Source organism: Lycium barbarum, chromosome 12 (assembly GCF_019175385.1).
Source record: "Lycium barbarum isolate Lr01 chromosome 12, ASM1917538v2, whole genome shotgun sequence".
Lineage (NCBI taxonomy): Eukaryota > Viridiplantae > Streptophyta > Magnoliopsida > Solanales > Solanaceae > Lycium > Lycium barbarum.
This window is the reverse complement of record NC_083348.1, coordinates 71868757-71940143: the sequence shown is the minus strand read 5'-3', so window position 1 is coordinate 71940143 and position 71387 is coordinate 71868757. Positions and strand designations below refer to the sequence as shown.

General features: G+C 35.0%; 6 protein-coding genes and 1 long non-coding RNA gene across 22 annotated transcripts; 1 reads left to right on the top strand and 6 right to left on the bottom strand.

Moving 5' to 3' along the window:
* The first annotated feature begins 5156 nt into the window (after positions 1–5156).
* On the top strand, positions 5157–7142 carry LOC132623948 (LEAF RUST 10 DISEASE-RESISTANCE LOCUS RECEPTOR-LIKE PROTEIN KINASE-like 2.7). 2 transcript variants are annotated; one of them, XM_060338765.1, is made up of 3 exons: positions 5157–6126; positions 6560–6595; positions 6679–7142. In XM_060338765.1, the coding sequence occupies exons 1-3, from the start codon at positions 5310–5312 to the stop codon at positions 6708–6710; spliced, it is 885 nt and encodes a 294-aa protein (XP_060194748.1). In that variant the 5' UTR covers positions 5157–5309; the 3' UTR covers positions 6711–7142. The 2 variants fall into 2 exon arrangements, with proteins under 2 accessions (XP_060194748.1, XP_060194747.1); XM_060338764.1 differs by having other exon boundaries at positions 5164–6126; positions 6687–7142.
* Positions 7143–7337: 195 nt separating this feature from the next.
* LOC132623947 (probable pectate lyase 16) lies at positions 7338–9105 on the bottom strand. The gene is made up of 4 exons (XM_060338763.1): positions 8368–9105; positions 8058–8161; positions 7821–7959; positions 7338–7689 (listed from the first exon to the last, which is right to left on the bottom strand). The coding sequence occupies exons 1-4, from the start codon at positions 9103–9105 to the stop codon at positions 7468–7470; spliced, it is 1203 nt and encodes a 400-aa protein (XP_060194746.1). The 3' UTR covers positions 7338–7467.
* Positions 9106–12859: 3754 nt separating this feature from the next.
* On the bottom strand, positions 12860–14728 carry LOC132623236 (probable pectate lyase 16). Its single transcript, XM_060337968.1, has 4 exons — positions 14024–14728; positions 13550–13653; positions 13340–13469; positions 12860–13180 (listed from the first exon to the last, which is right to left on the bottom strand). Exons 1-4 carry the CDS (start codon positions 14726–14728, stop codon positions 12965–12967), a joined length of 1155 nt encoding a protein of 384 aa, XP_060193951.1. The 3' UTR covers positions 12860–12964.
* A 2783-nt stretch (positions 14729–17511) lies between these two features.
* Positions 17512–17985, bottom strand: LOC132624411 (stigma-specific STIG1-like protein 1). The gene has a single exon (XM_060339195.1). It carries the CDS (start codon positions 17983–17985, stop codon positions 17512–17514), a length of 474 nt encoding a protein of 157 aa, XP_060195178.1.
* Positions 17986–23958: 5973 nt separating this feature from the next.
* LOC132624938 (uncharacterized) lies at positions 23959–29056 on the bottom strand. The gene is made up of 3 exons (XR_009576575.1): positions 28609–29056; positions 25183–25737; positions 23959–24372 (listed from the first exon to the last, which is right to left on the bottom strand). It is a non-coding gene; the product is annotated as an uncharacterized LOC132624938 (long non-coding RNA).
* Positions 29057–31966: 2910 nt separating this feature from the next.
* Positions 31967–38177, bottom strand: LOC132622884 (uncharacterized). Of its 15 annotated transcripts, none has more exons than XM_060337555.1 (8): positions 37769–38172; positions 37450–37542; positions 36727–36891; positions 35451–35543; positions 34375–34623; positions 34185–34295; positions 32630–33123; positions 31967–32526 (listed from the first exon to the last, which is right to left on the bottom strand). In XM_060337555.1, exons 5-7 carry the CDS (start codon positions 34396–34398, stop codon positions 32632–32634), a joined length of 627 nt encoding a protein of 208 aa, XP_060193538.1. In that variant the 5' UTR covers positions 34399–34623; positions 35451–35543; positions 36727–36891; positions 37450–37542; positions 37769–38172; the 3' UTR covers positions 31967–32526; positions 32630–32631. The 15 variants fall into 15 exon arrangements, 13 of the variants coding, with proteins under 13 accessions (XP_060193538.1, XP_060193536.1, XP_060193541.1 ...); XM_060337553.1 differs by having other exon boundaries at positions 31967–32523; positions 37769–38171; XM_060337558.1 differs by having other exon boundaries at positions 31967–32523; positions 35457–35543; positions 37769–38171.
* Positions 38178–57950: 19773 nt separating this feature from the next.
* Positions 57951–60622, bottom strand: LOC132624410 (uncharacterized). Its single transcript, XM_060339194.1, has 3 exons — positions 59302–60622; positions 59005–59251; positions 57951–58887 (listed from the first exon to the last, which is right to left on the bottom strand). The coding sequence occupies exons 1-3, from the start codon at positions 60620–60622 to the stop codon at positions 57951–57953; spliced, it is 2505 nt and encodes an 834-aa protein (XP_060195177.1).
* Positions 60623–71387: the final 10765 nt, after the last annotated feature.

Genomic DNA, 71387 nt, shown 5'->3' with positions numbered 1-71387 from the left:
TGGTGAAACTTAAGAGATTGGTAAATTGGCCCTCTCAATATCTCAAGATTCTTTATTATTCCTAACAATCCTTTGTGACCAAATTGCAATTTATTTTTGTATCTGCATAGTTTTTTTTTCCGCACGGCATCTATGGTAGATTTAACAAGAAAATGAGTGAAAAAAAAAATTTGATCATCAAGGCAATAAACCCAAATTTGCCGAATTAAAGAGTGGAAAAAATTCATATATGAGAAAGATTAAATGTACTCTTGAACTTTGCAAGAAGGATCAAATATATCCCTGAACTTTGTGAGATAGATCATATACCCCAATGTGGCTTTTATTTTAATAAAAAATAACCAAATAAATTTGAAAAATCAATTTTTTCACTTCCGTCAGCCGAAAAGGGTATATCTGAGCCATTTGTGCAACGGCAAGAGTATGAATGAACAACTTTTTTAATGAAAGATATATTTGCTCTAAATCATATAGTTCAGACTTCAGGTTATATTTGGGGCTTTTCCCAAAATTTAATAAGAAACATTGAATCTTTCCATTTCAGTAACAAGATAGAATAAGCATAGAAGTTCAGTTTTATAACTGGTTTGTTATCCCCATTTAATCAAGGGAAGAAAGAGTTTTGGGATGTTAAGTACTGGTTTACAAATAATTCATAGAAGTCTCACATATAACTTAAAAAAGGAATGTTTTAGGGAATTTATTTCTGTATGAAAAACCTAGATTACTGGTTTCTCAATTAAAGTTAACATATGCCTTTTGGTTTTTGGTTTTTGCTTTTCATAGCAATTTTCTTTTGAAATTCGAAAAGTGCCGGGAGACACGGTCCAATCACAAACTATTATTTCATGTTTTGTGAGGTATCTTTTCTTTTTCTTATAAATCCACGACTATTTGTCCCGTGGGCATGCCATATTAATTTGAGTCGTAACTTAGGATAAAAAAAATTGTAAAGTAGAAATTTGGCAGGCAGCAGCATTGAGTAGATTGGACCAACAAGTCTAAATCAAAGAAAAACCATAGACTTATAGGACTTTAATGAATAATCCCTTTTCACGAGCTAACTTACGTGCACCCTGGGGAGAATTAAAATCAAAGAAAGATACTTTTCACACTATGTTCTATCTTTCTCTCTTTTACCTTTCTTTCCTTTTTATCTTCTTTCAAATTTCAATGCATTGAGAAGGATGTGTTAGTCTTTTTTCTTCTTTTGACAGTGAATAAAGTTGTATTATTTGGAAGAAGTGTTATGGGGGTAAGCCTTTTCTTTCAACTTTTGATTTTGATTTGAGACCAAATCCTTTTTCTTTTCATTATTTTCAAACTAATTTCTTTTCTGATTCAAAGCATCCTTCTAGACAAAGAAATTTCAAACTATTCTGGTCCAAGACCGGGACCAATTAACTTTTTTGAAACTCTAATAGTCACTCTTCTCTTTAATTATTAGGGAGCAAGTAGTTAATAGCCTCTTTTGGCCAAGTTTCTAAAATTAGCTTATTTTAAAAAATATTTTTTTTCAAAGGTGCTTTTAAAAAAGCACTTTTGGTGGAAAACAGTTTGTATTTGGCTAATTTAATTTAAAAATACTTTTGAGCAACAATTAGTGTTTGGTCAAGCTTTTAAAAAGTGCTTCTAAATGAATCTTTCTCAAAAGTACTTTTCAAAAAAGTGTTTTTGGACAAGTTATTTTTTTAGCTTCTGAAAAACTGCTTCTGCTACTCCCCAAAAACATTTATTTTCTTCCAAAAGCTTGGCCAAATACCTCACTTTTTTTAAAATAAACACTTTTTGAAAAAAATAAGACTTTTGGGGAAAAATATTCTTGGTCAAACAGGCTATTAGTAGTCACAACTACAATTAGGACCAACTTAGGCCTAGTTACTTTAGGTAATTGATCCCGCTTTTCTAGGGTTTATTTATAGGTATGAAGTTCAATGCATTTATGGAAAATTATTTTTTACTTATGAAAAATCTGGCGCATGAGAAAAATATTTTCTAGATCAATCTTTATCAGGATTTAATTGGTTATTAAGGTAGACAGCTTATATTAATATCAAAATTTGGTAGATGGGGCACATGGATGTTGTTTTCCCGAACGTACGTTTTAATAGATAGAGATTGGCAGACATATCTACATGTTGAATTAATAACGTGGATTGAGATAGTTGTAGAAAACTTGCTGCCATCAAATACGTAGTCGTTTTTCTCATTTGATGAAATGCTTAATTAAATTAGAACTGTTAAACACTAGAAGATGATTTCATTGATGAAAGCATTTCCAATACATTTTACATTGATCAAAACTAATAATATTATTAAGCTTCTATTTTGAAATTTAATATGGATTTGTGTTATCATATCTGTGGCATTTCTCGCTAGCTGGTCATGCAACTGACAAGTTTTCCAGTCTTAGCGGTGAAATTGTAGATATGAATTTCATATTTCTTTAGATTGGCATTTTGCTACACTGCAAAGGTTACTAGCATGATTACTAAGATACTAGTAAATAGTACTACTCTAATGTTCTTGAGTTAGAGAGAATACTTCTGCTGAGCCTTCTATCATTTTCCCTCCCCAAATCTCAGATTCATGGACAAAATATACCAATTGGCAAAAGAACATAGCTATGCAATAGTTAGAAACTAATTGCATAACCGTGGCAATTTTGTTTAGTTCCCATTTCATAGCAACTAAATATTAAACTTTCAAAGGAAAATCGCTATAAATCAGTTGAACGTGAATCAATCCCAAACTAAACTCTTCCTTTTCTTTTGTATTAAATATTTATCTTCGATAGTCGATACAATCATACGGAAAAAAAAAAGTTTTGTTCCTTTCCCTTTTTAACTTTTTTTTTTCTATTTTCTTAATACATATAAAATTTATAGCATGAATATACATGGTATTTTTGAAAATATATACTTATACCATAAATATACTTGGTATGTTTGCAAAAATAAAATTTATATCATAAATATACATGGTATTTTTGAAAACATATACTTATACCATAGATGTACATGGTAATTTGGCAAAAATATATATTTATATCATAAATATACATGATATTTTTTCAACTGAAAAATATTTTCTATGTAATATATTTATCCCATAAATATGCAAATGTTACCTTTATATCCCATAAATTTATAACAGAAAATAATGCAACTATCGGTGAAAACAAAAATGCAACAACAGTAAAAGTTAACATTAACTACTCGTTTAGGTATTAGAATTGAGGGAAATGGGAATACATAATAATAGGAGAATAAAAATGAATCCTTGAATAGTGGCACTCATCCTTTTCCAATATTTTCTTAACCGTATGAATTATATACAAAAATTAATAAAATCTGCTATTTTTGTGGAACACTAATAATTATGCTAATTATGTGCCTAAAATTTAAAATCTTGACAAGGGTCAAAAGTACCCCTCTATTTTGAAAAAGGGCTAAAAATATCTTCTGTTACAAATTTGGATAAAAAATATCTCTCTAGTCATTAAAGTTTTTAAATATATCTTGTCTTAACGGAAATCTCAAAATCCCCCAAAATAAACCGATTTCATTTTTAAACTCGTTTCATTTAAACCTGACCCAACTAAATAGAAAATCCATATGGGTTACCCGCTCATGTGCCTATTGGCTCGAGATGTAAGACTTGGGAACAAGTTTACCGCATATGAATTTTTTTTTAATTGGGTCGGTTTAAATGAAGCGCGTTTAAAAATGAAATCGAGTTATTTTGGGATTTCCGTTAAGACAGGGTTATATTTAAAAGCTTTAATGACGGGAGGGATATTTCTGACTCAAATTTGTGCAGAAGATATTTTTAACCCTTTTCCTAAAATAGAGAGACATTTTTGACCCCTTTCCCTTTTCTGTTTTCTCAATGAAGGGGGATATGGGCTTGTGAAGAAAACAGATTCTACAACGAAGACCGAGACAAAGATTGAAGCCCAATTGTACACTTTTGTTTTGTATTAATATTAGAAGCCCCACTGCACATTTGCCTACTGCAGTTTGGACTCTTTTTCATTTAGTTGGCCTACTCATGATCCATACCACGAAGGGCCGAACCTGATATATTCGTATGGGCTTACGTTTTTCCCCCCTTCACTATCCTTAGAGCCATAACCTAAATAGCTACAAATATACGTTAGAGACGGATCCATAATTTTGAGTTGAAGAGGAATAAAACTCAGTCCATCTTTTTGCAAGAATTACTTATATTTTGTGAGGTTCTATTTAATTTTAGAAAGCTGAACGTTATTTTACACAGACTAAAATTGAAAGATAGACATATGATAGGAAGAAGAAGGTATCAAAAATACTGAAAGTATCCAAGATTGAAATCCACTTTAATCTCAAAATATGAAAACATTGTTCAAAGAAACATTTGGTCAAAGGTTCGTTAAATTGATCTTAAAGCAAAAAGCGAGAATCTTTTTTGTTACAGGTAACAAAATGGACAATAGTTGAATAATATAATATTTAAAAAATGTAAAACAAGTCTAGGTAGGAGTTTGGATTATTAAAATTGAAGTTAAAAAGAAGTCCATGGAAGTGTTATGAAATGTTTTTGAACAAAAATTTCACCTGGAAAAAATAGTGATAATTAAAAATTTATGACTAGAACCAGTATTCCACTTTAAATACACATTCAAAACAATATTTCAATATTTCACGTGAAACTCAAAACTACATAACTAAACAAGTTGTTGCAAGTAATTAATGTTGTCTTTTTTGTTGTTTTCAGGAGCTTTTGGTGGTTTCATGTTACGCCAATTCAAGCTTGTTCAATCTAGTCAATTGAGATCTTATAATGCAATCACATTTTTGGGTCCAATTGCTTTCGTTTTCGTATCTGTTCTTCGCACGGAGTTTTATTTAGCAACTATTTTTCAGTTCAACTGTTTTTTCAATTGCAAATTCTGACATATTGTGGCTAAACTTGTACATTAGATAAGAAAAATAATGTGCAGCTAATCTTCATAGTGAAAGTAGACATTATTACTGCTAGTAGTGCCAACTGAAAACATGCTACTACTATTTTTCATTTGAAAAAAAGTTATCTAACTTCAATTATTTCTAAAGCGAAAGCATTTCCCACTGCTCCACCAGTTACAAAATGAAGCTTCTGAAAAGAAAAAGTGAGAAAAGTGAAAGGTATATATAAAGCAAAAACCAACAGCAAAGATTCTCCTTAATCATCATAAACACTTTTCCTAATGCTGCAGTCTCCCTTAACTATACAAATCTTGGTTCAAAGATCAATCATCAGTGTCAAAACCTTCAATCAAGTTTCACATGGCCATTTCACTAACAATCAATTGCATATCAACTTTGTCCATCTTTACTATTTTCCTTACACTTCAATTTCTGAGCATAATAGAAGCTCAATCAAGAATATGCAGAACTTCTTGTGGTGATCTACCAATTCAGTACCCTTTTGGCATTGATGATGGCTGTGGAAGTCCATATTATAGGCATATTCTTGTATGTACTGCTGGTCAGCTTCAACTTAGAACTCCTTCTGGTAGATACCCTGTTAGAAATTTAAGTTATACGGATCCTCATATTCTTGTGACCGACCCCTTAATGTGGAATTGCCTAGATGGTGACCATTTTAGACCAACCAGGCCGTTTAGTCTAGATACTAGCACACATTTCACTTTATCCTCTGAAAATGACTACTTGTTCTTCAATTGTAGTGAAAGTGATGTGTTAGTTGAGCCAAAACCAATGTTCTGCGAGCGTTTCCCTGATCAGTGTGATTCAACCTGTGATAGTTCGAGTTATCTTTGTAGGCATATGCCCGAATGTCCTTCTGCTTTGAGGAGTAGCTCGTGTTGTTCTTACTATCCCAAAGCTACTGAATCTTTGAGGCTCATGTTGAAGCATTGTGCAAGCTATACTAGTGTGTATTGGAGGAATCTTGGTTCAACCCCCGCGTTTGATCAGGCTCCCGAGTATGGGATTAGAGTTGATTTTGATATTCCGGTCACTACGCGATGCTTGCAGTGTCAAGATACTGCTAAGGGAGGGGGAACTTGTGGATTTGATGCAGAAACACAGGATTTCTTGTGCCTGTGTGACAAAGGGAACAGTACCACCAACTGTAATGGTATGTCTGAAGGATTTAAGTTAGTGTATATTATATGTATATTATGTATTTTATATTTAGTATACAAAACATATACATTTTTTGGCTATTATTGTTTAGGGAGGTCCGAAAAGGTAATTATCCCTTTGAGTTATATGCACTCCGCATTATTTGACATGTCAGATTAAGTTAAATTGTCAAATCTTATTAAATAAAGTTACCTGTAAGTTACCGATTGTGTAAATATTTTATATACTGTCAATGCATAGAACTTAAACTTGCGTTCTGAAACGTATTCTGCTATCTGAATTATACTGTCTGGCCTTTTCTATTTTTGTCATCATTGTTTGATTTGAGCATGCATCACTATAAAGATATTTATCAATTTTGTTAAGGTAAATCTTTTTGATTAAGTATATATGGATCAAGTTGATTTATTTTTAATGATTTTCAGATCGTACGGGCTCTCACAGAAGAGTTGTTGTTGCAGGTAACTATAAAATTTATTGATCAATGCCCATTAGCTGATTGATATATTAAGAACTTTCAGTTTTATAACTCAATTAATTGAAGTACTGCAGGGACAGCAACAGCAGTTTCAGTAGCAGGGGCATTTGGAATAGGAGCCGGTGTATGGTACTTGAAGAAACTGAGAGCAAAAGCGCCAGTAACTCATGGAGTTCAAACAAATGAGAATAGACTCTTCTAAGATCTTCTTTTGAATTAATATTTCTTTCTTTAATTTCTTCTCCTCTTTTCTTTATCATTTTTCAACTTTTTCTCCCTCCTCTTTTTAAATTTTTTATATAGCTTATTCTTGCATGTTAATTGGTTCTGTTTGTATGTTTAAGGAATCAACTTTTGGTCTTAGCATGTTTTGCATTGCTTGTATGTGGAGTGAGGAATGTCTTAGCGAATCTCAGTACCTTGTGAGGCAAATTTTTGTTTCACTTTCCAAAACTCCATTTCTTGTGTGAATCAAATTCAAGTCTAGTTTTGAGCCCCAGTTAAGTTGGTTGATTGTAAAGTTTAATCTATTTGAATATCTCCAATGTCCAGTTTTGAGCTTAAACTTCTGTTGCAGATGATAAAAGCATATACAATTCACGAAGGTTTATATAATCTTCTCCTTTGACATTGTATTACACCCTTGAAAATTGTCATTCTGAACAAAACAAATTGTGTATGAAACTATGATAAGGAATACAACTCTCTGCATATCTCAAATAAACTTAAACTCCAACATCCTGAATCTGTCTTGAACAAACTAAATATGGTATACTCTAAGGATAAATTAAACATATAAAAATCCAAGATTATGTATACTCTGAGGCATTAAAAAGTGCTGCCTCAAATTTTGTATTAGCAAGGTTCATTGACAACACATTGAAGAGGACCAGCGTCGGAAGTTAAAGAGGGAGTTAACGATCCTTGAGCAACAATAAACGATTGTTCTCTCGTGTACTTTGGAGCAATACCTCCATATCCAGATGGAAGAAAATAAGCTCCATTCAAAAACACATCCTTGGAAGACCTCCATTTCCAATTCTTCCATCCTTTTTCTTGAGTCTCCCTCTTGGTGACCTGTAATTTTTATCATGGCTAACGTAAATCATCTATATATAGCGATGGCGATGACATTAGTATGAGCTGTTTTTGTCTAAACTAAATTTGTGGTTTCCAATTTGAGGACAAGTAGTTTGATGTTTGCATACCTCTTTGTTGGAATCTTTGTCAGGAGCAATGAAGTAATTTCCTTCACTGAGTATTGTTGGATTTGCACTCCCACCAATGGCATACATTAACCATTGATCATAATAATTATTGGCCACATGAGCATACCCATGCCTAACCCTGTAAGAAAAAAATTGTCAAATGTTTGATAATCGTAATTACTGTTAAATACTTGGTCGATTATTGTGATCACTAATCTTGGATAATCTTGAATGTACCTTGGCATTCTTTGAACTAGTTCACGGCCAAAATGGTTGAAAACTACCGTGACTTTCATACTTCTGTCTGCAGTATATTCATCATTGTGACCCAATAACATAACCTGGAAATTTCATTTAAGGTCAGAGAACTAAACGATCACTACATGTTTCTATCAAAGGTGGGTCCAGGTGTTTAGTTCAGTTGAAGTAGAATACCATTCCACCTGCTACGTTAATCATACTTCATTTCAAGTCAATGGGTTGCGAATTTAGTATAAACATTACATTTATTTTAAAACTGTTTCAACTATACAACAACATGACTTACTTTGTCGTGCTCAGTGAAGTAATTGTTGGAGATGGTAACTGCAGTGGAAGCATGAATAACATCGAGTAGGCCATCTGTTGCACGAGCAAGATAGCAATGATCAATCCAAATATTCGACGAACCAAACACACTTATGGCATCGCCATCAGAGCCTAATCTTTCACCAACATGTTCAGGACTACTCTGAACCATGCCCTTTTTACCAGGCTTACAATCATGGATACTAATCCCATGGATAATAACATTTGTTACATAGTCCAACGTGATGCATGGACCATTAGAAATCTCAATTTTTGCACCTCTGCCATCTATAGTCTTGTAACTATTCACCATAAGCTCATTTTTAAGTGTAAGTGCCATGTCCATTTTGAAAATGATCCAAAGTGGCTCGGATTGAATTGCACCATATCTAAGTGTGCCTGGTTTAGGATTTACGGGGTCATCAGAGGAGTCAGTGACTATATAAATATCACCATTTTTACCTCCTATTGTACTACTTCCGAAGCCTATTGCGCAATCTGCTAAAGCCTTCCGATTGGATGACCAATCATCGTTCAATCTCCAACATGAATCAATGACATTGAGGAGGTTTTTGTGAGGTTGAGGATAATAACTTGGAAGATAATCATGTACTTCTTTAGTTGCATGTTCGTGGCTTGATTTACTGGCTACTATGGTGGAAATTAAACATATTAGAAGACATGAAAATAGTTGGAGGGAATTAGTTGATTTTGCCATATGATTATGTGATGCAATTGAGAATCATCACAAGAGTGAAATTTAAATAGTCTCTAGTAGAGGTGGTAAGCATGTTGGTAATATGTCAATTTCAACTAGCTGTTTGGTGAGATTTTGGAACTTAATTAAGAACGTGAGAGCACGAGCTTCAAACTAGAAAATACGTTGAACTATTTAAGTATTGCCTAGGTACAAAAGATATCATCATATTGACTTAAGAGACATTAAATTATCAGAAGTTTTAAGGACAACGAGTTCTAAAATAAGACCCGTGTTCTGTAAGATGCTACATAACTAATGTACTGGAAAATCAGGATCCTTGTTTAATAAATTGGAATATACTACAAGAAATACATTAATTAATATTCATGAAACCTAGACCTTGCCACATAACGATTTTATTTCTCATATAGTGGTAGTGCTCAGCATTATTAAAATTGAGTCACGTTAATCGAATTTATCTCGTCAAAGTTCTAACTTTAAATCCCGTTACACTTACACCAAAAAAAAGTTACTTGAGATAATCACCGTAAATGGTCAAAAATTGCACACACCTATTGCTTACCTGGACAGACGGTCTCCGAAGCTATTCCAAAGGAAAGGCCTATTCCATGTTGCATTGGCACTGTTACAATTTTTTTAGGATAGTTAGTTGTTTAGTTGCAGTCTAATATTTTATTTACTATAATATTCAGTTTCTTAGTTATAGTTAGTCTAGTACTTTAATGGTAGGAGTTTCCTACTTTGTTTATTTGGCTATTTAAAGCCCTATGACTATAAAATATTAATACATAGTTTCTCATCCTGATTTTTCAACTTTGCTGCTTGCATCTCTCTTGAAAAATCATAACAATGGTGTTAAGAGCGTCTATCGCTTTTAATGGATTTGTGAGTATATTAAGAAGAACAACTTTCACTTTTAATCCATACCTATTTTCAACCCGTGACAAATGGACTATTTTTAACTAATTAGTAATTTTAATCAACTTTTAGCTCATACTGTTTTTAATCGTACTTTTCAACCATGGCAAATCGTTAAGTTCCCCACAAACCTTTACCCCCTGTTTGGATGGTGATTTCCCGTGGTTCATTAATGTGTGGTTTTCTATGAAATCATGTTTGTTTCTATTGTTTTTAAAATTATGTGGCATGGTGTTGTAAACCCGTAGTTCATGCCATGGTTATATAACCATGACAAGTCCCAATTTTTGAATCCACAGATGTGGTGGTTTTTCCGTGGTTATATATTTCATTTCTCCATTATACCCACTCTCCACCATCCAACCCACCCCAGCGCCACCCTACCACTCACCCCCACCCCACCCTCCACCACCCCCACCCAGTACCCCTTACCACCACCCAACCCCAACCCCACAACCACTCACCCCCACCCTACCATCCACTACCCCCACTCTCATCCCACAACCACCCACCTCACACCACCCACCCCTCCACGATGCCCGCCCACTGCCTACTTATTTTTTAAAGTTCCTATTTAATTCTTTACCTGAATTTTATTAATATATATACATTATTTTCTAATTAAGAGTTAAGGGTATTTTAGTAAACTTACAAGTTATTATACAGTGCTGTATAGTCAAACTAAACAATACAAATGTTATTAAACCACAACAAACGATACAGTCTATCCAAACATTGTGTTCATTAATACAGTACAATACAATACAACACCATATTGTACCATACCATACTGCACATTAATGAACCACAGGAAACAACCATCCAAATAGATGAAGTCTTATCTTAAAGACTATGATCTATGAACTGTAATGGAAGATAAACCCACACAATCATAATTGTAATTCAATTCAAAATTAAGTTGTAGATTCAGTCTTCTCTAAAATCATTACATGTGAAACGACAGAAAAGAAGCTTAGGAAAAATTCAAAAAGGAGTATCAAACAAGTGAACCAGACATACCAAATTATATTTTAAATTTGTAAGGGAGTTTGAATTGCAAGAGGACGAGATCATCAATTAGAGTCTGTTTGGATGGGCTTATGTCTATAAGCTGCAAACAGCTTATAAGTTAAAAAAATAAGTTGGGCTAGTCTAACTTTTCTTTTTTTTTTTTGCTTATAAGCTGTTTTCAGCTTATAAGCTGCTTTAGATAAGCTAAGTCCAATGAGCCCAATTATTTTTTTGAGCTTATTTTAAGCACAAAATGACTTTAAGCTGACCAGCCAAACACTCAAAAAAACTGAAAATAGCTTATAAGCAACTTATAAGCCAATCCAAACGGGCTCTTAGTGTTCTAACTCCAAAATCTTACATCTAGAAGAGTCTTGAGATCTCTTTGCGATCTCTCTTTCAAAATTAATAAGTGCTTTTCAAGAAACTGAGCAAAAAAGAGTTTTTAAGACAAGATAAAATTGTTGAAGATACTTTTTATGCAAAACACCTAAAAGAAAAATTAAAGTCTATCCTACTTGCAGATACTGCAAAAATAAAATATACTTAGAAAAACTTTGTTCGTGGAGATCTGATATTATACATTATATGAAAAATGCAATCAAACATGTGCTGTTACAAAAGCGTGTAAGTTCAAAGACATTCAAAACAATTCACAAGCATTAATAGTAAACACAAAATGTTAGGAGGATCATCTTTTTTAGATTGTAGACACAAAACAATGAGTAGTAGTAGAAGTAGAATAATTAGTTGTTTAGTGGAGTCTAATATTTAATTTATTAATTAGAATATTCAGTTTCTTAATTGTAGATAAAGAGACTAATATATACTTTAATTGTACGTAGAAGGAGTCTACCATTTTGTTTATTTTAGCTATTTCTCTACGATTCATGAAACTTTTTAGATGTTTTTTCATCCTTATTTTTTATCTTAATTACTACTTCCATCCTCCTTTGTTTTCGTTACAATTTTATAAAGCTGCTCCTCCGAAATATATTCTTCTGCTATTAGTTCCCGTGAAATGTTGCGTATCTTAATTAAACATGCATACTTTTGTAAGATGATATGATTTTTTTCCACATAATTAACCAGATTTACAAACGAAATTGTATTAAGTGTGTGTTTCTTTTTGTAATATTTCTGAATAATTGACCTTTTTGACGTTTTGTATAAAAAAGACCTTTAGCAATTTATTGTTGTCTGAAAGCTTTTTTCTTTTATTTTGAGCTTGAAAAACATTTATTAATTATGACAGAGAGAGAGTATAAAAAATCTTTGTTTTCTTCTAGAAAAGAGATATTAAACTCAAATATTTATGCAATTGCTACAAAAACTTTTCAATTTTCTATTATTTGAAAAGTCCTTGCCAAGCAACGTAAATTATATTAACAATCAAAAAAATTATGATTGACAATCTAATTTTGTCGGATTCGTTCACTTCTTTGGTAATTTTGAGCTATAAAATACAAAAGATTGCAAAATGCAAGGGGTACTTCAACCCGGATATCTGAAGGGGAATTTGAGAAGATTAATATTAATCTAATCATAATTTACTTGATTATTTTGCATAATTAACCTTAATCCACGAATCAAAAAGTAATGACAAAAACAGACTCGCGAATATAATTTATTTTTTCAACTTAAGCAATAAAATAAAAGCACCAATGGAAAGATCTATTGCATAACATATTTATCTTTCCACCTATGCTACGCATATATTTACATTAAAGTTCATTTTTTATGATCAAAGGAACATCCAGAATGGATCTCAACACAGTCCTCTTCAGTACTCATCTCATTCTAGGGGATTCTGATCTTGAAGACTCCCCGTTTCATAAAATAAAATTGTGCATAAGTAATACAAACAATTATAATGCACTTGATTCCATGCCAAAATCGAAAAATAATTACAAAAAAAGGTTAGAAGTTAACATTTATACGTAGTGCAACGCAAAGGTCCTGCCTCAGCGGTTAAAGAAGGAACCGATGATCCATCAGCTACTGGAAATGACTGAGCCTTTGTGTAATATGGGTTAGTACTTCCATAACCAGATTGTATAAAATAGGCTCCATTCATGAATTTATCCTTTGAAGACCTCCACTTCCATTTCTTCCAACCACTCTTAGCTTCCCTCTTTGTAACCTAACAACACAACCATAATTGTTAGTATGTAACATTAGAGTATCACATAAATTGAGACATAGGGTGAATACTATTTATGGGGGGAAGCTTAATATTGCTTTCATGGATTAATGGAGAATTTAGTTTCTTTTTCTTAGAAAAAAAATGTATCACACTCACTTCTGTGTGTTTAGATGCCAAGAAATAGTTTCCTTCACTGAAGATGGTTGGATTAGCACTTCCACCAATAGCATACATTAACCATTTTTCGTACCGATTGTTGGCCACATGAGCATAACCTAGCCTCACTCTGCATGCATATATACTTATGTGAGAAATCGTAATAATCCAAATAAATAAATAAACATGTAGATGAAATAAATAATTTACCTTGGCATTCTTTCAATTAAACCAGGGCCAAAGTAGTTGAAGGCTACTGTGACTTTCATAGCCTTGTCTTCTTTATTGTTATCATTGTGCCCAAACAACATAACCTGCTCATCATAAATTGTCAGCATTAAAAGAAAAAGGGACAAAATAAAAATAATGGTTCGCACTAGCTAAACTTATTTAATTTGAATCGGTAATTAGAGAAAAGTTTTAAAGAAAATTGAATAGACTAAGCTGAAAATTACTCCCTTTGTCTAAATTTATGTGACATTGTTTGACTCGACAGGTAATAAAGAAATGAAAACTTTTGACTTTGTGGTCTAAAATAAGCCCTATATATTTCTATGGCTATAAATCATTTCATTAAAGTGAAATGAGATCATTAAAGTTAAATTGTTTTGACGTTTTTTATGTGACAGATTAAAAAACAATGTATGCACATAAATTGGAACAGAGCGAGTAATATACACATACTTTATCATGCTTAGTGAAGTAGTTGTTGGAGATGGTAACACCAGTAGAAGCATGAATAACGTCAATAAGTCCATCGGCGCAACGTGCAAGATAACAATGGTCGATCCAAATATTCGAGGATGCAAACATAACAATGCCGTCTCCATCGGCGCCATTACGGCGGCCAGCATGCGTTGGACTATCCCTTACAATGCCTTTTTTCCCCGGCTTACAATCATGGATGCTAATACCATGTATAATAACATGGCTAACACGTTGAATTGTTATACAAGGTCCATATGCAATCTCCACTTTTGCTCCCCTTCCATCTATAGTCTTAAAACTATTGATCATAAGCTCATTCTTTAGCGTTATAACCATGTTCTTGGAAAAAATAATCCATAGTGGTTTGGTTTGGATTACACCATATCTTAGTGTACCTGGCTTAGGGTTTACGGGGTCATCGGCCGGATTAGTAACGACGTAAATGGCACCGGATTTCCCTCCGATGGCTGCTTTGCCATAGCCGACCGCGCAATTGGCCAATGCCTTACGGTTCTTAGCCCAATTTGACTTGGTACGCCAACAAGAATCGATCACATTCATAGTTTTCTTAGTACTAGGTGCATAATTATAACTTTTATAAGGAGTAGGTGCATAGTACCCGGCTTCTAAAGTTGAGATACTCAAAAAAAGAAGAGTAAGTACAAGTGCTAAAGAAGCCATGATGACTAAAGGAAGTTAAGAGGGCGAGTTTACAAACTATGGAGAATTGTTGAAATTCGGATATTTATTAGGGTGTAACAAGGTGGTGCCCACGATGTTAGAATATTGAGACTAATTCGTTTCGTTAAATATGGTAGGCACTTTGGCTAAGATTTTGGAAGAGCTAATAGACGTGATTGCACGAGCTTTGGATGATTGACTTTTTGGGAGATTCAAGCATATTTGTTCTCTAGAAACGCTAAGTTAACTTGGAGTTGACCTCTCTTAAGTAGAAATATTTGACTTGAGAATAAAGTAATTGTAAAATTCAAAAATATATGTGCACTGAATATTGCTCAATTATTGTGCATAAATTTAGGACATAGCCTGTTTGGCCAAGCTTATTTTCCCCCCAAAAATACTTATTTTTTCAATAAGTGCTTATTTTAAAAAAAAAGTGAGGTGTTTGGCCAAGCTTTGGGGAGAAAATAAGTACTTTTGGGGAGTAGCAGAAGCCGTTTTTCAGAAGCTAAAAAAATAGTTTTTGCCCAAAAGCACTTTTTTGAAAAATACTTTTGAGAAAAATACATATAGAAGCACTTTTTAAAAGCTTGGCCAAACACTAATTACCGCTCAAAAGTACTTTTAAATTAATTGGCCAAACACAAACTGCTTTTAGACAAATACTTTTGAAAAAAATACTTTTTAAAATAAGTTGTTTTTAAAAGCTTAGCCATACAGGCTATAAGTGTACGGAAAGAATTTTGCACCCTGTACAGGGATGGTTTCAAGGATTTGGCTGAAGATTAAAATGATTTTAGACATACAAATTAACATAAGATGAAAATCATTTACAACTCTCAAATTTGCTTTAAAAATCAAACTCTCCTCTCAACTATGAACAATTGACATTCTATCCCCCGGCCTATCTCATGCAATGTCTATTTTACCCTTGATATTTTCAATCCTCGTCTATGTAATACCTTTTTGTATTATATATACTGTTTATTTTTTTAACCTACAAAATTTTAAAAGTAAAAACATACTTGGAGGTAATCTTGGCCATGCAGAGTAGGAAAAACGCAGACTGATGATTATCGATCTGGATTTGCTTATCTTGCGAAAATATGTTGAACTAAAGTTCATGGTTGAATGTCAAGGGAACAATCAATTTCAAATTACAATGTCATGAATTTGAATCCTAACTACCAACAAATTGGTTCCTCTGCTTCTATTGACAATGTTAAAGAAAACCGTTCGTATAGTATAAGATACCGTGGTTGCCAATGTTTATACGAAGAGTCAAATTAGATAGCCGTGGTTGCCAATGTATATACGAAGAGTCAAATTAGAAATCATAGGGATTAAAACTTTTCCTTTTTGGGTCCTGACAAATTTCTTACGCAGCCGCTGTAAAAAGCTCATGATTGACATGTTATAGTTGGGAATTTGTCTTTACATAGGAAATTATGTAAGTAATAGAAAAAGAATTTAGCTTCCTTTTCTAGCTCCTTTAACGCTTCAAATTATCAACATCAAGAGTGTGCCTCTAATATGGTAAAAAAGGAATTGCAGTCATCATAATTTATAACCGAATGCGCTCTATGGGAACAATGCCGATTTGGACACCTAGTACTGTATTAGGAACCTTTTCCACCAAGACCTCTTTGAAAGTTATTCAAGAGATCAGACAAACTACCCTCCAAATTAAGAAGGCTTTAACTTATATACACACTAATAGGAAAGAATTTTTATATACTTATATAAAGAATTTAAATTTGTTGTACCATATTACCCATCTTATTTTTCTAATAGCCTGTTTGGCCAAGCTTATAAAACAACTTATTTTAAAAAGTATTTTTTTTCAAAAGTACTTTGGCCTAAAAACAGTTTGTGTTTGGCCAATTAATTTAAAAAATACTTTTAAGAAGCAATTAGTGTTTGGCCAAGCTTTTAAAAAATGCTTCTACGTGTATTTTTTTCAAAAGTACTTTTCAAAAAAGTGCTTTTGGGCAAAAACTATTTTTTAGCTTCTGAAAAACTGTTTCTGCTACTCTCCAAAAGCACTTATTTTCTCCCAAAAGCTTGGTCAAACACCTTATTTTTTTAAAAATAAACACTTACTGAAAAAATAAGTACTTTTGAGGGGAAAATAAGTTTGGCCAAACAGGCTATAAGTTATCAATCCCAATAAATTATTACTTATAGCTATTTCCTAGGTGATCTGATAGTGTAAAAAGAATTCTTTACATATATAGTAATTGCAGAATTTAAACTCATAATAAAATTTACTTAATATAAAAATCTTTCAAGATCTCTTTCTTCACGTGAAGTGTTATTAAACTACTCACTCACTAGAACCTTGGAGATTTAAGCATCTTATTAATTGTTTCGTGGTGCTACTGTTGTAACAATCCAGAAATAGAAGATATTCAATGTTTCTTTATTGATAGGGATTTGGCTAAAATATGAGGAGCTTTCTTTGATAATGTAACCTGCATTAATCCTTCGAGTTTCGAGTGGTTTCTTAATTGGTGGATACAAAACAAAGAATTAATAATTCAAAGAACTCCTTTATACATAATATTTATTCTAAAGAAATGAAACCGTGCTTGCATGAGTGTTACAATCAAAAAGATAAATAATCAGAACAAGAATGAAACAAACAACTAATGTCGCATAGCTATGCCTTCATTAGACACACAATAAAAGAAATCAGTACCTACAATCAAATACAAGTAAAAATAGTAATTTCTATAGAACCAAATGAATAATTTAATCGTCCTTATTATTTCATGAGTACTCTAATTTGCATAACTGCACATTCCATAGACACAAGCACTTCCTTTCTGGCACTTGTTACCGCAACCCCCACAATGCCTCTTGTGAAAGAAAGTGTTAACACACTGCCCTTTACAACAAGTCTCATTGTACCTGCAATTCTTCCCACAAAATCCACAATTTTGTCGGTCCGTGAACACGTTGACGCACTTCTTCTTGCAGCAAAATGGCCCCGGGCTACCTTTGGCACGACATATTCTAGGGTTCTTGTTACATTTCATTCTTTTTTGTGTAATTTTCGACTTGTAAAGAGGTGATTTATGTGTTAGAAGAAAACGACTAGCCCCTCGAATGGATGATGGACTTTCATCAGTTTCATTGAAGGGGATATCGAACAATTCATCCATATTGTCAACTTCATTGTCATCTTTCACTGGTATTTCTTCTTTTAATTTATCGACCGATGAGGCTACTGAAAGCATAGTGAATGATGCCATTATAATGGCTAACAAAAAGAAAATTTTAAAGCAATTCATGGCTACTTGTAAATGGGATGAAAATTAAAGAATGCAACTATTGAGAGATATGTTTGGATGGTAATTGGAGAAGGAATGAAAGAGTATATATAGAGGATATGAATTGCATAGAGGAAGTATTTGACTCTTGTTTTGCTAGTGGAGTGGTCTTAGTTTGTTCACGGCTAACCTAAGACGACACATGTGAAGTCAAATAGTTAACCAAAGTTAGGCACTTGAATAAAATGTGGTCTTAATTACTTTCTCTTTAATCGTATTATTATTGTAAGTAAAAGCCTTCCGCATTTAGTTGACAATGTGAGACTAATCTAGCATATATAAGATGAACAAATAAAATTATGATTTTGCTCCTATCCTATTTAATTAATAAGCAAGATTTTGTTTAGTAAATCTATGTGTAAGCCCGAAGCGTTTCTGCAGCTTTATTTAGGCAAGGTTTTGAGGTGTGTGGACTTTTATAAAAATAACAGGTATAGAAGCACTAAAACTACCTAGTGTATACACTTTGACTGCAAGTTGCAATATAAATATACCGTACAAATGTAACTTATTTAGGAGTTGACCCACTGATTAATGCATTCTTGTTTGGACTTCTATAGATGTCACAGGAACACATAAATTGACCTAACAATGTTTTGATAATTTTATACACTGGCAAGAAAAATATGAGTAACTTCTGTAAAATTGACATCATTTAAAGTTAATTTTAAACATAAATATTAACCGAATTGCAGAGTAACTTCTGTAAAATTGATGATTAACTGTTCATGAAAACAAAAATCAATAATCTGTATCCTATATCCATCTATTTACTACTCCAATTTTCAAAAGTCTGGACACAAAGTCGTTCAGTTTGAAGTCGTGAAGATCACAGGTTTTATCTAGGGGTGGTAAACTCATTCATTAATTAAATCAATTAATTTTGACCCGCTTAAATTCAGACCTTCTAAAAATTGGACTGATTCGGATTAAGTATGTAACAGAAATTGATCCATGAGAAATCTTGTTAGAATACTTAAATAAAATTTTATTTGTTTGAAATGTTATATATGTTTGAAAATTAAATAAGTGATTAAAAAAATTAAACTTGATAAGAGTTGAGCGGGTTGGATTAGGACACATTGTTTGGGTCATTTGTACTTTTGTCCTATTTTCTACTGGTCTTTAATTTTTGCCTCGCAAGACAAACAACTTATCACGAAGGTGTAGGGATCTAGTAGCTTAATTGGTTGGCTACCTGAACTTTCACCTTGTTGGTGAGGGTTCGAATCCCCACGTTGTAATCCCTCCCCCATTTTCCCTTCCCCTACCCCCTATGTAATAAAACAATTAAAAAAAAAACTTATCACGAAGGTTGTAGGTTAGCATCCTCCCCATTTTTACTTTTCCTTAAATACTGTTAACTGTGCACATTAATAAAAGGGATATTTTTGTCCTTCCAGCTAAACATAATAAACTCTACTCATCTCCACTCTCATCTCCCTCCACCACCGGGCAATTTCTCCTCCCTTCTCTTCTTGCACAGACCCAAAATCTCTGTAAGCAGACAATGAAGTGGGGAAAATTATTCAGGTTTTTAGATCGGTGTTAAAGCCACAAAATCTCTGTTAGCTACAATTTAAACTCTCAGAATAGTAAACGTTATGTAAAGAAGAACTAAATTTTCTAGGCAAATTAAAGCCACATTTATATACCGCCTTAGTTGTCAAAGATATATTAACTTAGGAATGCCATAGGATTAATATTTTAGGGTTTTATTATTTTTGGAGCGAACTCAAACTCTGTTAATTTCTTGCGGTCCTAAAATATTAGATGGAAACACAACTTAAAAGTAAGCTAAAAGTCACATTTTTATGTGCATATTTCAAGTTTCTGAACTATAAGATTACCTTAAAAGTGGTATTATAACTTCACATAACTACTACACTGATAAAACACGTTTAGATGGATATTATTACAATTGAGTGTAATTCTTAGTCTTATGAAGAGAGAGAGAAAAAACAGAAGGAGGAGAAAATGAATAGGGTTTATTATTTTTAGATGGAAGGACAAAAATACCCCTTTAATTAATGAGGTGACAGTGCATCATTAAAGATATTTAAGGAAAAGTAAAATTGGGGAGGATACTGACCTTCAAGCTTCACATTGCAGGTTAGCAAATATATAGTTCTATAGTTATATATAGAAAATAAATTATGATATCTTCGAATACATCAGATACAAAAAAACATGGCTAAATAGACCAATACAAACTAGATACTAATATTTTATAAGAATCCATTGAAACAAACTTCTATGAGTGAAAGTAGATTCAACTTCTTTTTTCCTTTAGAAAAAATAACAAGATTAAAATGAGAATTTTAAAAAGGAAATTATTTTTAAATAAAATTAGTTAATTAATCACCCTTGGTAGAGTACTTGACCTCTTTCTTGACAAGAATTCAATAGAAGAAGAGAATATTTTAATATTTTTTCTTCTCAAAAAAAATTATTTGTCTTCTCTTTATTATTATTTTCAATTCAAAATCAACATAGCAAGTAATTAGCACTTAATAAATATAATGCTTACCTAACAAATACTTTTCACTCTAAGTAGTTTAATTGTATAGATAAACTCAAAATATAAAAATAATATTATACTAGTTTATAACTCATAGTTTATAATTCATAAGACGTAGTTACACTAGTAGAGTAATACTTAATGGATTGTACCAAGAAAAAAGCAATACTTAATGAATAAAATCGTGATAATATTATTAATGTTGATATTGTTCCTCAACGATCATTTACTTGTTTTTCTAGTGTCAGAAATATTGCAACTCTTTCTTGAATGTAGCTTGATTACATTGTGGATTAAACCAAATTATAATCAACTTTTGAAACTTAATCGCACAAACTCCATAAGAAAAAAGAGATACAAGATTTTTGACAAAACACACATTCACAAAACAAAAATTGAAAGGTGTCAAGATTATAGAAAGAAATTAGATTTTGTTATGCTTCACCACGTGAGTAATAAGATAAAATGGCACCTGCTAGAGGAGATTTTCTCTTTTTAAAAACCACTTCAAGTCAACATTTTATTTATCTTTTCATAATTGATATATTTGAAATCTATTTAAGATTTTGTAATCCGGAGAGATTCATAAATCAAACTACTTATTAATGTAACATTTTTTTTTTTTTACATAATACATATCCAATGGTAACATGTAGATATGTAATAAGTAAATTTTGGATTCATTTGTACGTAATTGACGCTTGTTTCCAAGTTAATTAGTTTATTTAAGAGCTAATACATTAAAAATCCTCTGAACTGATTACCCCTTGAATAGCGCTTTATATATTAAAATATCACCGATTGAATTGTTAGAGATGCATCCAGTAAACTCCTAATTAACTAGAAAAACGTGCCAAGTGGCACTACACGTGGCTAATTAGCTCAACTTGATTTAAATACCACTTTAATTAGGAATTTTAATTAATAACCAAAATTAATTAAATGGGTAAAAGTTAACGGGACTAATTTTGTCATTGGACTTCGATTTCAACCTTTAATTTTGCCATAAGACTTGGATTTTTTTTTTTTTTTGGCATTATCTTTGATTTCTCTGTGCATTTTGGTGTATTATGAGATTCGGGATAAAAATTCTAGGATTTTGGGTTTACTAAGAATCTGTATATGATATAAAACTAGGCATAGACAAGGTAATGTGGTACCTCTCTATTGCCTAGAATGCTATTTATCTTTTCCTCCTTTTTTTGAATTTTTCCCCTTCTCATTTTGCTCAAAAAATGTCCAATTAATTTGATTCTTTTTATTTCACTTATTAATTACAATTAAAGTCCTCTATATAATTCAATTTGTCAAGAAATGAATGAATACAAAGGGGCTTCTCTATTCTGGTTAATCTGATAACAATTGGTCATTAATTTAGACAAAATAAAGGCCATTAACATGGGTACGTGAAGTTAACCATTTACCAAAACTAATAGCGGTAGGCTTTTGGCCTTCTAATACAGGGGAATAATAACTGTCTCTTTAATAGTGACTTTAAGAATATAAAAATAAATTGAATGAAAGGAAATCACTCATTGTTAAGCATTTTATATTGTACCATAATGATCAAAAGTTGAGATTGAATGATTCATGTTATTAGAGGCAACTTCACTCTTATCTCAATGATTTTTATGAACCAATTTTATATTCCCTTCTTCCTGGTGCATGGCTTCTGCACTTACTGATCAAATTGAAGAAATAAAAGATCACAGTTCATACAAGTCTCAATCAAAAAAATATTAATGCAACCTATTTGTGTTTACTCAATTTTACTACTGTCCTTTTTCACTAAACTGTTGGTTTTAATGGTTTTTGTTATGTATGTTTTTTCTATCCCTTTCAGATTCCAATTAAGTTAGTGATGTGGAGGTGCATGATGCGAAGAGGTAAAGTAAGAATTATTGTTATTTAACTTCTTGTAAGACTTTTCTCGTAAGTTTTGGTTGAATGTTCAAGCCTAATTTAATTCTAATATTTTTTGTTGTTAAGAGGGATGAAACTGTTCAAACGTATTCATTAGCTCCCTACATATTGTAAATAAAAAAATTTGATCATCCTGATGTACATACTAATTAGCTCCCTACATATTGTAAATCAAAAATTTTGATCATCCTAATGTGGTTGCGCCACGAGGCGTCGTATCTCAATAAATGGCTGGCAAATAAAACTATTTAGTTCATCTTTCCATTGAAGTCACTATATCTGTAGGGATTACTATTACCAATATTGGGTATATAAGATCTAATGAAATATATTTTTGCTTTCGTTATATATGATGTTTTCTGAATTTTTTTTGTCTATAATTTTTGTGGAAAAAAATTACTCCTATATTTATGTGTGTATAGTGTATATAGAACTACACGACTCCAACTGGATAAAACAAATCTTTGCTCGGTGTTAGATATAGGTGTATATTTGATCATAATACATTCTAGCTATTTAGCAAAAGAAACTCATAATACAGGGATTCACTAATTTCTATTGTTGTAAGTACTTAAGGGTTTCTTTTGACAGGGTAAGTGTTTAAGTTGCTTTATGAGCTCCTTATTTGATCCCTACAAAGCATATAGCAAGTTTAATAGTAGCTTTATTCTTTTATAAAAAATTTCAAGGTCATACTTTTACTTGCGCATGGAAAGTTTCATAGTCGTTATTGAACGAGCTTGGATTTTACAAGACTATTTGTTGATGGGAATAGCGTCAGAGCAAATAATGCTAATGACGTTATCATTAGATCTCAATTTAAACGTCGAAATTCAGGGGCTTCTCTTTTATTTTTTTTCGAGGTTTCTCATCTGTCGATACATATGATTTCTTACTTTTTTTGTAAGATAGTTTGTCTGTATTGGATCCTTTGGGAATTTTTTTTTATGAAATATAATTCCGTCATTTTGTTTTTTTCCCCTCATTTTCCTTATTCATATGTTATTCATGCCTGTGTGTTATCCTATTCCGCGGCAAGTTGACTAGTATAGCATAAAACAAGGAAATGACTGTTATTGTTTTAATAAAATGGGTTAGAAATTAAAAAAGATTAAAAGAAGAAAGGAAATCTTTCCTAACTCCCCCCAAATACGTCAGATTGTCATCTTCTTTTTTTCATTATTACACCAACTCTTTTTTCCATTAATACAAAATTTTCAAAAATAAACCTGCACCTTCTGTTTTTTAATGTGTAAAGTTATTTGATTTAGTTACCAAATTCTATATAAAAGTTTCCAATGGTAAGCCATCAAAGGAAAAAAGAAAATCCAAACCAAGCATAGTGATCTGGACTTTTGTGTCATCATTCAGCCAGATCAGAATGCGTTACACAGACCGTATGTATGCTATTCTCTTCTTTCTCATTACCAAAAAGTGACGGAAGAAACATCTGTACAAAATAGGGCATGCAACAACATATTTTACTAGACCTGCATTTCAGGCTTGAAGTCTTGAACTATGTAAGAGAAAGACAATACGCCCCTATTGACTGAAATTTTCTTACAGTCCTAGGTCTAGGTCGAAGATCGAATTGTTCTACTATCTTCAACAGATGCTGCCTAGATTTGCAAGTGACCTGTCTTGAGAGAACCAAAAGCCACATGAAGTTGCCAGAACTAGCAAGCGAGAAAAATGAAAATTTACAGACATTATGTAACAGTTGCCAAAGAGGTGATTCAACAAAGTTGTTGATCATGAAATGCCTTGCGCTGCTTCACATCATTCAACCATGCAGCAACATTTTGTCCATCAACAGCAACCTAGTCAACTACAGTTGATGCTGGTTGTTCCCAGCATTTATCTACCTGTAAAGATGCCACAATATTACATTTCCATAAGCAGGAAACTTCCCAGAACAGAACACAGAGTATGTGAGAAAGGAAGAAAAAAAAAAAAACATAACAGCATCACCAAGATATCCTAGTTACAGAGCTAGAATATTTGTTTTTTTTTCTCCCATTTTAGACCTTTGTTTTAGCTTTCCCCTTTTTTGGCCTAACAGAACTGAAAAATGATGAATTATCCTCCTAACTCCTAACAAATTCAGAAACAAAATCTTCAGATCAATTAAGCTAACTCAATGTTTTCCCAGATATGGGCTCTTGGTACCTCACATAAAGTAATTTCGGTTCATACAGTTGTGCAGAAAGATCTTATAATTCACCATGATATGGCCTAACTCCTAAAGCTAGCTCATGAGGCAAGGACTGCCATATGGCCAATACCATATAAGGATACCACGACTCATTCCCTCAACCAATGACTTAGCATCACCCAAGAAGGTTAATCAGAAGGTGTAAAGATTTCATTTGGCTGTGATAAATATCAGAGAAAATTATTTACAAAATAAGCTTATATCAAGTAAAATAGAGTCTTTTGTGGCGTGTCCTACATTCTTTTTGGACACTCCCACATCTGTGTCCAGATAGATGCTTGGCAGCATGTAATACACAGTTGGCTATTGACAGTCCATCTCAAAGTACTGAACTGGTTGAACATACCAAGACTGAAAGTAATGTGTAACTCCATTATTTTATCCATCTAAGTTCTAAGACCTGTAAGATATTACCTTGAACAAAGTGGTAGACAAATAAACAGCGACAAAAATTACTCACCAGGCCCCGAACATACTTGCATTCCTCGTTAAGGCAGTGTTTAGCATTACCAATAGCTACATCCAGTTCCTGTAGCCAATTCTCTGTAGCTGTCTTCTCTTGCTCCGCAGCCAGATTTAAGCAGTAGTTAGTCATCCTACAAAGGACAAGCAACAAAGCCAATCAATCTATATATTGGTCCAACCAAATGTCCAGCAATCAGGAATACAATATTCAAGGCACTAGAATCCGATCTAATTTTGTAAGGGCATCCCGGTTTTTGGTTTGAATAAGAATTAGAAAAACTTGTACATTGCAAATAAGCAAGGATCTGATCCAGTGAAAATAAAGGATAAAGTGATGTGTGACATTTGCCGCAACTTTCATACTCATTTTGTGCCTTGTTAGCATGATCTAACAAGGCACGACCACTTTCAACGAGATCTCGCCGTGTGTGAACCGAGTTGATTGCCTTTTCCACGTCTTCCAATATGGAAGCTTCAGAACCACGAAGCTTCATACAAAATCCCAAAGATTCTAAAACTGCTGCTAAGCCAGCATCCGAGGCATCCAAACCTAAATACACAAGTTAAAAGGACAAAAGATAAGATGTAGCTACAATCATCATTACATGTAGAAGGTATGATAGCGAGGTATGCAATGTCAAGCTCAAAAAGAAAGAATGTTGGAACAAATAAAATCTAAGAAAGTCATGGTATGGAATATTTAAAGTTCAATAAAAGCAATTGTATCTAACAAATCTGGTACATATTACAAAAACAACATAACAAACTAATAATGAGCTCGAGTATTTATCTACCTTAGTTCATAAGTTGATGACAAGGAGTTCAATCCAGTAAAATGGGTTAGAGAAAGGCATACTGAAATGCCAAACTCAGGTCCATCTCAAGACTCATAATATAGGCTTTACTCATATTGATTAATCATGGCTTCGGTCATCTCTTGTGATTCTTTTATGGGACAGAATAATCACAAGCACGCCATAAACCTACATGAGTTTAAGGTAATTCCTATTGCCTTTAATTGTTTAGGTTTTGCAAAATATCATCCTTCTTGGTCTCTCATTTTCCTACTTGCTGGTTATATTGTCATGTTGTCTCAAATGGTTTTTAAGGGCATTCATAGAAGCTCAGATGTCTGGAAATCCAATCAAGTCAAAATTTGCCTCACTGTTTCTAACACGCAGATGGCCCTTGGTCCAATTAGGCACCTATAATTGAAAACTACACCCATCTTAAAGTCCCGCTTAACCTGCCAGTTGCACCAGAGACTATTGGCCCATAGCTGTTCTGACCAAATCAGACAAGTCAGCAGACTCAGCACTTCGACCAACAGAAATTGAGATCTCTTTTCCATCTAAATCACCACCTAATGCTATAAAGTATTCAAAAACAAATCAACAAAATGAACTTCCAAATGAATATAAAGCCTAAAGGTCGAAACAAGAAAAGGTTGTATTCACAGGAACAAGTCAATAGCTAGGCTATCCGTTACTGATTTAAGGCCTCCACACGATCCCGAACGCATGTTTTGCCTTCTGGGTCGAGCTCGTCGCACGGGGCTTGCCTAGTGCGGGTTACCTCTCCTGTGTGATTTGCGAGCTATTACACAGGAGTTGGGTTTATCCTGTGCGCATCCGAAGGGTAGCGGCTGCGGGTTCCCATGTCATCAAAAAAAAAAGTGTCAATATCAGCTATACTCAATGCCACCCGTAATTAAACAATCTAGGCACAGGTTCTTCTTCTTTGTTTTTTTTTTTTTTTTTAAACTGGTAACTGTAATCTAGACACAAGTTCTTGTTGCTTAGGGACAGAAAATGCGCAAGTTAAAAAATAAAGAAATGAATAATCCAACCCGTGATGCCCACCATCCACACCTTAAGTGAATCAGTAGTAATAGTCACAAGGTTAACTCAGATTCATATTATCAGAGTAAATCCAAAATTTAGAGTCAATGAATTGGAGTAGGTATAGTCTATTATATATACAAATTTCCTTTCTTCTTCTTCATTTTTTGGGTAATGTAAACATGGTCCGGTCTGAATGTAGTGGATTCAGTTAACTGCTAGAAGAGCTAGATTTGCCTTTGCATATCAGGTCGTTTGGTGGGAGGTATTAGAAAAAAATAATACTGGTATTAGCTTTGGTATTATTTAATCCCTTGTTTGGTAGTGTTTTCAACCTATGTATAACCAATACAGGCATAGTAAACCATGGCATTAACAATACCAGTACTGTTCCTATTCTAATACACCCTATTCAGTACTATTTTAAATTATGCAATGCATGTTATTTAATACAACAATCCAAACAGTCAACGACAACAACAACATACTCAAGTTGGTCCGGGGAGGGTAGAGCGTTCGCGGACCTTCCCCTACCTCGTGTAGGTAGAGAGACTCTTTCCAAAAGACCCTCCGCTCAAGTGCAGCAGATCACAACAAACCAAACAGTCGATAAAAAATGATCCCAGGATGACTAATCCCAACATCACTAATGCACCCTATTCACTACTATTCTTATACACCCTACCAAACGACCTCTTACAACTTTAAAATGAAGAATTGAAGTACTGAATCAAAATAAAAATCAAAATAAAGAACAAAACAAAGCTTGTAGTTACTTGTATATAAGAGATAATATTACAATAGGCTGATTCTAATAAACGAACTTGTAGTTAGACCTCTCATCAAGCATGCGTTTACGCTCAGCCTCCTCCCTCGAAACCTCCAACATCCTAACCTTCAACTCTTTCCTCTGCCGCCTCACTATCTGCCTAAGCCTTTCCAACTCTTTCTCAGCCAATTCCCTCTCTTGCAAAGCAAATTCTCTACTATTCCCACCATCCAAACCACTCAAACACGACCCCAAACCACCACTACTCTCCTTCCTCCTAACATTTCCGTTGCCATTTCCATTTCCATTATCTAATAATTCTATTTTATCATTTAACATACTTTTTTATAATAGCTCTACAACCTTACTTTTCTGATAGGTTTAACCTTCAAATTACTAATGCGCGACATTATATAACGACAGAAAACGATACAATCTATCAAAACATTGTATTCATAAGAAAAAAGTACAGTACAATACAATACAACACAACACAATTTAATACAATACGATACATTATGAAACGATATCTAATTAACAAGCATGCAAACAAAGTGTATTAACGAACCTATAGTTAGACCTCTCGTCAAGCATGCATTTACGCTCACCCTCTATATTAACTCTACCCCTACCTACTTTTCTTTATAATATTGTAGGTTCATCATTCAGATTGTTAATGTGTGACACTATGTAACAACGGAAAACGATACAATCTACCCAAATATTGTATTCATTAAAACAATACAACACAATACATTATGAAACAATACGTAACAACGAAGTGTATTAACGAACTTGTAGTTAGACGGACCTCTCGTCAAGCATGCGTTTACGCTGAGCCTCCTCCCTGGACACCTCCAACATCCTCGCCTTCAACTCTTTCCTTTGTCGCCTCACTATCAGCCTAAAGCCTTTCCACTTCTTTCTCTGCCAAATCCCTCTCTTGCAAAGCAACTTCCCTACCATTCGACGACGCCGAAGCACTCTCCTTCCTTCTAACATTTCCATTATCGTCTGGACCGTGTACGAGGATATTACGGTGGACTTTTTCAACAGTTTTCTGTGATTTAACTCTAGTTAAGAGGAAACTCCATGTAGGTATCATGTTACCACGACAAATTTTGTGTAACGAATCGATAGTAGGCATTGTTGCTTTGGTTGAAGCTGCATATGAACCTAATGGTTGGTATCCCATTTCCTTTTGTAGCCATTCTAATAAAGCTTCACTTGCCATAGGTTAGAGCCGTCAAAATGGGCTTGGCCCTCGAGGCCAGCCCAGCCCAACCCTTTATAAGAGTAGGTTGGGCTAAGATTATTTAAGCCCATTTAAACTGAGGCTTATAAGCCAGCCCAAGTTAGCCCACTGGCCTTGAGGCTTGACTGAGGCCGGCCTGTGGGCTAAAAATCTATTTAGTTTAAATTAAAAATTTAAGAGAATATTGTGAAAAAAGAAGCAAAAAATAGGAAAAGTAATTACAAATAAGTTTTAATATTTACACAATACTTTACTTACTGGCGTTAAATTCTAATGACCAAGCATAGAAGTTGTATTCATGATTGCAAATTTAATTTTAACTTAACATTTAAAAGAAAATCAAAAAAGAAGTAAAAAATAGGAATAGTGATTATCGAATTAGTCTTAGTATCGTACAATACTTTTCCCAGTTAGCGTCAAATCCCTATTACTAATTCTTAATCACCAAATGTACCCTAATACTAAAATTTCTAATCACCACATATAAAAATTGCATCCATCATGAATTTGTCAAATTTGTTACTCAAATTAGTAGCCGAGCTTTACCAAATTCAAAGTGGTAATATTATTAAGCGAATTTAAATACTACTGATTAGTTTCTGAAACGTGGTTATTTAATAATTATAAACTAATTAAATTTGTATATGGCTGTAGATGAAGATGGAGATGTTAATTAAGACAATTTTATCACAAATGGATTCAAATGTGCTTGACAATGTATAGGTGTTGAATATGTTGTAAGTTGTAGAATTATGTACTTCCACATAATCATATATTAGAAATGTTAACAAATTGGTATATACTTAAATGTTAGAATTTAAATTGAAAAAAAAATCTCATAAAAAATATTGAAAAAAATGAAAGGATGGCCCGCCCCAGCCCGCAGCCCTTATAGGGCTGGGTTGGGCTAGCCATTTTAAGGTCCATTCAAATGAAGGCCCGGCCCGGCCCAACCCATCAAATTCCTTAGCCCACAAGAGTTGGGCTGGGCTGGGCTGGCCCTTTTTGACACCTCTACATAGGGTTTCCAATAAATAGCAACTAATGTACGGACGAATCTATTTGAAATTAGGAATAAGTGATTGATAGACCCAAAACCAAATGGGAGATAGCTTAAGTTAAGAGTAATGTTTGAGTTTTCAATTAAATTATCAACAGATCTCAAGTAGTAGTAGTGTTGCCGGCGAGACTGAACTGGTCAGTGGATCGACACTTACTTACACTACAGAAATACGATTTACGAATGGGAAAGTTGGAAAGTGCAATTAGAATTTGGAACAAAGACAAATTAATTATGAATTGGACTTGGAAATTGTGAACTCCATGCCAAGTAAGTGTTAGAATTGTGTTATACTATTATTTTTATATTTTATAGAGCAGTCTCAAAATAATTTGGAAAGAGTGGGCAAGCGTTCAATTTGAAACTTAGTTCTTACATGACGTGCATGCGGAACTGAGTGAAATTCAAGTGCAGAGTACCTTTATATATAAGTTTTATCTCCATATATATAACGGAAAAGGGTTAGATTTGCCCCGTCTCACAAATAATCTATACTTGCCCATCGTTATATTTTTTTGGTATATTTATCCTTACCATCCAACTTTAGGATCATATTTACCCCTGTACTTTATTTTCGTACCATATTTACCCTTCAACTGTTAACTCCCCATGTCCCCACCTTTATTTCCTACTTATGTGGAATTTTTTTCTCCCAAATTAAATTAATAATAAACTCAAATACCCTCACCAACCCCCCTTACCCGCGCCCCCCAACCCCCCAAGTTGTCTTCTCCACCACATCTTATTTTTATTTTATTGAACAGTCCTCATTTGTGGAGATGGTTATTTTAAGACCCGTTTTGTTAAATTCTCACTAATTTAATGACCCATTTGTGAATCTGGTTTCTTTGTTAAAGACCCACTCTGGATCGGGTTATTAAATTGAAAGATTTCAGCAGTTTATCACCTTTGTTGGATCCCATTTCTAAATGAAGCAGAACCCAATTTCATTGCTTTCTCTATTATGATGCTTCATATATCGAATCAAAATCTTGCTAAAATGCCCAGTTATTCAAAGTTATGGTTTTTTTGTTGTGCTCAGTTACATCCATGTTGAATTGCAGGCTGTTCTTCCACAACTTTATTAAATGCTCTAAATGCAAAACATTTGTTTTTATCGGTATTAATTATCTTAGGTTGTCTGAGTAGTTCTCACACTACTAAAAAATCCTGATTTACCTACGGAATTTACCGAGGGACGTCCATCGGTAACCAGGATTTACCGAGGGACGCCATCGGTACTAGGCTTGTGGGTAATTTGATCCTTGGTAAATAATACCGAGGGACACTCTCGGCAAATACCGATGGAGACCCTCACACATCCCTCGATATTTCCCTTCCCTCACATTCATGCAAAATTAAATATACCGAGGGACGACCCTCGGTACTTAAGAAATATATATAATATTGATATATTATTTACTGAGGGACATAACATCGGTATATTAATGTTAATTAAATTAAAATTTTAAATACACCGAGGGACAACCCTCGATAAATAAAATATTTAACAATTATATTTTTCATTTTACTGAGGAATGTCCATCGGTAAGCTAAATGAAAAGTACTTTGATATTTGAAAATAATGAGGGACGTCCCTCGGCAACCTGAAAATCTGAAATTTGCAATTACACTTGTTACCGAGGGACTCTATCGGTAAGTCCCTCATTATTTCTAGTATTATTTTGGCAAGCAATGACTATTTTTTCTACAGCACCTGCTATATTCTTATATTTCAATAGCCGATTCAATAGAAACTGAAACACAACCAATAATAGCCATCAAAACAATAATAAAAATACTCCGAAATAATTCATACATTAAAATTAAGCCAACAAACATCGTACGAATCTAACCAACTTCGACGTTATGCAAAAATATATCACAAGCATCCCACTAGACTTCAAACAAGCCAAAGTAACATAAGTTGGAACAAAAATAACAAATTTGTTTTTGGTGAACTAAGTTGTTATATTCATATTCAAAAGCATCAAGCAGATGCAAACTTTACAAAGAAAAGGCTAAAAACTCCAGACACTGCAAAAGAAAACTAGTAAGAGCTGGGAGTTTAAAACCATGAGCAAAAGACTCAAGGCTACTAAGCCACTGAGTGGGAGCCAATGAAATCTAAAAGGGGGATAATATCATTCACAGGGGATAGATTTCTCCAACTAAAAAGGTTAACTAAAATAACTTTGATTTTAGAGAACAATTAGGAGTTGAAGTCCCATCAAAGATCTGTTGTTCCTTCTCTGTCCATAAACACCAAAAAACACATGCAGGTATCATTTACCAGATCTTGTTGATGGTTTTGTTCACTTTCCATAAGCTCCAACTTTCAACTGCTCCTTTTAAGCTATATGGGATTGTCCAACTGATTCCAAAAATTGTTGTAAACATGTGCTAGAGATCTGCTGCAACAGGGCAATGCAAAAAAAATATGTCAACTGACTCTTGACTCTTTTTGGCACACATAGGATCTGTTCACCAAATGGACAAACAAAAATAACAACTGACCTCTAATACTCCATTTCAGTCTCTCCATACTCTCTATTCTCCTGATCCTCATCATCTCCATGCTCCTGATCCTCCTCATCCTCTCCATCATCATGATCGGGGCTCGGGGGTGGAGAACGGGGCAACTTGATGAGGTTACACACTTGGGCCTTGAGTTCTTTGACGTCTGACTCAAGCACTATCCTACGTCGCTCCTCCTTCAATCTTTTATTCTGTTCCTCCTCATATTTCCTAGCAAGTTCCCCAAGCTCGTCTCGCATCTCCTCGAGCTGCTCATTTGACACAGTGGCAGAACTCCCTATACCTTGTAATCCACACTGGATGCGGTGAAAGTTCTTCTCGGAGCAAAGGCCATACGCTCTTCCCTTATTTACACCACCAACCACGTCTAACCAACAGGAGAGAGTTTGTTCCTCTGATGGCGTGATTGGATTGCCTTGATCATCAGTCGGCTGATTCCTAATGAGATCCTCCATTGCTTGATTATACCGATTCTACATTAAAAGTAAAATTTAGTATATAAACAAACGATATAAAATAAATTCTGAAAAGTGAAAGTACACCATCATGCTCAACTCTTTGTATCACTGATCCAAGCATGGGAAATGAGATGATTCAAATATACACATGAAGGAACATGAAGCAACATTATGGATAATTCTATGCAACAGTAGTGAAAAAGAGCAGTCACAATGTGATGGATGCAGTTGGGAGAGCACAAGGTATTGGGAGAAAGGAACAGAGGCAGCAAGAGAAGAAGGCAATACATGCAGCTCATGGCTATGAACAACAGATAATATAGTTGGGAAGCATCATGAGAGTACAAATACTGTTGCTTCTTTGGGGACAGCTGGTGATGCAAATGCAGAGAAGGTTGAGGGTGTTTGAGCAAGGAATAAACACCACAATAAATTGTTTGGTTCCTGATGTAGTGCTGGTGAAAACAGCACTGCTATATGCAGCACCTGTTGTAGAGGACAACAAAAGGTGGTCAACATTGCACAAAGCTGGTGATAAGCTGTGTGCAGCACTGCTGAGGCACAATTTGATGCTTACAGCAGCCCGGAAAAAGCAACACATTGCAGCTTGATACTTGGTCTGTTTAGTGGTGTCAAGAGATGTGCTGCGGGGCAGCAAGGCAATATATACTGCAGTTATATGCAGACGTGGTGTCACAGATGCACTGCATCACAAAAACCAACAAAGGCTGCAAGAGCTATTTGCAGCAAGGTGTGCAATACTGCTGGGAGCTGCTATTTACAGCAATTATAGAAAAAGCAGTGGAATATACTACTTTTTGGAAGTTTTTTACAGGAAGAGTTACCACAACACATCTACAGGTTGTAGTTTGTCTATGAACAACACATATTTCAGATTGATATACACAGATATACCAGCGACAAAAATTTATCCAAGATAATATCACCAAGAGATTATTTATATGAACTTAAGAAGGATTAACATGAAGAGAAAACCAAATAGAAGTTGAGTCTTACCAGTAACCATAAAAACAATATTACTAGTCAAATATATTCCAAATAAGTTTAGAGCTTACATAGGTATCCTCTGCCCGTGGCTCAACCCAAACTTCTTTTCCATCTTCGATTTTCATATGGGTCTTCTTCCATAGCTCATGTCGAGTGGGTGGTCTACCAAGAGAAACTTTCTGCAAATGAAATAAACCAAGTTAACGTTGTTTATGTCATTATTTGTATTTGCTGCCATCTAAATGCTTAAACAATTACCAATTTCCTCCGAGCAGTCCCCATGGACACTGAACCACAAATGTGCACCTTTGTCTGGGCGCTCTTCTTTTGAAACTCCGGCGTAGCCCAGTATTTATTAAGATCCTCCCAATAATCTGTCCCAAGCCAGCCAGGCTTTTGACCCTTATTTCGAGCTTCAGAAAAAATATTTGACAATCGAGAACTCGCCTTCTTTGTAAAATTGCTTCTAATAACATTATCCTCGACAGGGTTCCATGTACACTTTTTCTGGAAAAAAAAATGTAAAAGACATCAGAGGAATAGACGTCCTGAAGTGCCTACACTAAGAAGACATCTTCCATGGAATTTGAAGTGCCAAAATCAATATCAGAATAACTTCTTGTCATTCTATATTTAAGGTATCTTGAAGAAGCTAACAACTATTCTTATTATGCCCTTCTTTGTCATCTGATCCATACAAGTCCCACTGGCCAGTGGTGTTGCCCAGTGGAGTACAACTTCCAAAAAGAAAAGCACACTGATAATTTATAGCCTCTATATCAAAAGGCCAATATTTATGATTTATTTGATAGGAAAATAAATTAACATGTAGTAATGGTCTACATAGCTAATGGTCTACATAATGAGATTGTTAAAACTAAAATATTGAGGATTCAGTTTGTTTTTATTGGAGTGGTCATTTCATCACCTTGAACAAAATTCCTAACAGACCTCACAGAAATAGCAACTATGGCAGATTGGCAACAATTGACACAATACTAAACCTAAAGTGAGGAGCAAGCATGACTGATATAGTGAGGTGACACAGTTTTAGTGATATACAGTTCCCCATAGTCTACAAATAAAATGCTTAATCACATAAAAGGCAGGGAACAACCGGAAAAGGGATTAAAGGAATCGTTCAATCAACAACAAAACAAAAAACACAAAGATTTTAGGAATTAGAAAACAAATGCCTAAGCAGAGAAACGAGGATGAATGGAATCTCAAAGAACAAAACCAGTTCATTATGAAAAAACCAAACCAATTCAATCATAGATTTCAAAAGAATAATACATAGAATTATGTGGAAAAAGAGAGAGAAAGAAGGGAACCACAACTGGCGACGACAAAACTGTTCTGGTCTTTCTTTTTCAGCAACAGCACAGCAACAATAGCAGTAGTGAAGGCAAGAACTCTAACGGATGCTGAAAATTAAGCAACCACAATTTGCAAATTAAGTAACTACAAGTTGCAACAAAATTTATACTTCATGGACTAATTAATAACACAGTTAGATATCTTAACTATTATGCTGACTATGTTTAGTTGTAGAGTGAATTCCTAAAATTCCAATTCTTAGAAGAGTAATATTCATATAGCATCACTGTGATTAGCTAATTACTGCATAATGAGATTGATGTTTATTACTAAACAACTTTTACTAAAAAAAAGTCAAAGACTACCTGAATAATTTTTATGGCCAAACGGCACCTAAAGTTTCACACCTTGAAATGAAATCAACAAAAATATTCAGCAAAAAAGAAACACAACTGTCTTCACCTGTACATACATCCTAGATTACTTTCAGTAGATACAATATTTAACATTTTTGAATCCCATTAGTAAGACTTTGGTCTTCATTTTCATTCCTTCTCTGCCCATAGGTCTGTCTTTTACAGTTAATGCCGCACAAGTGTCGGATCCTCCAAAAAATGCACTACTTTTAGAGGATCCGACATGCATTCAATGACATTTTTAAAGAGTCCGACAAGCATAGATCATCAGCATTGGTGATAGTTTACAGCTTACCTGCACTGCATTATTAGCATTGCCAGATTCTGATAGTGCTATTAAAATGAACTCCTACCTCCATCATCTCTTCCACCCTAAGTACTAAACTGCTACTACTATTAGTTTGTTGTATAAATTATAGGGCCAAGTATTACTGTAAGATTAGAATTTTGTGTTTTTAGTTTAAACCTAGTTACAGTCTCCTAGCCATTAAAAAGATACAATTACTGTCTCTTGTTTCATTACAATGGTACTTATTGCTTCTCTTAAATCTGTACTGCTTTTAAGCAAATGATATTTCTGAAAAATTCCACTTTGGTTAATGTGTCACAAGGACTTTTATCTTTCTATTTTAACGGTCTTGAGCATTCAAATCATTAGCAAGTTGTCTGGGCTTGTTGAGGCTATAAATAAAATCCTTCTGCTTTATTATTCTACTCTTCCTCTTTTATATCTATTTAGCACCAGGCACAAGTAATACAAACCTAAGGAGTTAGGGAAGTTACCAAAACCAGTATTAACTTGGGGAAATGTGTGACTCTTTAAGCAAAGAGAAACATTAACATTTGCTATCTCAATAGACGAATAGGACTTTACCTAATTTCGCATCGCACCTTTGCGTGTTGCCAGGAACCAAGCAGAGTATGAAAGTATGCCCACTATCCACAAAATTTGCATAATTACTGACTGGACTGTAAATTTTGAGAAGGAAGGGTAACGTTAAAAAAGACGTCATCAAGCTCCACATAAAAGCTTTTTAATCTGCATATTAATAACAAATAAGGTTAACCAATGCACATCATTTAACAACTTAAAACATCTTTAATGTTTCCATATAAGATAAAATTCAACTTTCTTATTCCACCCATGATCTCCTAATAATGCAACTTCAACATAGATAAAATTTATTTTGATAACAAACATCTATTCCTTGTAGTTCTTTAGAGAGAAAAATCAATGCAGTAACACATAGTAGAGAATTAATATACACAATAAATCTCAATATAATCGGACAACTTACAACTAAGAACTAAAGAATTAAGTAAGACTGCAAAACCCAAAAAACTAAAATAACAAATAGTTAAGAAATTGTCTTATCCTAATTATTTACGTTGCCCCTTAATGCTTTTTCTACTTAAAAAGAAAAAAGTGGTTGAGATGTCGAAGAACTTTTCTATCGGCATAGCAAGCATTGGTATCTAAAATCTTGTACAGAGTGCATTTTTACCTAATAAGCAACCACAATTTGCCTAATAAGCAACCACAAACCCCAAATGAATTCTGATTTGGGGTTTTTTGTGAGAGTATTTTCATTTTTACCTGATAAGCAACCACATAGCAGTGCTGTTTTCACCAGCACTACATCAGGAACCAAACCACCATTTAGCATTAAGTAAAAAAGATCCAGCAAACCTGAAAATACTCTCACAAAAAAACTCCAAATCAGAATTCATTTAGCATAAGCCTAAAATGTTTAAAAATTATATCTTTGCACATGAAAAAGAGGAAATTTAAGCAACAGATGCAATCAAGATTCTTCCTATTAAAATCTAGAAAGATGACAAATTTTGAGCTGAGAATACTTCAAATTCCTTCAAAATAATTGCAGTAATTAATGACTTCAAATAATAAACCTTACCTCTTCAAGAATATAGAAAAAACCCTAACTTTGTCTCCACTTTGAAATTGCAAAGTCAATTTTTTTGCTTTGTGTTCACTGTTGCTTCCAATTCCACAAATTGGGTATCTTCTGCCCTGTATTCTCAAACTAATTCATGTCTCTTAGCTTTCCTCTATTCGTGATTGAAGTGGCGCCGTTGAGAATTTTGCCTGTGATTGAAGTGGCGCCGTTGAGAAGAGAGCAGCACATAATATAAGAATTTTGCCTGTGATTCTTATTCTTATTCTCTGTTCGTAGTCCTCATTCTCTGTCCTCCGAATGAATGACCATTCCATTTGGCTAGGTTAAAAGTGCTCTGTTATTCTTTTGGCTAAAATAAATGGCGCCTAAGTTTCCCGGTTGTTTTTCTTTCCCAACTTTTTTCAGCTCCACTTATGTTCTAGCGCCTAAGTTTCTTTTATTCTAGCCTTAGTTTTTTTTTTTTTTTTAACACAAATGGGGATGGGTAATGGAATGTATATACTCTCTCCGTTTCAATTTATGTGAACTCAATTGATTTTATATGAAATTTTAAAAAATAGAGAAAACTTTTAAACTTGTGATGTTAAATGAGTCACATATATTTTGTGTGGCTATAAATCATTGTATAAAGGTAAATTATTTCCAATTATACAAAGAGATCATTCTTTTTGGCACGGACTAATAAAAAAAAGTTCACATAAATTGAAACGGAGGGGGTATAAAACTATTTATAATCTTTGAGATAATAAGTAAATAAAAATATTAAATTTAAATAATAACCATCAAATTTTGTAGAAAACTTGCAAAATAATTTACTTTAAAAAAATTGATAACTCAAATTAGCCTATTTTAGATCGAATCACCAGTTGAATAAAATTTTAACTTAACAAAAGATATATTATATATTTGTGAAGACAAAATTGAGACTGTTTTAATAAAAGATGAATTTATTATAAAAGAGTGAAAATAAAATTTTGTTTGGGAATGTCAAACCAAATTATCTCCAAACAAATCTAAACGCATATCTTAATATTTAAGATATGCATTAAGAATTATATGTCTGAATCTAAATACAAATATGAATACTAAGATATTGTGTTAAGGTCTGAATACTACATTATTAAGAGTTAAGACAGTTTGCTTTACAATATCTGAATGTGTAAAATATGTCTTTATTTTAAAAAAATTAGTATGAAATTTAATACAATACAAAATGAATTCAATATGTTATCAATAAAATATTTTTTTAAATATTATATGAAGGCTGGTGTGGTGGCAATACTAGAGGTGGTCTTGTAGGTGTCAACTGAAGATGGTGTCGGCTAATGGTGGTATTGTAGGTAGTAGCTAGTGGTAATGAATGCTGGTAGTAGTTGGTGGTGGTGATTGATAGTGATAGCTAATAATGTTTGTAAATGACGACGGTGATTGACGATACATAGTGGTGAAGGATGACGGTGATAGACGATATATAGTGGTGACTGATTGTGGTGATTGCAGGTAGTCATGAACGATGGTGTGTTGTAAAAATGGTGGTTGGTGGTGATGATTGTAAATAGTGACTAGTGGCATTGTACGCTGATTATAGTAATTGATAATGGCAGTGGTTGTGAGTAGTGACAGTTAATAATGGTAGGCAGTGACAATAATTGATAATGATGGGAGATGTCGTAATGGTAGCGATAATTAAATGGAGGAAACGATGAGCTGCCATCTTTGTAGAATTTTTTTAATCGACATTTTAATGATATTAAGACTTTGTTACAGATCTTTAATAATCATTCGGACTCATTAAGTAGTTGTAACATAATAGATTAATATCACAAATACAATTTCACGTACTGTAATTATTGACGTATACGCTAATCAATCAATAATATTTCTTAAAGATACCACTCATGCACTATATACTACTTAGTGTAATTATCGATTTATAAGTTAATCAATCAGTATTACATAAGAATACCACTAATATACTTCTACTTACTAGAATTATTATATAATAGACTTATCAATCGCTAACATTACTAAACAATACTTCTAATACAATGCACTTTAACCATTGTCAATTTATAAGCTAAACAATCATTAACTTTTATTAAGGATGCCAATAAGAACACTTCTATTTATACTATCACTTTTTAAACTTATCACTTATAACATTCTTTAGAGTGCTATCACTATACACTTTTACTCGGTACAATAAATAAGTGGTACTAGTTAATTTTCTTATGATAAGTCTAGAAATGTAATATAACTGAAAAAAGAAAAAAAAAACTTTGAACAATTACCGAGGGACTTACCAATTGACACCATCGCTATTTTTTATTTAAAAAATATAAAATAATTATTTATTAAATACTCAATTTTACATATTTAATTTACCAAGAGACGTCCCTCGGTAATTTCAAAAAGAAAACTCAAAATAATTATATCTACTCTATCGAGAGACTCCCTCGGTACATTTTATTTAATTTTCATTTATTTTTTATTAACATACTGATGGTGTCCCTCGGTACAGGAAAAAAGAAATTCAAAATATTTATATTTATATTACCGAGGGTCTCTCTCGAAAATTTTAATTTGTTTTTTATTATGTACCGATAGAGTCCCTCGGTATAGTCAATTAAATGTTGACTTTAAAAAAGTCAAATAATTTACCGAGGGATGTCCCTCGGTATCTTTAAAAAATAATTAAAAATTAAAATATTTGACTTTTCCGAGGGACGCCGTGGCAAAGTACCTCGGAATAGTGACATCTAATTTGTCCCTCGGTAACCCGCGTAGGTAAATAGCTTGTTTTTAGTAGTGTCAAATGCAAATTTGTCATTCTAATTGATTTTTGTCTGCTTGTATGGTCTAAAATGCATTTTTTATTATGTTTGGTGACATATATACAAATGAAGACTTGAAAAAAAAAATACTTCTGATCTCAGGCCAAATTGAGAATTTCATAGTGAGAGGCGCAACCCAGTCTTCACCATGGGAGAAGCTGTTCAACAAAAAAAAAGGGGGTGTGGTGGAGAAGACATCCAGTGGGGATATGGGGGGGGGGGGGGGGGAGTGTTATTTGGTTTATTTTTAATTTAATTTGAGAGAAAAATATTCCATGTATGCGGCACGTAGGAAAATATAGGCGGGGACAAGGGAATTTAGCAGACGGAGGGTAAATATGACCTGAAAATAAAGTACAGGGGTAAATATGACCTGAAAATAAAGTACAGGGGTAAATATGACCCTAAAGTTGGATGATAAGAGCAAATATATCAAAAAAGTGTAACGAAGGGTAAATATAGCTTATTTGTGAGAGTACAGGGGCAAATCTAACCCTTTTCCGTATATATAAAGTAGAAGAATATTATTATTGGCTCTTTTAACACTCCATTTCCCACTCAAAGCTTTTACACTCTCCACTAAAAACCCTAATATATATTTCAGTATATATTAATTTGATTCGTAGATAAACAAATATCTGAAGAGTTCGTTTCAGAAATTGAAGGAGAAAAAACATTGACGTTAATGGAGGTTGCTGAGAAGGAAAACCAATTTGTGGTTTTGATCAATTTTGGAGGTTTCATCCACTTCGTTTAAAAAACTGAACTGGTTGTTGCTCGGTTCGGGTCGGGCTCTAGAGTTTCAGAGCTCCGATTTGGCTAGGAATCAGAATCCAGTGGAGACATTGTGATCAATATTCAAACTGTACATGCATGTCTTTAAATTTACATATACAAATTCGATGCATTAGCAAATTTAAATTCGCGTGTTATGGTATAGTTAATATTCGGTTTAACTTGGTTGTATTTTGGTTTTCATATTGTATGCATTTTGTTTGTCACCAAAGGTGAATGTAGTTACATAGATGGACCAACTGGCTATGGTACTGTATAAATTGTTGAAGTTTTTTATTTACTTTTATATTTATTTATACTATTATATAAGCATGGGTTTGAGAATCAGTGTCACACCCCTACCAGGAGTATGACGGGCTCCGACCCGTAGGCCAGGAACCACCTGACTTATCCGTTACTTTGAACATTATAAACCATAACTCAAATAACACCTGCACACAGAAAAGGCCCAACATAGGAATATCCGATCATTCAGCACATATATTCATATGCGGACCGACAAGGTCGCCACAACATAAAGTAAATCATAAAGCCGGCAAGGCTAACAGTAAAGTATCAAGAGCTCAAAATAAGTTCGACAAGGCCACCAATATATTATACAACAATATGAACCGGTGGAGCTATAAAACATCTAACTGTACACACACATCTACGAGCCTCTACATAGAATACAAATGATCATAAGGACAATACCAAATAGACTGCAGCTCCGAAGTAACTGGAGTGCTCCTGAGAATTCGCTGATAGAAAACCTACGGGTCTGATCCGTCTCCCTGCCTACCTGCGGGCATGAGCACAACGTCCACAAGAAGGGACGTCATTATGAATAATGTATTGAGTATGTAAGGCATGAATAACAACATAATATAGATATGAAAGGTAACATGGAATAAGAGAGATAACCTGTACATCTGGATGCCTCATAAGGCGGTGTCATGCATGCTTAGCCTTTAAAAAAAACATTTTTATACATATATATAGTACCATGCCCGGCCATTAAAGCTCGGTGTTATCATCATTAGCCCGCGTCCGGGGCAATATCATAACATGCCCACTGCAGTGGTGTGCACATCTACGTGTCATGCCCGACCGACTATAGCGCGACGCAGTGTGCGAAAATACATACATATATATAAAGCATGCATAAGAGCCCAATCAAAATCCACAACTATATCGGAGTGACGTAAGGTCGATAGCCTCATATTATATTATGGATCAATCATCATCGTTTATCCCACCTTGAAAGAACAAGGGTCATAAGGTGAGATTACCAACAATGAAGGAAATTAAGAAATTGCAAAGTAAGCTCAATCACCTCATAATAATATAAAGCTCATGTACTTGGAAATATTTATAGATAAAATCATCTCATAATAACATGAAATCCGTATGCCTTGGAGGTTTGATAAATAAATCCCTCATAATCATCGTCATGGTTTTCATAAAAAACATTATTCATCTTTAGCACCATAAAAACTTTAAGAGTCATGAATCTCTAACATTCTTGGAAATGAGGATTTTTATAGAATTCATGTATGGGTTGGTAGGAAAAGAATCATGCCTTTAAAAGAAAGAGGAATAGCCTTAACATACCTTTTGGTCTCCTTAACTATTCAACGTTTATCCTTCCAAGCTTGTAAATCTACATGTAAACCATTCATACTATTGTTAGGCTCATTGTCACATGCTTATCTTAAGCCTTCAATTTAAATCCATTTAGAACCTGTCGAAATTCGGGCAGCATCTCCCCTGTTTATATGCCAAGCCCGAAATCACAATCCAATGACCAACAACAACAAAAACAATACCAACATCACAACAACATTATCAACACCCATAGGCTCCATAAAACATCCCACACGATGTTTTCCAAGTTTCTCAACTATCCAACTTGTTATACGACTATTTAATAACTTTATCTCCGTAAATAAACTGAAATTAATATTAATAAGGAGAGATTCATACCTTATTCTTGCTAGAGAAGAAATATCTTCAATATCTACTTTGAATCCAAGCCAATTCCAACGCAAGACAAAACTATAATCGCGACTACACGTTACTCGGACCTCGATTAATATTCCGTCACTTGAAATTACTCAAAATCCTCATTTTTACGAGGTAAATATGCTCTCTTTTGCTTGCTGATTTTTCTGGAATATTTGGGAGATTATTATGACCAAAAAGAGGGATTTTAACCCTTTTATAGGTGGGTAAAGTCGGTGGCACTGTAGCACTACTGTAGCAGTTACTGTAGCGCGCATTTTGCTCTGTCAGCCTAACTTGTAACATCCATAATTTTCTACTCTGATGTCGTATCAACGAGCGGTTTATTGAGTTAGAAACTAGACTCGACGAACTTCATTCTAGTCTTTTGAAACACCTTAAAAATCTTATTATACTAGGAGATATACACCTCCAAAGTTGACCCAAAATTCTGTCCTTAATTCTGCCAACTTGTTCCAAATTTTCGACAAACTTATTTTCGTTGATTTGCTTAGTCCCGAAATCTTCCAAAACTCCCCATACATGATATTTATCATTTATTATACTTGATAATGGTCATGTTCTTGTGTTTCAAGGTTGTATTTCCCAGTAACGACTTACGAGATCATAATTCATCTTTTACTTCATTATTACGTACTTTCCATAGCTTGTAGCTTCCAAAACCTCATGGGACGTATCCGATACTCCATTACTACGGTGAAGTACGTGGAATGCTCATGCTCTGAAAGTGCGGGGTGTAACAATCAGGATCGTCGACCAAGGGTAGTATTGTAATTTCACAGCCAATATTAAAGCATTTCATTTTATTCTTCCATGGGCCCCATTTCTCATTCAATCTCTTTCATTTGTAGCTTCAATATATTTTGTTGTGCTCATTTACATATGTACGGTACTACAAATGATGTCATTTCAAATAGCATGTAATAATTATCAGCTAACCACATGTCACTTTTTACACTTTTACTTTTCACTCTTTTCTTTATGCTTACATAATTTTACTTCTTCATTTCATCTATAAACTCTTTAATACTTCTATAGTCAATGGCATGAATATACACTATTTATATTTAGTTGGGTATTTTATATACTCTTTTGATTTATATTTCGTAACAATTTAACTTCAAACGTTCCATTTTATCCTTAATGAAATGATTTACAACCACAGAATTTTTTATAACTTATTCTAGATTACAAATTTCAAAAGTATTTCTTTATTTTTTAAAACTCCGTGTCCAGTCAAACATCATCATATAAATTGTGATGGAGGAAGTAATATATTGTGGCACATTTTCTTAAATATACAAACAAAGCTTTATCATTTTAGTAATTAATTTCATTGGCTTTATTAACTAAATTGAATGTTCATATGTGCTTCTTTTATAAAATATTTTGATTATATAATTAAGATACAATAGTAAAACAAAACATCAAAATCTAATGCAAAAAAATAAAAACGTTCGGGAATAAATTAATTTTGACGGAGGATGAAATTCAAATAAATGATGGAGGATGAAATTCTTCAACTTTTTTTGACTTATAAAAATGTTCTTGAAGTACTTTTGCAGAAGAGCTTAATCAAAAGTATTAACAAATAAGAAAATGCTAAAATGTGTTTCTTCTCATTGTTGCTGGCTGTTAATAGCAAATGATGTTATTAAAAAGGTTCAAGTTCAGCATTGTAATAATTTCATTCCATTCACAAAAAAATATTAGAAAGTTGGAGAAAAACAATTTTTATTTTTATTCTCAAATTCTTTCAAAAAATATATACTATATGAAAAAATATTTTTCTTAATAAATAGAACTCTTTATCTCAAATTTATGTTTATTTGGGGAAAATATTCCTTAAATCCTTGATACCCAATAAACACCGAATATATTAGGATAGATATTATCAAAGTTGACTTCAAAGTAGCAAACTTTAATTTCTTAGTATTCTTTGTTTTCCGAAATAGTATTACTTTAACATTAACTAAAAAAAGTTATGGAAAGAATATTAATTTGCATACAAAATTTCTACTATATAGAAGAATCTAGAAGCAGCTCATGTGCAACATGTCTACTTCTTGGCAATTAATTTATTTTTAAGGGTATTTTCTACTTTTAGAATTTAGTGATTTTTTAAAACTATTTAAATTTAATTTTTATCAAATATAAAAATATATTATTATTTTTAAATAGATTAATCAAATTAAAACAAACAGTGTAACAAGGATTACATTAATAAGCAAAACCAATGAAGAGTTGCACGGGCTATATATATATAGGCCTGCCTACTTATCTTTTTCCTTGATTTTTTGCAGTTTTACTTTTTCCCCCATTTTATGTGCTTAACAGAATCCAAAGGTCACGTCTCTAAATTTGCCCATATTTAACCGTCCTCTCTTAATTGGAGTATATCTCTTCCTCTTCTCCTTTTTCAAGTAGAACTCCCGTGTTGCAGAACATCTTCTCCTTTTCTTCTCTTCCTCCCACTTATCAGAGGTAAAAATATATTTTTCCGTCTTCAATATGCTTATTTTCTCCTTCATTGTTTTGTTTGTTGTACTACTCAAGTTTGTATTTTTTTAGTTGTTTCGTTGTCCAGTTACGAAATTAGACAACTTTATTTTGATATGGTATGTGCTTCTTAATTTTTTTAGAAGCCATCAAGCACGGATACATCAATGATTCTACTGACAGTAATAAGTTTGGTTAAGAGATTGGGGCAACAAAAGCGATGGCACCAACCATGGCAAGAAACTGTGATGATCCATAGTAGTTTAGTTTCATTTTCAATAATTGTTGTTAGCCAGGTTCGAAGTCGAATTGCGCAGCTGAAGAAGTAGTTATTTCGCACAGATGGAGGGCCCAGATTATTTGTTCATTAATGAGCACAGAGGGTATAGATTAAGCCACGTCAGCTGGTTGTTATAAAATACCAACTGCAAGAGAGAGAAGGCAGCGAATTTCTGGTACTTCACATTCTTCTTCTCTCTTCTGACTTCTTCCTCTTTCTTATTCTCTCTCTCTCTCTCTCCTAAATTCTAATTCTTTCCTCCTCTAATTCTCAGGTTATCCATGGCTATTTTCATCTATCAGTATCTAGCTTAGTTTTATTCAGTTCAATTTCCTTTTGTATTCGCATTCCATTTCTTATATATAAAAATCCAGAAAATTGTTCCAAAGGTGTTTGATTCTATTTCCAATTTATAGTTGAGCTCAGATCTGTGTTCTGACAATTGGTATCAGAGCATCGATTTTGCGGCTCGTGTGGTGGATATGGCAGAAGGTACTCGTTGAAAGGTGATGGATGAAAAGCTTGCTAAACACGATGAGGTGTTAAATGAGGTGTTGAATAATCAACAAGAGGTGCGTACTACTCAGGAAGAGATGTGTGCTACTCAAGCTGGGATTCAGGGTACCTTGGAGTTGATTTTAGAGAGGTTGATAGCATTAGAGAGAGCACCTGCAGCTCAACATGGAGGTGGAGGGTTACTTCCAATTCCAGTACAGGCGAATAAGCAAATTTGAAACCAAATTCCACCACCTAAGTGGGAGCTGCCTAGCTCTGAAGGTCAGGAACCCAAGGTATGGATCGGTAAATGTGAAAGGTACTTTAACTTGTATAGGACCCAAGAGGACCAAAAAGTAGAGGTTGCTGCTCTATATTTAAATGGTACAACTGAAGTATGGTATCATTCCTTGGTATTGAGTAGGAGAACTTTGAGCTGGGATGAATTTAAAGAGGAATTAGTTAACAGGTTTGCAAAAGTACTAGCTGAGGATATAGTAGAGGAGTTTAACAAGTTAAAACAATGTGGGACTGTAGATGAGTTTCTAGGGAGGTTTGAAGATCTCAAGGCTCAAATGCTTGTTAGAAATCCATTACTAGATGAATCTCATTTCATATCCAGTTTCATAAGAGCATTGAAAGAAGAAATCAAGTTTGGTGTTAAGTTATTCAAACCTGACACATTGAAGTTTGCCATTGAACAAGCCAGGATATAAGAGAAAGCTATTGAAGCTGCTCTAAAGAAAGAGCAGGCTGAGGTCAAAAGCTACCCCACTGCGACTAAAACTTTGGCTATTAGGAATCCTTCAGCAGTCAGGACCAATGCTTTTAGACTGAGCCTTGAAGTGTATGAGTATAGAAAGAACAATAGATTGTGTTACAGGTGTGGGGAGAAATTTGTTGTGGAACACCAGTGCAACAAGAAGCAACTGAACTGTCTTATAGGGGAACTGGCACCTGAGCAACAAATAGGTGAAAATGAGATTGTAGAAGTGCCACCTGAATTGATAATTGAAGGTGGGATAGAGCAAGAAGTCCATGAAGCTATCTATATGAATGCCCTTTATGGTAATAATAGAGGAGAGAACACAATATTGGTAGGTGGGACTGTGAAGAAGAGGCAAATCATATTGATGATTCACTCTGGTAGTACTTATAGCTTTATAGACGAGCATACTGTTAAGGAGACTGGGTATCAAGCCACTTATTGTGCTCCAGTAAGAGTGACTGTGGCTGATGGAAACTATGTGATGTGCACCTCACATTGCAAGGGTTTCACTTGGAAAATGCATGGCAGGTCCTTCCAAGAAGACCTACTTCTTATTCCACTTGGAGGATGTGATCTAGTCCTAGGAAAAAAATGGATGAAAAAGCACAATCCTACCAAATTTGACCATGAAAAGAAGTGTGTTACCATTGGCAGGAAGAATAACAAGCTGGTGCTACATGGCATCACTGAAGTTGGAAAACTAAGCATGATGACTAGCAAATTTATGAGTAAGGTGCTGAAGAAAGGCCAAGCTCTTATAGCTCATCTGTTCATGATGAATGTAGAAGTGCAGAATGAGCAGGAGCAGGTTGAAGAAGTCATTCAAGAAGTGATAAGCCAATATGCAGATATATTTGCATAACCTAAAACATTACCTCCTATTAGAACCTTGGATCATTGTATACCTCTTAAACCTGGTGCTATGCCAGTTAGTTTAAGACCTTGCAGGTACAATTTTCACCAGAAAGATAAACTAGAAAAACAGTTGGAAGAAATGCTAGGAAGTGGCATAATTCAACCAAGTCAGTCTCTATTCTCCTCGCCTGCATTGCTGGTCAAGAAGAAAGATGGCAGCTAGAGATTCTGTGTGGACTACAGGGGACTTAATGACATTACTATTAAAGATAAGTATCCAATACCTATTGTGGATGACTTGTTGGATGAATTTCATAGTTCTACCATTTTTTCTAAGGTAGATCTCAGAGCTGGATACTACCAAATCATAATGAAAGTGGAGGATGTCTTCAAGACTGTTGTTAGGACACACATAGGCCATTATGAGTTCAGAGTGATGCCCTTTGGGCTCACCAGTGCACCAGTAACCTTCCAGGCACTGATGAATCGGGTTTTTCAACCTTATCTGAGAAAATTTGTATTAGTTTTCTTTGATGACATTCTCATTTATTGCTCAACCTTAGAGGATCATGTCAAACATTTGATAACTGTGTTTGACACTCTGAGGAAACATACTTTGTTTGCTAAGAAGTCTAAATGTTCTTTTGGGCAAGCACAGGTTGAGTACTTGGGACATGTCATCACTCATGAAGGGGTCTCTACTGATCCTAATAAGATTCAAGCCATGGTGGATTGGCCTACACCAAACTCACTTAGAGCTCTTAGGGGATTTCTAGGATTAACTGGATACTACAGAAAGTATGTTTCTAACTATGGAACCATATGCAGACATGGAACCATATGCAGACCTCTCACGGACTTACTTAAGAAGGATGCCTTCAAATGGAATTCAGAAGTTGATTTAGCTTTTGCAGCACTTAAAACTGCAATGACTTCTACACCTGTACTAGCATTGCCAGATTATACTCAAGAATTTGTGGTGGAGACTGATGCCAGTCATGGTGGCATTGGTGCAATACTCATGCAAGGGGGCAAACCAATAGCTTATTTTAGCAAGGTTTTGGCTCAAAAACATAGAGGCAGGTCCATATACGAGAAGGAATACATGGCACTGTTAAGTGCAGTAGATAAGTGGAGGCATTATCTACAGTTTAAACATTTTATAGTAAGGACAGATCACCATAGCTTGAAGTATCTATTAGACCAAAAAGTTACTTCAGCTATACAACAGAAAGGGTTGACCAAGCTACTTGGTCTAGATTATGAGGTGCAATACAAGAAAGGGGCAGAAAATAGGGTAGCTGATGCTCTTTCTAGACTACAAGAAGGAAGGGATGATCAGAGAGATTCTAGTCCTGGTCAGCTCTTTGCTATCAGTGCTTCTATTCATGTTTGGATGCAGGAGATAGTTACAAGTTATGAGGGTGATGCACATGTCCAGGAGTTTCTTTTACAGCTTTTTGAGCTGCTTTTACAGCTTTCCATAGACCTACAAGACCCCAGTATCTGGTATTATTCAGCTGGGATTCTCAGAATGAAGGGCAAGATTATATTGGAAACAATGGTAATTTGAGACAGCAGCTAATTGCTTCATTTCATGACTCTCCATCAGGTGGACACTCTGGCCAGTTGGGCACACTTAAGAGGTTAGCTCAATTGTTCACTTGGCCTAAAATGAAACAAATGGTGATTGACTATGTGTCCAGTTGTGACATATGCCATAGAAGTAAGGATAACAATGCAGCTTACCCTGGACTTTTTCAACCTCTTCCCATACCTAACCAAGTTTGGAGCCATATCAACATGGATTTTGTGAAAGGGTTGCCTAAGTCCAAGAACACGGATGTGATACTGGTAGTAGTTGATAGACTTACAAAATATGCTCATTTCATTGCCTTGTCCCACCCTTATACTGCAGCAATAGTTGCTGAGGTCTTTTGGAAAAGAATTCATAGTCTACATGGCACTCCTGAAACTATAGTTACTGACAGGGACAGGATATTCTTGAGCAACTTCTGGCAAGGATTGTTCAGGTTATTAGGAACTCAGCTGCATTATTGTACAGCCTATCACCCTCAAAGTGATGGCCAAACTGAAAGAGTTAACAGGTGTCTTGAGAATTATCTGAGATGTATGACTGCTAACAGACCTACACAGTGGAAACAGTGGTTATCTGCTACTGAATGGTAGTATAATTCAAATTTTCATACTAGTTTACAATGTACCCCTTTTGAAGCCTTATATGGTTACACCCCTCCTCAGTTATCTATTGGTCCCTTACTTGAAACTCTTGTTCCTGCTGCTGAGAATGTTGTGATGAAGAGACAACAAATGCTACAGTTGTTAAAGGACAATTTGAGTAAAGCTCAAGAAAGGATGAAGTTCTTTGCTGACAATAGGAGGACAGATAGGGAATTTATGGTTGGTGATATGGTCTATTTGAAACTTCAGCCTTATAGGAAATCCTTTATTTCTCTGAGAAGGAATCTTAAACTCAGTTCCAAGTACTATGGTCCTTACAAAATCCTTGCTAGGATAGGGCCTGTTGCTTATAAATTGGAGTTGCCCGTAACCTCTAAAGTGCATACTGTATTTCATGTTTCATTACTCAAGAAGAAGGTTGGGGATAGAGTGGTGGTGCAAACTGATCTTCCCATTACTAGTGATGATGGACAGTTCCTAGTTAGACCAGTTGCTATTCTTGAACGACAACTGGTTAAGAAAAATAACATAACTGCAGTCAATGTTTTGGTCCAATGGTCCAACCTTCCTCCTGAAGATGCCACTTGGGAGGATTCCCAAGATTTGCAAACTAAGTTTCCTGGTTTTGATACCAATCCTTGAGGTCAAGGATTGTTTGAAGGAGTGGAGTATGTGATGATCCATAGTAGTTTAGTTTTATTTTCAATAATTGTTGTTAGCCGGGTTCGAAGTCGAATTGCGCAGCTGAAACAGTAGTTATTTCGCACAGATGGAGGGCCCAGATTATTTGTTCATTAATGAGCACAGAGGGTATAGATTAAGCCACGTCAGCTGGTTGTTATAGAATACCAACTGCAAGAGAGAGAAGGCAGTGAATTTCTGGTACTTCACACTCTTCTCCTCTCTTCTGACTTCTTCCTCTTTCTTATTCTCTCTCTCCTAAATTCTAATTCTTTCCTCATCTAATTCTCAGCTTATCCATGGCTATGGCGAATTCATCTATCAGTATCGAGCTTAGTTTTATTCAGTTTAATTTCCTTTTGTATTCGCATTCCATTTTTTATATATAAAAATCCAGAAAATTGTTCCAAAGGTGTTTGATTCTATTTCCAATTTATAGTTGAGCTCAGATCTGTGTTCAGATCCTGACAGAAATAGAGTGTCCAACTTAAATGCGAAGAGAAATTTGGAGTTCTTCCAAAATAACAATCACATCAAATATGTACGTATTCTTCAACGTTCTAAGGTTAATTACCTTTCAAGTCAAAGTTGTCGGGATTGGTAGTTCCAGCACTCATGTGACAAACACGACAACCTTATAATCGATCGTTAATTAGATGACCACACAGATTGGTCTGCTCCAAACCCATAGGCTACGATTATGGTTCAACCCCCTGTTCCTAAAATCTTCACGCTCTACGCTACCTCAACTATCCGCATCACATGTTTCCTTTAATTGTTGAAATCAAGGATTTGTGGTTATGGTTGCCTCTTACGTTCTTTTTGATTTTGAAAAAGGGTGCAAGGGAAAGAAAAAGGCAGGACTTCTTCGTCTTAACACTTTTTGCTTTGTTTGGGTCTTGGTCTTCAGAATTAAAGCAAGGATGACTACAAGTGTATAACCACATATTTTGGTGTTTTATTGCTCTTTGGTGCAAGATACTCTATCTCTATCAATAATACATATATGAATTTCATCTCCCTTCCTCCTTTTCTTTTTTTGCAATCTTCTATTTGTCTTTAATGTTACAAATTCAAAAACCGTGTTGGTAAAAAAGGTCTAAAGGTCATTATTAAAGAAAGAATCGGTTTGTGCATTAGAGACCTCAATTAACCCAAGCAAGAACAACCATTTCATCAATTAGAGATAAATAGACTATGAGGTCCTTGAGACTTGAGAGATACGAAATATTAGGCTAGGAACTTCGATGTTCCTATTCGTTCTAATTTATATGTACAAATAATTGATTTTTATAGTCTAAGGTAAGTCATTCTGCAATTCCTTTGAGTTTCTATGTGGGAAGGAATAGTGAAGAAAAAAACTGATATAATTATGTAGAGTTTATAGGGGATTATTCTTTGTTTCTTTTACGCAGCCAAAGCCTGTTGACATGTATGTAGAGTGCAGATGTAGAAAAAAAAAGGCTTGGCTGAAATTAGACTTGCAAACTAAATAATTGTGTCCATTCTTCTCTGTGCAATATGCTTCTGAGGTTTTATGAATGCTTATTTTAGTTGAAAGTTGTAAAACTAAAGAATTTACTGTTCATAAAAAATTCTGTAGCTGCTTATTTTTAGATGAGAATATTAATATTATTATCATTATATAAAAAATATGGTTAGCAATAATTCTTTAGTGGGTTATCTATAGATGTAGATATGTAATATTGTAGTATATATAAGGAAAAAACGTAACTGTAGCAAATGTTTGAGCTGTATAAGTATATTGGTGCTCTATGTTATGATTTCTCTTTACCTTGCTTTAGTTTATTGCACATATCCACAAGATGATGACCGTGCGAGGTTGCAACAGTTTTGAGGAAACAAACAATGAAAAATTCCTTTTGAAGAACTACTAAGAGCCCGTTTGGATTGGCTTACAGCTTAAAGCTGTTTGCAGCTTATAAGCTGAAAAAAATAAGTTGGGGTAGTCCAACTTATTTTTTTTGGCTTATAAGCTGTTTTCAGCTTATAAGCTGCTTTAGATAAACTAAGTCAAATGGGTCCAATTATTTTTTTGAGCTTAATTTAAGCATAAAATGACTTTAAGCTGGTCAGCCAAACACTCAAAAAAGCTGAAAACAACTTATAAGCCAACTTATAAGTCAATCCAAACGGGCTCTAAGCCTTGCTTGATTATCAAACCTGCACAAACTCGGATTTCGCAAACTTCTTTCACTATTTGCAGTAATACAGTATTAATCATTATTTTAAATGTTGAATTACAAACAATTTCATTCCTTCTACTCAAAGATATGAATTTTTTTCTAAATAGCATTTGCTTATGAAAAAATTAATAATCATGCTTTTTAACAGTGTTTTAAAAGGCGGGGCGTTTTACATACGCCTCGCCGAGGCGTAAGCCTCGAGGCACAGGGCGTAAGCCCCATGGGTATTTAATTTTTAGTATTTCTTAAAATAATATAATTACAATAAATATTTTTAAATAGGTAAAATTACATAAAAAAATAAAAGAATACTGTAAATAAATTAAATATATATATATATATATGTGTGTGTGTGTGTGTGTGTGTGTGTGTGTGAGCGCGCGCGCGCGCTTGATCCTCACAAAAAAATGATCAAAGCAATCTATTATACACCGCTTATAACTTGTAATTATATATAACATAATTTTACAAGTATAAACAATACAATGAAATAAAAGCTATTATGAAATGCAAAACAATTCTAACATTTTAACTTTCAAACACGGAAAAAAACACAGTTTCTTAAAACACTATTACTATCATACTATTCATTTTATCTCCCTACAAGCAAATAATCAATAAAATTTATCAATATTACAATTAAAACATAACTTCTTCATGAACAAAAAATAAAATTATATGATAATTCTGATACATGGGACTTATGACCAATGACAAGTGAAAATGTACAATTCCGCTATGTGTTTTTAAAAGAAATATTAAGTGATATTCACCCTCACAACGTTCTCAACTAGTAAATATCCAATACTACGACTTGTTATATGAGTTACACCCAATCTTCTATTTCTATAGATGAAAAACTATTAAGTATCATTATTTTGTTAAACAATTATGAGGGTGAATGATTTTAATTAAGGAATTTAAAATATAATTTGTGTAAGAACTGTTAGGCGAGCCCTGGGCGTTGGGCGTTAGGCGTGTTTAGGGCGTAAGCCTCATAGGAACTAAGTCCCGCACGTTAGCCCCAGGGCGTTTTGCCACTGCCCTGCCCTGAGGCGAACCCTAGGGCGAGTCCTGACACTGCCTTTTAAAACAATGCTTTTTAAGCATAGGATTGTTTTTCTCCCACTATTTATGTGAAATTGCTTATATGGCAAGTGTTGGAGCTAACTAGAAAAAATGGTTATATATGATAGAATTAATTTCTATATGCATAACACGAAAAATATTTCTATATCGATTAAATTTATCAAAACTTTATTTCGTAAGTAATTTTGTCTTAACCGCACGAAGCGCGAGTAAATTTACTAGTTGGAAGAAAGACAAATTACCCCCCCCCCCCCCCCCATTTGGATGGTTGTTTCTCGTGGTTCATTAATATACAGTACGGTATGGTATGGTATCGCATTGTATTGTAATGTATTAAGGGCAAAGGTGCAAATATGCCCCTCAACTTTTCGATTTAGAGCAGATGTACCTCTCGTTACAAAATGGTGCAAATATACCCTTTTCGTTGACGGGAATTTTTTTTAAAATCATTTAGGTTATTTTTTAATTAAAAAAATTCCACGTGACTTGTAAAAAAAAAGTCTACCTATTTATTTTTTAGTAGACATATTTTTTTCGAAAGCCACATGGTAATCTTTTTTCCTAGTGTGTCGGGACTGGTTCATTTAAAAGAATATCTCCATGACTTTAAAAAAATAAGTCTACCAATTTTTTTAAACAACCAGACCCGATCCACCAGAAAACAAGACTTGGTTGTTGTCCCCGCTATAGTGGACCATACAGAATCCTGCGAAGGTTTGGTCAAGTGGCTTATGAGCTTCAGTTGCTGCAAGACTTGGTTGTTGTGCACCCAGTATTTCATGTATCCATGTTGAGAAAGTGTGTGGGAGACCCCTCATTGGTTGTCCCGACTGATAGCATAACAATCAATGATACTTTGACTTACGAAGAAGTCCCAGTGAAAATCCTTGATTGTCAGGTTTGCAAGTTGAGAACGAAAGAATTTGCTTCAGTGAAAGTCCTTTGAAGGAGTAAAAAAGTTGAGGAGGCTATGTGGGAAGCAGAAGAGGACATGAAGTCCAAATATCCCCATCTCTTTGAAGAGTAAGCAGAAAGCGTTGAAGGTAAATTATCTTCCCATTCAGATTTCCTTTCATGGTTTCCCTGTTTCCAGTATTCAGTCAGTTTAGTAATCACTCAGCCCAGCGTTCATTCAGTCAGTTCAGTAGCTATCCAGCTCAGCAAGCTAATTAGTTTAGTATCCCTTTCATGTCAGTTTTCATATGTTCATGTCAGTTAGTGTACACATGTCTCAGCAGTCACTCCTTACCACCCATCATTCGAGGACGAATGATCCCAAGGGAGAGATATTGTAACACCTCAGACCTTTAACTTAAGCTTTGACCATGATTCTAGACTTAGAAAAATCAGACAGAGGTGTTGGAGCTGGAAATTGGAATTTGCAGGTAAAGTGTGGGTTGTACTTCAAAGTACGGGATCCAAGTACGGGACGTACTTCTATCCCGTACTTCGCTACGAAAATTAGTTACTCACTGGAATTTGGCATTCCAGGTACAGGCCACAAGGTGCGGCCCGTACTTCAAAGTACGGGACGTATTTGGCGCCCGTACTTCGTTCGCTACAGTGAACAGTATAAATACGCAGACTCAACTTCATTTTCTTATTTTCAAGTTCCTGAACCCTAGAACGACCTGCTGTCCTCCTCCATCACCAAGAACACTAAGTTAAGCAATCCTAACCTATTCCAAATGGATTCTAACATATATTTATGAACATTAAGCAAGAATTCATTGTTCTTAACCTAGGGTTTTCAAGAAAACCCATATAAGGGTTCAAGGCTTAGGCTTTTGAGATTCTTCTCAAAGTTCGTACCTTTCTTGAAAATTTTGGAGCATATACAGGTATGTGAGGCTAACTATCTACTAGGGAATGCTCATGATTCTCCTTACGCCTCATTATTCATGCTTATCAGTAATTTGACTCAGAATACAGTTTAGACCTAGTTTCTTGAATAGTTGTAGAACTGCCATCTTCTAGGGTTATAGTTTCATAATTCGTTCATGGTAATCATTTTGAATATCATGAACTCAATACGTAATATTATAGACTTGTATATTGACATCGCATGAGTCTCAGTCAGTGTAATCAGATATTGGCTTAAGTTCTATAATCAGAAACAGTTATCATGCTATCAACTATAGCCCAGTCTCAGTCTTGTAAATTGTTTAATGTTGAACACCTGTATCTGTATTTTTGGGCCCTAGGCCACAGTTTATATTTACAGTAATACAGGTGGTTCTTCATTCAGAATAGGGAGCAATTCATATCCTTACCTCCCTGTTTAGTTCCGTTTACAGTTATCAGTTTCAGTACTTATATTTCCTTTTTTCAGTTGCTTTACATGCCAGTACAATTCAAATGTGTTGATGTCCTTTTTTATTTACTTGGGGGCCTGCATCTCGCAATGCAGGCAATGATATACAGGTTGACGATCCAGCTAGCTAGGACTGCTCGTATCAGCTGCTTGGTGAGCCCAGTTCCTTCGAGGCGTTATCCTGCTTTCGGTCTTTTCCAGTTTTAGACAGTTATCTTTTCAGTATTCTTTAGAGGCTTCACAGACATAGTCTAGTCAGTCATATATTAGCAAACCTTGATGTGTTAGCCTTGTTGGCATTGATTTCAGATGATTTAGACTTAAATAGTATTTTTCGCATTTAATATATTTCAACCATACTTTTTAGTAGATCAGCATGTGTTATTCTTATTTCCATATTTTAGCATGTTTTGATATCACATGTTGATTCAGCCAGCCTATGGATTTGCTCGGTCACATGCAGTTAGGCACCGAGTGATGTGTTACGCCTAGGCCATGGTTCGAGGTGTGACAAGAACTTTTAGCAAAGCCTTGCCTTGCGATTTTTTTTTTTTTTACTGTGCGGGGGTTCGAACCCAGAACTTCAAGGTATTTTCGGTCACCTTTTCAAGCGAAGGGCAAAACTTAAAGACCAGCAATTTGAGGGGCAAAATTTAAAGACCACCCCAAAAGAAGGACAATCCCGCGCAAAATAAAAAATGCAATTTCTTCACATTGTTTTGCACATCTTGACTGATCAACCCATTTAATTAGCTTTTGAGTAGAATTCGACCATGATGTATTTATGGATTGGACCCTCAATTGATTCAGTTCTTTGGACCCGCCCAAGTGTCCAAATTGCCACCCTTAGTTTTTTTTTCTTTTTTTTTTTAATTTAAAGCCACCTTCATGGTGTGTGGGGGGGGGGGGGGGGGGGGTTAGGCGACCCCTGTCTTATATATTAAAATCCAAAATGAGAATACATGAGCTCGAGGTACATGCTGCCTAACCTCTCCGAGTCTACTTAAGCCAATGGACATGCCCATTGTACTATAATGTTTCTTCCAAGACAATGTCTTGGTAATCAAGCAGAAATTATCGCCCGAAGGCTCTTTACAATTGATGAGAATAGTGCTCTCATATTTTCCTTTGGGCTCACAAAAAAGTAGGTACCAACTATACATTATGTACCACATCACTAAGATTGATTTCTTTAGCTTTTTTGTTCCTTACCCGAAAGTTTGGAAAACCTGCTTTGTCCAGATTGATCAGACCTTTGACCTTTAGGGGGAGATCATCAAAATTGTTGTAAAGCTTGTTGGTCTGGAACGAGTGGCTCAATGAAGCAAGAGTGTCCGCCACCTTGTTAGCTTCTCTAAAACAGTGCTTAATCGACCAAGAAGTGCCAGTCAAAGCTCTTTTAATTGCGTCAACTTGCCAAGGGATCTTGAATACATCTTTAACCCATGCTGCAAGGATCATGGAATCAGTTTCCAATTCCAATGAATTTATCCCATTTTGAATGCTCCATTGGATGCCAAAAAGAAGAGCTTTGGCTTCGGCCACATTGTTGGAAACCTCGTCAAATGGGATGGAGTATGCCATGATCATCTTCCCTTGAGAGTCTCTTATCACACCTCCTCCACCACTGGATCCATCCTTGTGACTTCCATCGCTATTAATTTTGAGAAAGTTAATGGCTGGTCTCTTCCAGAAGACTGTCCTGCACACTTTAAAAGCCATTTTTTTCTCAAGAAGGCAAGTTAGTTCCATCCAAGATAAGTCATATTTAAAATTAAGAAACTGAAGTCTTACTATATTTAAAATATTTTGGGAGATCTGATAAAGAATTCTGGGCAAGAAAGGTTTTTTACTGCCATATTTACCACTGCATCTTGTTTTCCACAAAAACCAAGTAATGATTATAGGGCAAATTTTGAAGAGAAAAGCAATAATAGGATTAGAAGGTCTTGAATTCCACCAAGTATCAAGGGCAAGCTGCAAGGAATTGAAATGGCTAGGAATGCCAAATTGGCAACCAAAGTGGTTCCATACAGCAGCCGCAAGTGGTCCGTCAAGAAAAATATGATTTAAAGTTTCAGGTTGTATTATCCTGCAACAGACACAGTTAAAAGTATCATTAGTATGAGCTCTGTTAATAATATCCTCGGTTGGGACTTTCCTCTTAAGAATTCTCCACACAAAGAAGGACATTTTGAAAGGTATGGACTTGTTCCACAATTTGCTCATAAAAGGAACCTCCCTTCTAGGTGACCTCAAGAAATTCCATGCACTTCCTGTCGAAAAGTTGCCTGAGTTTGTTTTCATCCAGCATGGTTTATCCTCTTCATCGTAAAATTTGAGATTCATATGAAGAATGTGATCTTTGATGTTATCAGGTACATCCCCACATGCATTCCAGTACCAGTTTTGTCTGTTAAAGGCATCTCTAATGACACTCCAATTGGGGACAGTCCCTGTTGGTAGTAGTTTATAGAGAGGACCTAGAGAAGTCCATTGATCATACCAAAAAGAGACATTGCCTCTACCAATATTCCAGAAAATAGCCTTCTCCACTTTTTCTTTGATGTCAGCCATGGATTTCCAGTTGTGGGATTGACCACTCCTCCATTTAACAGTGACATGATGGGATCAGGACTATATTTAGTTTTGAGAAATTGACTCCACAGAGAGTCTTGAGTCCTAAATCTCCACCATTGTTTGGCACTATAGGCTTTACAAATATCCATGAGCTTCCTGAAATTAGCTCCTCCCTCAGTATAGGGAAAAGATAAATTATCCCTGGATGCCCAGTGTTGTCTTTTTGCACCATCAACACCACTCCAGAAAAATCTATTGAATTCTTTTTCAATGATCTCAAAAACTGTAGAGAGAGGGTGCATAACAGCAAGTAAATGGGAGGGCATGGCTTGAAGGACATGTTTTAAAAGGATACTTTTACCTCCAGTTGAAAGAAATTTATTATTCCAACCCCTAGTTCTTGCCAAGATTTTATCTATCATACCAGAGAAGGTGGAAATTCTCTTTCTTCCCAAATAAAGTGGGCTACCAAGGTACTGGAAGGGGAAGGATTCTTTTTTCATTCCAGTTAGTCTAGCAGCTCGGTTTGTCCTTCTTGAACTAGCTTTCGGATGGAGAATTATGGAACTTTTATGCTTGTTAACTATTTGACTAGAAGCTTCTTCATAAGTTCTCAGCACCCGCATGATCCTTTTTAAAGATTTCCTGTTACCACTTGTGAAAAGAATAACATCATCTGCAAAACAAAGGTGGTTAATCTTAGGACCATTCTTATGAATATAAAAATTCCTAAAATTCAGATCATCATGTAATTTGTTAAGTAAAACAGATAGTAATTCAGCACTAAGAACAAAAAGGGAAGGGGATAAAGGGTCTCCCTGTCTAAGTCCATTTTCTGATTTGAAGAAGCCATATCTGCCACCATTGAGGACTAATGAGTACCAATTATTGGAAATGAATCTGAACACCAAATCCACCAATTTTTCATCAAAGCCAAGTTTTCTAAGTACAGCACAGAGGTAAGGCCATGACACCTTATCGTAGGCTTTGGCCATGTCAAGCTTGATAACTAGGTTTCCTCCGTTGTTGGGCTTATTCATATTGTTGATTATTTCCTGAGCCAAGAGAATACTTTCCGATATCATTCTTCCTTTAATAAAGCCACTCTGGTTTTTAGAAATGATGTTTGGAAGTATGGAAGCAAGTTTGGTATTGATAAGCTTTGAGATGATTTTGCTAGTAACGTTGCATAAACTAATAGGCCTGAGGTCGGAGAAAAATTGCGGATTTTCCACTTTAGGAATCATTGTTGACACCTAATTTTGGCTCGACGTGCTTAAAATTAACGTTTTGGGGGGCCCTGATTCGTTAAAGAGCACGAAATACATTTTTACATTTTTTCAACAATTTATTGATGATTACCCTTTTTTAGGAATTTTTTCAATTTATTGTCATTTTTTTCAAGAACCATTATTTTGCACATGTATAGCACAATATTACCATTTTCATGCAATTAAATTGTTTCTTAATTTTATAGCAATACATTTTCATATCTTGCACATTAATATTTATATTTTATACTTACGTTATTATTTATACATGTATTAATTAATTATATTTTAGTGCAGTCCGACAGTGTAGAAAACATTGGAGCAATTAATTTTTAAACGCGGAGCAAGAATTCGATCAAGTAAAGGTCTTATCACTTTTTAAAAAACAAAGTTGATTGAGGTGATGTGTTGGGGACAAAGGGGTATGACTTCATTATTTTTTGGACAAAAAAGAGGTGTTTATTTATATTATAAGAAAAGGGTGGAGTTAATTTAATTATTGGACACACACACATCACAACATCAGATTTTTTTGTTTCTAAACCTAAATATTTCTCTCTCTCTAAACATTTCCCTCTCCTCACTTTCTCTCTTTCCATCCGCCGCCACCCACCACCGCGAAACCACCAAACCCCAACAACAGCAGCCGACGAGCAACAACACCTGCCCTCTGATCGCTCCTTTTCTTCTCCTCACTTTCTTCTTGTATTTTTGTTTCCATGTATCTCCGACGAAGCTCGCTGCTCCGACGAACTCGTTGGCCCGACTGATTGTTCCTCGCCCATGTTTTGCTACTTTTGTGCTTCTGTATTGCTGCTACAAAATCCTTTATTGTGTTGCTCATTTTAGTTATTTTTGCCATAGTTTGGTTGCTGCCCATTATAAATTTTTCTTTGTTTGGCTATTTTCCCGTCACACTTTGTTGTTGCTTCATTCTTGTTTTTGCCACTGGTTGTTGACATTTTCGGACCACTTTGGACATTCTTTTGTTAAATTTGTGTTGATTGTTGCTCCTGCTTTTTGTGTTTTAGGACTGATTTTTTATTTTTCAACAGGGAATTTTGCTTCGTTTAGCCACTGCTCATTAAGTTGTTTCGTTTTGTTTGGTTGCGGTCCCTCTATTAATTTTGGGACTGATTTTGCTGCTGCAATTTGAGGCTAACGCTGCTGCGTTTTTGGCCATTTTCTACTATGTTTTCCGTTTTGGGACTGATTTACCGACTGCGTTTTTTTGGCCATTTTCTACTGTGTTTTAGGCCATTTTACACCTCAGTTTGGGACTGATTTAGTGCCAGCATTTTTGGTTGAATGTTCACTGCATTTTGGGGCTAAAAATTTCATCTTTTAGCCATTTAGTTACTATGCAATGGCTGCACTAAAGGGCTAAGTTTTTGCTGTATTTTGAGGCTCATTTGGGGTTGAAATTGCTGCTATATTTAGCTAGTCTTTGTTGATAATTTGAGCCAAGTTTTGAGCAGCTTCGGAGTCATAGGTTGCTGGTTATTAAAGACAAATGGTTGCTGCATTTTGGGGAGGAAAATGCCACACTTTGACGATTTGTTTGCTGTACTTGAGACTTCACTTTGCTATGGCATTTTTTAGGCTGGGGTTTCTAGAGGGAAGCCTATTTCTCTGCTGCATCTTGGGGCCATGGGCTGCTGTATTTTTTGAGTTGAATCATTGCTACATTTTGAGGCATCTGCTGCTGCATTTCTCTAAGGCAAACGTTGTACTTAGTTGCAGCACTTTGTCAAGTTACTATCCTGTTTTACAAGAAAACAAATGCTGCACTTTGACATTCATTTTTGCTACTAATGCCTTGATGAATTTGCTGCTATATTGAGGAGTTATTGCTGCATCTTTTGGGCCAATTGCGTTACATTTATAAAGGTAGTGTCACAACTGCTTGGGTCATTTTGCAGTTGTCTTTAAAGGCAAATGGCTATTACTTCGGGATGGACTAGTCGCTACGTTTAAGTCCCAGTTGTTTGATAAAAAATAGCTATTGTTATGCTACTCGATGAATTGCCTTCCTTCTTTAAAAGGAACAAGTTGCCACTCGTGATGTCCACCTAATTCGAACTGGATACAATACTTATGGCCGATGAAGAAATTTCCGTCGATTTCCAAGGCCTTCCATGTACAAAGACGGATTTTTATTTTAAGTTTATTCATTATTTTTAATTCATCCGATAATTATTTATTTTCTTACTAACATTTTTTATTAAGTCTCATGCACTCTGAAGTTATTTTTTTGAAAGATGGCACTCAAAAGAAGTTCAAATAGCTTCTTAAATTCTTTGTTTATATTGTTTTTTTTACAAATTTAAATTATGCAAGCATAAAATATAGTGAAACTTTACTTTTTAGGGTGTAGGCTAGTGGTAGTATTTATTTATGATCTGCTTAGGTGATTTAAATTTTATGTGTTTTAGATAAATTAATATTAGACAGTTATTATTTTTGTAGTTAATATTCTTATAGTTATCATGTTTCGCTAGAGTTTTAATTTAGTAGCTTAGCACACTTAAGTAAATAAATAGGGTGATTTGCCTCAATATTTAGGTTTTAAAATCTACTCTCATAATTAATTGATTAGGTGTACATACTTAGCTAGTTAAATTAGTTAACACACCTTGCGTGCAGAATAATTTCATGTCCATTCCTTACACCTTTTCACATACTCAAGCTCTTAAGTTGTAGATAACCTTTTTAAATAATTGTTTATATCACATATGTTTAAATCTGTTTTTTTTTTTCATTCAAAAGCAAATCGTTCATTGTTAAGTAAATACCTTTATAATATATTCATTTAAAGCTAAAAATTTTAGTCACTGTAATTGCGCACTTTATTTACTTGTAAATTATCACGTAATACGTATTTTTATACATATGTAAATACTTACACCTTTTACTACATAAACATTCATGTTAGTTATTCTTAGTCTAAATTCTATTAATTTTTGTAAATAATAATCAATCCTTTTACACATCCCTCGTATAGTTAAATTGATCCAGCCGGGAACCACATTTGTGGATTCTGAAGGATGCCTAACACCTTCCCTTCGGAATAATTTGAACCCTTACCTAGAATCTCACTTATTTTCGTAGACCATGTTAAGCTGCATATATTAATAATTTATAGGTACCCTAGTATACCTTAAATGTTAGGTGGCGACTCTGTACATAATTAATTATTTCAGAGCTCCATAAGTTGTGCTTTGTTTAGCCTTGGTTAAAATGAGGTGCAACAACATGACGACTCTGCTGGGGACACTTAGGTTCTAACCATATGGACTCAATTTGTTATTCGAGGTATGCTATCTTTATTTGAGTTTTTGTTTATTATTTTACTTGCCTGCATTTATTCATCATGTATATCTTTCCCCTTGTTCCCTTATTTGTTTACGTACATATCTGCTTTTAATTTCATACGTTGTATTATTGCCTTTTTTACTAGCAAGTTTTATTTACCATACTCATTTTTTACTTTATTGTAAATTATGCATCTTGCTTTTACTGTTTCTCTTTAATTGCTATCTTTTTGTGGTTTTATATTAATATTCATATGTGTTATCGGTTTATATAAAATGACATTCTGTTCATATTTCCTCCACTCCTGGAAAATTCACACAAATTCACACACTTAAAGCGGTTTCGCGGTTCGCGGTCGTGCACTACTAAATTACCCTTTTAGTTGGATCGATCTTGTGGATTTAGTCGATCGGCGGTGCAGTCGACGGCCACGGACTTTCCACTCCCAAGTTGTCCGCTTGGGGGAGCCTTGTGTCATAGGAAAACCAACTCTTAGAATTCCTAGGTTACTGTACATTCCATTTTGCAGTTGTTTTTAGCTAGGTTGAATTTTATCCTTTATTTCGAACATTCTTTTCATTTTTCACATACTCTTTATTTGTTACATGTTTTTGTTTTTAAATAAATATTGTTGTCATTTACTTTGCACTACCTTAGCACTTTATCTAACTATTTTTAGTTGGCTTGTGTTAATCCCTGAATTTTGTAAAAAAAAAAAAATCTTCAATCATGCATTTTATACCTTATTTGCAAGAACTACGCACACCTGATTCTCTTCTTTGATGAGATACGTAGGCAGCCCTTTTGGGTTCGGTATTATTATTCAAAAAATCACAAAAAAAAAAAAATCCTTTATTTTGAAAAAAAAAATCATCACAAATTTTTTTTATTTCTTTCTACCCTATTTGCAAGAACTACGCACACCTGATTCTCTTCTTTGATGAGATACGTAGGCAGCCCTTTTGGGTTCGGTATTCATTATTCAAAAAATCATAAAAACAAATCCTTTATTTTGAAAAATCACAAAAATATTTTATTTCTTTCTATCCTATCTGCAAGAACTACGCACACCTGATTCTCTTCTTTGATGAGATACGTAGGCAGCCCTTTTGGGTTCGGTATTCATTATTCATTATTCATAAAAAAAATCCTTTATTTTGAAAAAAATCACAAAAATATTTTATTTCTTTCTATCCTATTTGAACGAACTACGCGCACTTGATTCTCATCAAAGATGAGATACGTAGGCAACCCTTTTTCGGTTCGGTACCCATATACAAAAAATACAAAAATATTTTTTAGATTCATATCTTTGACTTGGTTGATACCAACACAGTTAGGATTGTGCATATGAAATAAACAAGTGATAATCAATATGATATAGAGGACTGACTTTGTGGTAAACCATAGATTCTTTTGGTATCTCTCATTCACACCTTAAGTGACACTTGAAAAATTCTATTGCATGCTTGTAAGACAAGAACAAAACCAACCTCATGGTTTCCTGTGCATTGTGTGGTGAGCTTTAGATAGCGTTCAATTGCATTGCATTGTGATCTAGAACTTGGCCTGAATGTCTGTTGAGGCGAAATTATGAGTAACACTCAGCATAGAAAAGGATCGTAGGCCTTCTTTGACCCGTTTAAGCCTTTCTAGCCTACCAAATGACATTATCCCTAGCATTCCCCCTTTGAGCCTAAAGTTTTTTTTTTACCACCACATCATGAGCCTATACCATTTCTGAGTGCTTACATGCACTATCTCTCTCTTGGCCCAACCTCTCTGAGCGTACTAAAAACGTGCAACTGCGGATAGAGATCTGAGCTGAAGCTTCAAAAAAAAAAAAAGGGGGGGATTCGACTGTCCTAGAAAAACAAAGGCTAAGAACGACCTCCAAAGCAAGAAGGAGCCCACAAAAAAAAAACAGTCATTTGGGATCTTTGACATACAACTTGTTATTTCTATTTTATTTTTTCACACTCAGGCATACAACCTGAAATTACTATCAAGACCTCGGGCATGCAACCCAGGTTAATTCTCTTAATCCCCACAGAGTCTCGGGCATGCAACCCTAAACAAAAAAAAAAAAAAAAAAAAAAAGGGAAAAATGGGCTTTAACTTGCAGAAGAGGTCGCATAAGTACAAAAGAAAAGGACAATAAAGCAAAATAGATCAGCGTCAGAGCACACATATACTAAGCACAGACATAGTACAACGCTTAGGGAAGGATTAGTCACTCCTTACCCAAATAATATCCTACCCTTTTCCCAAGCCTACATTACAACCCCATAACAAGCCCTACGTGATTCTATGCTAAGGTTTCTCTCATTAGTGGATACTTACATGACGGCCAAGCTTATGGTATTACAATTGCAAGCATTGAACATCTTTCTGAGTTTGAGTGTACTTCTCTAGATGTCTCAAAGTTCAAAAATACTGAATATATGTGAAAAAGGACTTTCTTTCTGGTGAGGGCACTTGAAACATGAAGATAGGAATAGTTCGAAGTCTTTGTTTGAAACAAAATGAACCAATCTTGCGATCCTTAGGTATGTCTGAAGTACCACTTGAAGCTGTAGGAATTACCAATGAGTCGATCTTAGTTTGTTGGACGATAAATAATGGTGAATTCTTATGCACAATCTAATTGTTCGTACCAACTGAAGTCGAGGCATGTTATATCAATCATTGTGATTATTTAAAAAAAAAAATTGCTGGATTTTGCTTTCGTGATTTTGTTATTTTTCTTAATTTTTTATTTTTTATTGTTGCACAGTAAATATAGTTCAATGTTGTTGTGTTGTTACTAACTCTATGAGGTATCCACATCTGGTCTTACCATGAAAGACCCTCGTACTTCTCCGCTGAAGCATGAAATTGGGAGAACATTTTTGAGTAGCTTAAAAAAAAGAAATAATAATAATAATAAAAAAAAACAACCCGCAAGTGCACATCGCATTTCGCGGGAAGTATGCAAATTTTTGTTTGTTTTCTAAACTGGGACAAAATTTTTGAGGGGGCCCTCAAAAATTCCACCAATGGCGCATTTCGAGAGAAAAGGCACGGGCTCGACCAGCCCCACAGTAGGACACTGCATTGGCTCGTCAAGCCCCACAGTAGGACACTGCATTGGCTCGTCCAGCCCCACAACAGGACACCGAAGGCGTCATAGTCTAAAGGCATTATTCTCATCACCTAAAGGCACCATTTCATGGCCCAAGGACCTTACCTTCTGCACTGCATTCGCGCCGAAGCAAAGGCGTTATCTTCCACACCTGCGTTACATTATCACTCTCAAATGCCATGCAGAGGCAACATCATTGTTCGCAAAAGTACCGCCTTTAATTGGACATTTTAGGCTAGTCCGCCTTTAATTGGACATTTAGGCTCGTCCGCCTTTAATTGGACATTTAGGCTTGTCCGGCTTTACTATAACATTAGGCTTGTCCGCCTTTAATTGGACATTTTAGGCTAGTCCGCCTTTAATAGGACAGTTTAGGCTAGTTCGCCTTCATATGTTACATGGGCCATGCACCGCCCTTTGTAATTTCTGCATAAGGCTGAGCACCGCCTTTCATATGATGCATGGGTTGCGCATCGCCCTTTGCATCGCTTTCATATGTTACATGGGCCATGCACCGCCCTTTGTAATTTCTGCATAAGGCTGAGCACCGCCTTTCATATGATGCATGGGCTGCGCACCGCCCTTTGCATCGCTTTCATATGTTACATGGGCCATGCACCACCCTTTGTAATTTCTGCATAAGGCTGAGCACCGCCTTTCATATGATGCATGGGCTGCGCACCGCCCTTTGCATCGCTTTCATATGTTACATGGGCCATGCACCGCCCTTTGTAATTTCTGCATAAGGCTGAGCACCGTCTTTCATGTTGTATGGGCTGCGCACCGCCCATTTAAATTTCTGCATAAGGCTGAGCACCGCCTTTCATGTTGCATGGGCTGCGCACCGCCCATTTAAATTTCTGCATAAGGTTGTTCACCGCCTTTCATATGTTACATGGGCCATGCACCGCCCTTTGTAATTTCTGCATAAGGCTGAGCACCGCCTTTCATATGATGCATGGGCTGCGCACCGCCCTTTGCATCGCTTTCATATGTTACATGGGCCATGCACCGCCCGTTGTAATTTCTGCATAAGGCTGAGCACCGCCTTTCATGTTGTATGGGCTGCGCACCGCCCATTTAAATTTCTGCATAAGGTTGCTCACCGCCTTTCATATGTTACATGGGCCATGCACCGCCCTTTATAATTTCTGCATAAGGCTAAGCACCGCCTTTCATATGATGCATGAGCTGCGCACCGCCCTTTGCATCGCTTTCATATGTTACATGGGCCATGCACCGCCCTTTGTAATTTCTGCATAAGGCTGAGCACCGCCTTTTATATGTTGCACGGGCCGCACACCGCCCTTTGAAAATTTCTGCATAAGACATCGCACCGCATCTGCCTTGTTTTATTATTATTTTCTTAATGCCCCTGCGTATGCTCGCAACCGCATTGCACTGCACCTGCATTGTTTTATTGTTTTCAAATGCCCCTGCGTATGCTCGCAGACGCATTGCACCGTATCTGCATTTGTTTGTTTTAAATGCCATGCGTATGCTCGCAAATGCACTGCACATACATTGCATCATTACTTTACGAATGCTCGCAAATGCACTGCACATACATTGCATCATTACTTTGCGAATGCTCGCAAATGCACTGCACATACATTGCATCATTACTTTGCGAATGCTCGCAAACACACTGCACATGCATTGCATTATCACTTTCAGATACCCTTCAAACGCATTGCATCATGCCTTAAAAAAAAACGTCCATTAGTTATCACCTTTCGAACTACATTGACCTGATTCTCGTGATTGACGAGATATGTAGGAAGCTCTATGCAGAGTTCAATCACATCAGGGCGAGAATCATTCTTTCCCCAGTAAGTACACAATCTTGCACCTTTCCAGTATCTCGTAGCTCGATACTGGGGCAATTTTGGAAGAGACGACGTGGGTATGCGAACATTTTTTTTCGGCCCTGAACAATCCTTCCCGTTTTATCATTTTTCTTTTCATTGCAACCCTACCTACAGACTGAGAGTATTGTCAAAGCTCTACCAACGTCTGGCCTCTTTCTCCGTACATATCCTTTTAACAATTCTTTGTCGAGCCAAAATAGGCTACATGTCAACGTCTTCGTCCGAAAACTCTTTCATCGTCTCCGGTCGAAGAGGGACAAGTTGTTGACACCTAATTTTGGCTCGACGTGCTTAAAATTAACGTTTTGGGGGGCCTTGATTCGTTAAAGAGCACGAAATACATTTTTTACACATTTTTACATTTTTTCAACAATTTATTGATGATTACCCTTTTTTAGGAATTTTCTCAATTTATTGTCATTTTTTTCAAGAACCATTATTTTGCACATGTATAGCACAATATTATCATTTTCGTGCAATTAAATTGTTTCTTAATTTTATAGCAATACATTTTCATATCTTGCACATTAATATTTATATTTTATACTTACGTTATTATTTATACATGTATTAATTAATTATATTTTAGTGCAGTCCGACAGTGTAGAAAAAATTGGAGCAAATAATTTTTAAACGCGGAGCAAGAATTCGATCAAGTAAAGGTCTTATCACTTTTTTTTAAAAAAGAAAAGTTGATTGAGGTGATGTGTTGGGGACAAAGGGGTATGGCTTCATTATTTTTTGGGCAAAAAAGAGGTGTTTATTTATATTATAAGAAAAGGGTGGAGTTAATTTAATTATTGGACACACACACATCACAACATCAGATTTTTTGTTTCTAAACCTAAATATTTCTCTCTCTCTAAATATTTCCCTCTCCTCACTTTCTCTCTTTCCATCCGAAACCACCAAACCCCAACAACAGCAGCCGACGAGCAACAACACCTGCCCTCTGTTCGCTCCTTTTCTCCTCCTCACTTTCTTCTTGTATTTTTGTTTCCATGTATCTCCGACGAAGCTCGCTGCTCCGACGAACTCGTTGGCCCGACTGATTGTTCCTCGCCCATGTTTTGCTACTTTTGTGCTTCTGTATTGCTGCTACAAAATCCTTTATTGTGTTGCTCATTTTAGTTATTTTTGCCATAGTTTGGTTGCTGCCCATTATAAATTTTTCTTTGTTTGGCTATTTTCCCGTCACACTTTGTTGTTGCTTCATTCTTGTTTTTGCCACTGGTTGTTGACATTTTCGGACCACTTTGGACATTCTTTTGTTAAATTTGTGTTGATTGTTGCTCCTGCTTTTTGTGTTTTAGGACTGATTTTTTATTTTTCAACAGGGAATTTTGCTTCGTTTAGCCACTGCTCATTAAGTTGTTTCGTTTTGTTTGGTTGCGGTCCCTCTATTAATTTTGGGACTGATTTTGCTGCTGCAATTTGAGGCTAACGCTGCTGCGTTTTTGGCCATTTTCTACTATGTTTTCCGTTTTGGGACTGATTTACCGACTGCGTTTTTTTGGCCATTTTCTACTGTGTTTTAGGCCATTTTACACCTCAGTTTGGGACTGATTTAGTGCCAGCATTTTTGGTTGAATGTTCACTGCATTTTGGGGCTAAAAATTTCATCTTTTAGCCATTTAGTTACTATGCAATGGCTGCACTAAAGGGCTAAGTTTTTGCTGTATTTTGAGGCTCATTTGGGGTTGAAATTGCTGCTATATTTAGCTAGTCTTTGTTGATAATTTGAGCCAAGTTTTGAGCAGCTTCGGAGTCATAGGTTGCTGGTTATTAAAGACAAATGGTTGCTGCATTTTGGGGAGGAAAATGCCACACTTTGACGATTTGTTTGCTGTACTTGAGACTTCACTTTGCTATGGCATTTTTTAGGCTGGGGTTTCTAGAGGGAAGCCTATTTCTCTGCTGCATCTTGGGGCCATGGGCTGCTGTATTTTTTGAGTTGAATCATTGCTACATTTTGAGGCATCTGCTGCTGCATTTCTCTAAGGCAAACGTTGTACTTAGTTGCAGCACTTTGTCAAGTTACTATCCTGTTTTACAAGAAAACAAATGCTGCACTTTGACATTCATTTTTGCTACTAATGCCTTGATGAATTTGCTGCTATATTGAGGAGTTATTGCTGCATCTTTTGGTCCAATTGCGTTACATTTATAAAGGTAGTGTCACAACTGCTTGGGTCATTTTGCAGTTGTCTTTAAAGGCAAATGGCTATTACTTCGGGATGGACTAGTCGCTACGTTTAAGTCCCAGTTGTTTGATAAAAAATAGCTATTGTTATGCTACTCGATGAATTGCCTTCCTTCTTTAAAAGGAACAAGTTTCCACTCGTGATGTCCACCTAATTCGAACTGGATACAATACTTATGGCCGATGAAGAAATTTCTGTTGATTTCCAAGGCCTTCCATGTACAAAGA

Excerpts from the sequence above, each read along its gene's own strand:
- LOC132623236 (XM_060337968.1), bottom strand. The coding sequence starts at position 14,728 with ATGGCTTCTTTAGCACTTGTACTTACTCTTCTTTTTTTGAGTATCTCA. Across the intron at positions 13,654-14,023 it reads ACTTCACTAAGCATGATAAA|GTTATGTTGTTTGGGCACAA; the intron begins GTATGTGTATAT and ends TATGATGAGCAG. Across the intron at positions 13,181-13,339 it reads TGGCATCTAAACACACAGAA|GTTACAAAGAGGGAAGCTAA; the intron begins GTGAGTGTGATA and ends TTGTGTTGTTAG.
- LOC132623948 (XM_060338764.1), top strand. The coding sequence starts at position 5,310 with ATGGCCATTTCACTAACAATCAATTGCATATCAACTTTGTCCATCTTT. Across the intron at positions 6,127-6,559 it reads CAGTACCACCAACTGTAATG|ATCGTACGGGCTCTCACAGA; the intron begins GTATGTCTGAAG and ends AATGATTTTCAG. Across the intron at positions 6,596-6,686 it reads CAGAAGAGTTGTTGTTGCAG|GGACAGCAACAGCAGTTTCA; the intron begins GTAACTATAAAA and ends GAAGTACTGCAG.
- LOC132624411 (XM_060339195.1), bottom strand. The coding sequence starts at position 17,985 with ATGGCATCATTCACTATGCTTTCAGTAGCCTCATCGGTCGATAAATTA.
- LOC132623947 (XM_060338763.1), bottom strand. The coding sequence starts at position 9,105 with ATGGCAAAATCAACTAATTCCCTCCAACTATTTTCATGTCTTCTAATA. Across the intron at positions 8,162-8,367 it reads ACTTCACTGAGCACGACAAA|GTTATGTTATTGGGTCACAA; the intron begins GTAAGTCATGTT and ends TGAAATTTCCAG. Across the intron at positions 7,960-8,057 it reads CTAGTTCAAAGAATGCCAAG|GGTTAGGCATGGGTATGCTC; the intron begins GTACATTCAAGA and ends TTTTTCTTACAG.
- LOC132622884 (XM_060337555.1), bottom strand. The coding sequence starts at position 34,398 with ATGGGGACTGCTCGGAGGAAATTG. Across the intron at positions 34,296-34,374 it reads GGACTGCTCGGAGGAAATTG|AAAGTTTCTCTTGGTAGACC; the intron begins GTAATTGTTTAA and ends TTTCATTTGCAG. Across the intron at positions 33,124-34,184 it reads CACGGGCAGAGGATACCTAT|AATCGGTATAATCAAGCAAT; the intron begins GTAAGCTCTAAA and ends CTTTTAATGTAG.
- LOC132624410 (XM_060339194.1), bottom strand. The coding sequence starts at position 60,622 with ATGATTCCTAAAGTGGAAAATCCGCAATTTTTCTCCGACCTCAGGCCT. Across the intron at positions 59,252-59,301 it reads AGAGGCAATGTCTCTTTTTG|GGACTGTCCCCAATTGGAGT; the intron begins GTATGATCAATG and ends TACTACCAACAG. Across the intron at positions 58,888-59,004 it reads ATGAGCAAATTGTGGAACAA|GATAATACAACCTGAAACTT; the intron begins GTCCATACCTTT and ends TGTCTGTTGCAG.